The sequence below is a fragment of the Populus euphratica genome, unplaced genomic scaffold (assembly GCF_000495115.2).
Source record: "Populus euphratica unplaced genomic scaffold, PopEup_1.0 scaffold609.1, whole genome shotgun sequence".
Taxonomy (NCBI): Eukaryota; Viridiplantae; Streptophyta; class Magnoliopsida; order Malpighiales; family Salicaceae; genus Populus; species Populus euphratica.
In genome coordinates, this window is record NW_011500201.1 from 78,350 (window position 1) to 144,042 (window position 65,693).

The 65,693-nt window shown below is 33.4% G+C and overlaps 4 protein-coding genes and 1 non-coding gene across 8 annotated transcripts; 3 read left to right on the forward strand and 2 right to left on the reverse strand.

Moving 5' to 3' along the window:
- Nucleotides 1–8,775: 8,775 nt before the first annotated feature.
- LOC105111883 (extra-large guanine nucleotide-binding protein 1-like) lies at nucleotides 8,776–16,032 on the forward strand. The gene is made up of 8 exons (XM_011007353.1): nucleotides 8,776–10,486; nucleotides 10,589–10,726; nucleotides 10,814–10,918; nucleotides 11,045–11,218; nucleotides 12,451–12,625; nucleotides 13,849–14,081; nucleotides 14,471–14,634; nucleotides 15,166–16,032. Exons 1-8 carry the CDS (start codon nucleotides 9,293–9,295, stop codon nucleotides 15,740–15,742), a joined length of 2,760 nt encoding a protein of 919 aa, XP_011005655.1. The 5' UTR covers nucleotides 8,776–9,292; the 3' UTR covers nucleotides 15,743–16,032.
- Nucleotides 16,033–17,067: 1,035 nt separating this feature from the next.
- Nucleotides 17,068–17,147, forward strand: TRNAL-UAG (transfer RNA leucine (anticodon UAG)). The gene has a single exon. It is a non-coding gene; the product is annotated as a tRNA-Leu (tRNA).
- Nucleotides 17,148–19,690: 2,543 nt separating this feature from the next.
- LOC105111885 (uncharacterized) lies at nucleotides 19,691–22,872 on the reverse strand. Of its 2 annotated transcripts, none has more exons than XM_011007357.1 (2): nucleotides 22,477–22,872; nucleotides 19,691–20,232 (listed from the first exon to the last, which is right to left on the reverse strand). In XM_011007357.1, exons 1-2 carry the CDS (start codon nucleotides 22,860–22,862, stop codon nucleotides 19,989–19,991), a joined length of 630 nt encoding a protein of 209 aa, XP_011005659.1. In that variant the 5' UTR covers nucleotides 22,863–22,872; the 3' UTR covers nucleotides 19,691–19,988. The 2 variants fall into 2 exon arrangements, with proteins under 2 accessions (XP_011005659.1, XP_011005658.1); XM_011007356.1 differs by having other exon boundaries at nucleotides 19,691–20,261; nucleotides 22,507–22,753.
- Nucleotides 21,958–40,375, reverse strand: LOC105111884 (uncharacterized). Of its 2 annotated transcripts, XM_011007355.1 has the most exons (16): nucleotides 39,926–40,375; nucleotides 34,706–39,659; nucleotides 34,411–34,596; nucleotides 33,457–33,571; nucleotides 31,947–33,003; nucleotides 30,634–31,081; nucleotides 30,214–30,267; nucleotides 27,294–30,132; nucleotides 27,092–27,205; nucleotides 26,478–26,608; nucleotides 25,104–25,196; nucleotides 24,637–24,906; nucleotides 24,227–24,536; nucleotides 23,891–24,112; nucleotides 23,131–23,206; nucleotides 21,958–23,023 (listed from the first exon to the last, which is right to left on the reverse strand). In XM_011007355.1, exons 1-16 carry the CDS (start codon nucleotides 40,210–40,212, stop codon nucleotides 22,924–22,926), a joined length of 11,256 nt encoding a protein of 3,751 aa, XP_011005657.1. In that variant the 5' UTR covers nucleotides 40,213–40,375; the 3' UTR covers nucleotides 21,958–22,923. The 2 variants fall into 2 exon arrangements, with proteins under 2 accessions (XP_011005657.1, XP_011005656.1); XM_011007354.1 differs by having other exon boundaries at nucleotides 23,891–24,536.
- Nucleotides 40,376–53,861: 13,486 nt separating this feature from the next.
- LOC105111886 (Pentatricopeptide repeat (PPR) superfamily protein) lies at nucleotides 53,862–56,874 on the forward strand. Of its 2 annotated transcripts, none has more exons than XM_011007358.1 (2): nucleotides 53,862–56,127; nucleotides 56,260–56,874. In XM_011007358.1, the coding sequence occupies exon 1, from the start codon at nucleotides 54,112–54,114 to the stop codon at nucleotides 56,053–56,055; it is 1,944 nt and encodes a 647-aa protein (XP_011005660.1). In that variant the 5' UTR covers nucleotides 53,862–54,111; the 3' UTR covers nucleotides 56,056–56,127; nucleotides 56,260–56,874. The 2 variants fall into 2 exon arrangements, with proteins under 2 accessions (XP_011005660.1, XP_011005662.1); XM_011007360.1 differs by having other exon boundaries at nucleotides 56,349–56,874.
- Nucleotides 56,875–65,693: the final 8,819 nt, after the last annotated feature.

Below are 65,693 nucleotides of genomic sequence, written 5' to 3' on the forward strand. Positions count from 1 at the left end.
AACTTGATTTGTTGTTAACATAAGTTATAATCATGAATGCCCGATAAGATTTACAAGTATTAGCCTTATTCGAATAAGATAACTAATGTAATCTGATTAGAACCTTCTTTATGTGTGATTTTCAATTGAATAATAAGAGTTTATACTATATTTCTTTGACATACTATTAGTTGATCCTCTAACATTGACATTTGTTGTTATCATTGTTTAATTCTTACGTTAATCTTCCATCTCAAAGTTCTCATTAACTTCTTCTTCTTCTTCTTTATTATTATTATTATTATTACTACTACTATTACTACTATTATTGTTGTTGTTATTGTTGTTGTTGTTGTTGTTGAATTATTGTTATCTATAATTTATACAATTAACCTTCCTGTGGTTCGACCCCAGTTTTGCCAGGTTATTTATTACTTCGACACTCCTGCACTTGGGAGAAGATATCAATCTTTTGGTCTTGTCACTATCCCATAATAGTTCGTTAAAATCTTTCAATAGATTAAAAAACCTTAATGCATCTGTACTAGGTTATTCTTCTATGATTGGACATTTATTGACATTACCTTCATTCATTCGCATTTCATCCATAACCATATTCTTGTAAGGATTATTATTGTCATTTACAACTTCATTAATGTTTTTAGCAGTAAAAGTTGACCCAACCACTCTTTCTACCATACTTTCATTAGGAACAAATAGTTCTCTATATGCATACCAATACAGTTAATCCTTCATAAATCATTTGGTTAGAAGATGCATCGTTATAACATCTTGATGTAGAAAATTTTTATTTTTACACTTTCTATATGGATACCTAATACCACCATAAGTAAAACTTCTCGAAATAGATTATCCAACCTCCGTAATCCTCAGGGTGAGTCCTGATACATCCATGAATGATTATCCATAACTTCTATCAAATCTCTATAAAATTATGACGACAACATATGTTAATTAACTACGTTATGTAAATAAATTTATAAAAATATTGGTTTGCCCTGATATTATCCAACAAACTAAAAAAAATACTTGTATTAAATATTCATTATTAATTATCAATATCCATACAAATTTATACATATATAAATTTAGAGAAATCACAACTCCGTAATAGAATTGATAAAAATTAAAACGAACCTGTTAAACAAGCTATTATTTATTTCATCACAACATATCTGATTCGGTGTAATTCAAACAAAGTTTCAAAAATTTACGAACAAATATAATTTGACAAAATCTAAGGTAAACTATAACAACTGCAAAATTATACATTCATATTACAAGTTTCTTTGACAAATAACAATCAAACAAGTACATACGTTAATAAAATACATATACTAAAAAAATAATAAAAAATAATAAAATTAACATTTAAATGTTGAAACCAAAAAGGATAGATTTACCTATAAAAAAATGATAAAATCCACAATAAATTAATTAGAGAACGGATGTTATGACCATGTACAAAAGTATAAAAAACTTGAATGCTTGTGTTGAGAAGATGGGGAGAGTTGGGATGAGTGGTTGTTTGCAATTTGGGAGAAGAGAGTTGAGATAGGGAAGAAGAAGGAGAAATAGAGAAGAGAATCAGTAAAGTGGGTATATATTGGTTTTTACCAATGAAATCACCAATGAACACATCCTGTCGGTAAGTCTGACAATGAATATGCCATGTCACTGTATGGAGATCTCAGTTTAAATCCCTTGTTCATTCCATTGGTAAAATCATCTAAAAAAATTTCATGTCATCACATTGTTTAACCTTTTCAAAATTCTATATATTCCCTTAGCAATATGGTCGGTATATACTAATAGAATAATTTCATTAGTATATACAGACTGTATTGCCGATGGATTCTATGCCATCGGTAATTATTATTGACAGCAAAAGTTTGTCGGTATAGACCAATAAAATTATAGATAGAATTATGTCCGTCAATAAAAATTACCGAGAAAGATTTTCGTCAGTAATTTCGTTGGTTTTCCACCCATTTTCTTATAGTTTTCAGCATAGTAATTATCTCATATGCTCCAAGCTTGTCATTTTCTTGTGAATTTATACTCCAAGCTTGTCATTATATAGAAGGCTAGATAGGTATCATGTGTACAAGAGAGATATATGGATAAGATACTTAAAAGAGTGTTTGGGAATGCTGTGTAAATCATATTTTTAAATTTAAATTTTTTTTTTAAAATGAAAAAAAAATTATATTTTCAAATTGTTTTGATGTACTGATATCAAAAATAATTTTTAAAAAATAAATAAATAACTTCATTTTAATGTATTTCTAAACGAAAAGCATTTTAAATCATCACTATTACTACAATCTTAAATAAACCCTAAATCTTGTTAAAAAAATATTCAAGGTAAGCCTACACATCCCTTATCTAGCCATACTATTAGACAACCAACAATGGCTGAGCTAGAATTTTTTAAATAAGGGGGCAAATTACTAACAAATATTTAATATTATATGTTATATATACATGTGTTATATATAGAAATTAATTTGAAATATATATACCAACTCAAGTTAAGTAAAATTAATTTAAGAATACTTTTAAAATAAAAAACTTACATTATAATTTTTCTCTTCAAGATTTAATATTTTAAAATTGTTTCATAATAATTTTATTTTTAATGTCATTAAAAATATCTTTCTCAATATATACAACAATTATTTATTTATTTATTTATTTTTAAATTTTCCTAGGATTAGAAAAGTTTTTGGCAATAATTCTATACTGGCATATAGTACATAACATCCAAAATCATAACTTAAAAGGATTGCCACAAATTAATGTTGTTCTTGCTAGCTTGTTGTTTTGTATAAGTAGATTAAATATAAATATTAAATGTTTTTTTAATTTATATATTATGTCCTTAATTTGTTTAGTTTTCCTATACTTCATTTTTAATCATTAATAAATTTATTATCATTATTTTTCATATGAAATTCATAATAAAATACTTATCAATTCATTCAAACTTATTTCAATTTATAACTATTAGCATATAATATTATCCATACATATATTAATTCAACAAACCCATAAATTATTATAAACCCTAACAATTTCAATAATTATAAAGAAATAAAACTAAAATTACATAATGAAATAAATAAAGAAGTAACGTAGATTTATATTAGTTTTGATTAACTCTTTTTTCATTATATTATGATTGATTTAGCTGTTAAATCTCTATATTTTATTTAATTTAAATTCTGATTTATTTACTATTAATTTATATAAATTATTTTAAAAAATAACAAAACTTTATACCATGAAATAATTAAAGTGAAATCAAGAATAGCATTGATGAATTGGACTATAAAAAAGAAGACCAAAAACATTCATCCTTATACTTTTACCTCGCTATCAAATGTTTCTTTTGCTGTGGAGGGTTGCTAATTGGGAAGGGGAGGGGGCAATTGCCCTCTTGCCCAAAAATCCCTAAGCATCTCATTTGATTCAAAGGTCGATTAAGGGTTCATTTTTTTCATAACTAGTCCTTGAATATCACAATTCATATTAATTGATCCACGTGATTATCCGTATAGCTCCATCTAAAATAAAATATGAATTGAAAGGTTAGTATAATAAATAGAAAGAGAAAAGTCCATGTATAACAATGCGCAAAGTTTGTGTATCAACAGGTCCCAAAAAAGGTTTTCAACAGATAATTTTCATGGCTCCTCAAAGATAATAAGAAAATGTGTTACAAACAATAATCAAAATCAAAATGTGTTATAATAATTTCCACTACCGAAAAAAATAAAAAAGCGCATTCAACTAATTTTTATTAGAGAAAATTATATGTTAAAAAATCGTATTATTTCATAAATTAAAAGGTAAATTATTTTTTTTAAATTTTTGTCAATGACAACTTATTGTGGACCTAAAGAATAATTTTTTTATTATTATTTTAAGGATTTATTTGGTAGTATAGTGAGGTATGATTGAAACTGAAAATTTTCTATTGAAATTTTGGATAAGAAACACTACAATCTATAGTTGTTTTTTCTTAAACATACGTTTTCAAAATATAACCCTAAAAACTATCACGGAGCCACCACTGAGAATCGGAAGAATCCCGAATGAAAGAAGTGGTTGAAAACAAGTTACTATTTGCTTTTTTTAATTATTAATCCAAATCCATTGAATTATTTAGTCCAAATCCATTGAATTGGAGGGGCAAAATGTAAGCTCCTAAGCTCAACAATTACATGGGCTTTGTTGAAGCCTGAGTAATATAGGGTTGGATACATTAAGTGGATTGATTTGCTGCACTTTAACTGACCTGGAGGCCAGCTTTGTTCTTCCTGGATTACAAAGAGGAGATTGACCCGTTCAACTCTGTCACTGCCCAACGCGTCAGGAATCCTCACAGCTCTTCCATCTTCACATGTCTGGGGGTGTCAAGAGCGGACATCTCGTCCAAAGAGCATTAATAAAAAACCAAATTAAAGGAACCGAGGACTGTTATTGTCCAGAAAAGAAAAGAAAGGAAGGAAAGAAAGAAACTGAGGACACCCCACATTCCACAAATTGATCATGAATTTCAAGTTTGTTTGCTTGACTATTGTTGTAAATTATTAGTAGAAATCGTAGATCAATGGATATTTTCTTACGTGTTGTGCAGGTGGGAATCTTGCCATTTGCTCCGTCTTGTCTGTGCAAGGCTGTTTAATTAGCGATGATTGAAAATGTCAACTTTTCTTTCCGTACTTCTTTCTTCAATTTTAAAATGCATCTAATGTCTCATCAAAGTCAAATGACCTCTTTAAAATCCAGACAGATTTTAAAAAAAAAACAAGAAGAAGAAGAAGAATGCAATACTTCTGATGTTGGTTGATATATAGTTTATATTATTATATTGGATGAGTTAATTATTTTTTTAAGAGATTTTTATAAATAAAATGGATTTCACAAATATGTTAAATCCAAATTATTTAGGTTTTACAATCAACAAAACAAAATTCAAGATAACATAGATCTAATAAATATATCATAATCAACAAAATCCAAGATAACATAGATCTAATAAATATATCAGATAAAAAAATTTAAACATTAATAAGTTTTAAAATTATATATCTGATCTTTAACGATCTTCTACAATATAAGTATTAAAGATATAATAAACTAATATATTTATTTATCTAGAATAATCATTTATATTAAAATAATAATGATATATTTATTTATTTAGAATAATTATTTATATTAAAATAATAATGTTTCTATTCTTATAGGTATATGGTAGGTCTCATAAGAGACCTACCATATTTATTGAGATTTGTCATACTTATTATCTTATTAATGATATATAAAAAATATTTTTTTATATTAATATTGCTAAAAATAAAAAAAACTTTCAAGTCTTTTTCTTCCTTAAAAATAAGATTGAAATAGTATAAATACTCTCTAAACTATACAGCTAAAAAGTTTATAATTTTTTTATCTCTTAAGATAAAAATATATAGATTTCGGAGCATCAAATAATTTAAAATTCAAGAATAAATATATTTATTTTTTGAATTTAAATTTCTTCTAAATCATTTATTATCTTTAAGTTATTTTATACATTTCTCATAGAATATATTAATTTTATTATTGAAGGGTCTTCCTAATTAATATTGTTTATAAAGTTATTCAAACTTCAACTTTAGAGATTTTTAGATTACTGGATTAACTATTATCTCAGATATTAAATAATTTTTTATTCATGTATCTTGAATTCAGAGAAATCATCAAAATTGCAGTGTTAAATTTCTTTTTAAAGTGTCTTACTTTCCTTCGGTATATGAGACAAAATCAAGGGGGTATTTGACTGTGATATGATCGGGAAGAAATGGTCCTTGCAGAGGAGGGAGAGGGAGAGGGAATACCATTTCAAAATCCCAAGTTTGACATAATCGTGGTGGAAGCTCATGAATCTTATAGTCAGAAGACATTTCATAGTCATGAAGATACGTTAATTATCACTTACAGATGGATGATGATGATGCACTCTTCTATAATCATGGCAACTTCCCTTTCGTCAGAATCTCCATGAAACTCGATACCCAAATTTCTACCATGGACCCCAGAAAAACATGAGCCACACTTGGCTTCGCTTCGACATCGATTCCTAGCAAGTCCCTCCCAACGCGTTGATGCTGGAAAAATTAAACGAAGGCTACTGGCCTGTGGGAAATTGGGACATTTCTGAAGTAATTAATTTCTTGGTGGGATGTTTGAAGTGAGTTTCACATTCTTTAATCCCTCTCAAGGAAACTCCATTGCTCATTCAATTGAAAATGGATTCTTCCTTTGTTTATTTATGAATTAGAAACAACCTGTGCATGCATGCCTCTCGTCGTTAAAGATCTAGACGACATGTCGTTGCTTTTCTTGTGAGTAGACGACATGCAACTCAAAATCTACCCACCGCTAATTAAGTATGTATTTTGTAATAAGGGATTATTAAAATAATATATATATTGATGGATGTGGTGAAACTTCTAGCTATTCATTATCGTACAATTGGTTGGAGTGGAGAAGGAAAAAATTTTAATGCCAAGGGAAAAACCTTTTGCAGGCTATATAGTGAAAATGATGAAGGTCTTTTTTTTTTTTTTTTTTTATGTTAGAGATGGATTCGTAAACAAACCAGTTATTATGAAATTTTAAGACAGCTTATATAGCATAACTAGTTAATGACCTATATTTAGCACAAGCTGGATAATTTATATTTTTAATATTAAAAATGAATATATCAGCATTTTTTACATGTTTTTTTAACAAAAACAATTCAATTATAAATTAAAAAAATTATTTATGCATTTAATCATATAAATCGAGAATTATTTATATAACTAAAATAAATTATAAAATTAAATTATTAACCAACCAAAGTTAACTAGTCAAACTTGTGACTCAAATCATGAACTTAATTATCAATGATAGTTGATTCAAAGGGTCCGATATTTGTTCCCCTTCAACAAGGTCTCGAGTTCGAGTCTTATAGATTGAAAAGAAAATTTAATTATGATAATTTACATTTTTATTTTTAAAATAATTATTTTAATGTCACTTAATTAATAGAAATAAAGTGATATTATACAATACAAATATTTTTGTAAGTTTTATCAAGTTAATATAGAGAGTTAAGATAAAAAAAAAATTATATTCTTTTAATAATAAAAACTTATATTTTTATATAACTTATATCTTTTTTCTTTTTTTTTTACGTGGGGTGTCCGGTCCAGCTTACGCGCACCACGACTAATCCCCACGGCTCACTGAACATTCTGCAAGCCCAGTGAGCAGATAAGAGATCGCGGGGGTGACAGGCGTGCACGATAAGACTCGAACCCAGGTGCGGAGAAAAGGGACAAGCCCCTCCCACCACTAAGCTAAAACCTTACTTGCTAACTTATATTTTTATTTATACAAGTAGAGGAAACAATTAAATTTTTAATAACTTCTCTAAATATATAGGCCAAACTCATTTTCATGAACGGACCAAGACTATTTCAATAATTAACAAGTCTTGTGGATAGAGTGCATTATTATTGGAAAAACTTTATTTCTTAGTGTGCTATCCCGCTTTGACCGGATTAGTTAAGGTCCAATATACTTCTACATACCAGGTTTCAAAAAAAATTGAATTTAATCGAATTAAATAATTTTTTTTAATATAATTTTATATTTAATTATATAATAAAAAAATATTTATAAAATAAAAAATCAACTAAACATTAACATTAGAGCATTTATTTTTATTGTATTACTCAATTATAATGATAGCAAAACTTTACTTAAAAGTAATGCAAAGCTTCTCGATATCATTACCCTCGTAATTACCAAACAAACTAAACACGGCAAAGAGTAGAGCTGCAGAAACCAGAAGCGGCAGAGGCGGCGGCGTCGGGGGTGGTTTTTCTTACATGCTGACCAAAAGAATACTTATATATATATATAACCGGCGGCCTGAGCTTGACAAGAAAAAAGTACAAAACTCAAAGGAGAAGACACGACGAAGAAACATGAAAAAAGCCCAGGTTATCAAACTTCACAAAAACCCCATTTACAACCCAAATCTGGAGCTTACTATTAAAATTAAAAAATAATCTCAGCCAAAATCGGGAAATGAAAATGAAAGAACCAACTGATAGCCATCAAAATTACAAATCAACAGAATTGAATTAGAAATCAAAAGCCATTAAATTTAAAATTAACATCCATTGCAGAAGAAAACACAACACAAAACTCTCATAAAAGAATCCAAAACCAATAATACTACTAACAACAACGGAAAGAAAAACATAACAGAAAATTTGAAGTCTGAGTTGAACAGACTGCCCTGTGCATGTAAAGAAGCCAATAATTCACAGCCAGAGAGTCAAATCAAAGTGCCCATCTTCACCTCCAACACAAGAAACAAATCCCATGTAGCAGTTATCTCAGTAATTCTAAGGAAAAAAAATGGCAGGCATGTACAGAGAGAGAGCTTCGAACAGAACAAAAAAAACGTGGCAAGTACTTTTTTTAAAAAAATTTATTCTTTAATTTGTCAGGTAATCAAGAATTGGTCGAGGTCTGACAAAAGATTCATTTAAAAAAAAAAAAAAACCATGCCTGCTTGCATTTTAGATAGATTCACACAAGGTTCCATGACATGTCGTTGAAAGCAAAAAAAAAAAAAAAAAAAACAGAATGATCGATAAAAGAGAGCCGAAACAGTCAACGTCAACAACCTCAGCCCCGCAAAAGTGCCAAACAAACGAGGGAAAAATTTTCTTCCATTTTCTATCGCCCATCGTCAATTCCTAGAAACTGCTTGTTCAACGCGTCTGACTTGGAAAAACGTGGACGCATAAAATAACTACTTGAAAATGGCTCATCATCTGCTGTCTTCTTCTTTACTACTGGTAACAGAGAAAGACTCGAACTTTCTCTTATTTGTTTCTAAACAACTTTCAAAAAGTGGACTTTGGTTTCGAATCACCATTTCTCCCTTCTTTTTTTGGCCACTTTTCTATGGTTTTTCTTACTGGGTTTATGGAGGTATTACTTTTGCTTCATGGGTTCTTAGTATAATTGATTGTGGGTAATGAAAGTAGGTCTTTTTGCTCCATGGGGTTTTGAGTTAAGTGGTTTTGCTTCATGGGTTTTTGATAGAACTCGTTTTGCTTGGTGGGTTTTGATTCTAGTGGCTTTGCTTCATAGGTTATTGAAAAAGCTGGCGTCTTTTAGGGTTTCTTGTTGTTGAGTTTTAGAGGTAGAAGAAGAATATTGTAAGATGGCTGGGGGTTTGAGGAAAATTTTGCCTATTCAGTCTCCGATTCATGTAGAAAAGGAGGCTGACGACGACAAGATAAAAAACTTGGAATACTCATTTGCTTTGCCATATTCTGGCCCCCTGCTTACTTGTGATGTTCCTCGAGCAGTGCCTATTGATTTTAGGCAGATCCCAATTGCTTCTCCTGCGATCGGTTCTGGCTCTTTGTTGACTGATGTTTCATTGCCAGTTGTACAGCCTATTGTAAACTCTCACAGGAAACTGTCGAAGAAGCCAAACTTAGTCTCAGATAGGACTGTTTGCTTAGAAACGGATGGTGGCATGGATGGAAATGGCATGCCATGTGAAGCATCTAGAGTAGATGACTCGAGTGCTTCGCTTTGTGCAAACGATGACGAGTGTGGGCCAAAGTTATCTGATGGAATACGAAGTTCTGGTAGATTGGATTTTTTCAGTGGTTCTGTTTCTGGTGAATTACCACTAAACTTGGAAGTGTCGGAATTGCCTGATAACGGTAGCAAAAATGAAGGTCGAGACTTTTACGATTATATGAATCCCGCAAATTATGAATCGATAGGATCTGAAAGGTCACAAAGTAATTCATCTGAGATTTTTTCTTGCCAAGAGGAGGATCATAATGAAGAAGCTCCTGGCCATGTCAGAAGGCCATCAATTGTAACTTTCCGTGATCCTGAATCAAATGATGTAGTGGACAATGAATCTGATGTATCTAACACTGACAGTAGTGTCCATGAGAGGCATATAGCTGTCAGGCCTGGGAAGAAAGGAACATGCTATCGTTGCATGAAGGGAAGTAGGCTTACGGAGAAGGAGGTTTGCATTGTTTGTGGTGCAAAATACTGTGCAAATTGTGTGATAAGAGCGATGGGATCAATGCCAGAAGGAAGAAAATGTGTTACTTGCATTGGTACGAGGATTGATGAGTCAAGGCGAAAGACCTTGGGTAAATGCTCTCGGATGCTAAAGCAACTATTGCCTGTGGTCGAAGTTGAACAGATAATGCGTTCTGAGAGATCGTGTGTGGTGAATCAGCTGCCACCAGAACTCATTTATGTAAATCGACAGCGTCTTTCCAAACAGGAGTTATTCCTACTGCTGACCTGTCCAAACCCACCCAAAAAACTAAAACCAGGATACTATTGGTACGATAAAGTATCTGGTTTATGGGGAAAGGTGAATATCCCTTTCTTTTAATTTTGTCTTTCAGTTTAGATATACAATTACCTCAATTTTGTGGTACTGCATTGTGTTTATTCTTCTGGTATGCTTGAACAGGAAGGACACAAGCCTTGTCAAATAATCAGTCCCCAATTGACTGTCGGGGGTCACATCCTGGAAGGTGCTAGCAATGGAAATACGAACATAATGATAAATAATCGCAAGATAACTAAAGCAGAGCTCATTATGCTGCAGGTTGTTGTGCCGGACACTACCGGGTTATTTTATGTGATTATTTTCTTAAGCATGTAAGACTGATGCCATTCCATTTAATCTTTGCAGTGGGCAGGGGTGAAATGTGAAGGAGCAACTCACCTTTGGGTTAGTGCAGACGGGGCTTACCAGGAAGAGGGAATGAATAACATAAGAGGAATACTATGGATAAAGGTGCGTTTGCATTTGGGGAAATCTGTTGATTTAGTTCAATCCCAACTTGCTTTTGCATTCATGCTTATTTTACTTGCTGATCTTAATATCAAAACTTAAGCCATAATGGAAATACTTTCTTTGCAGACTGGAATAAAGCTAATTTGTGCTGTCCTGTCTCTGCCAACTCCTCCTAATTCTGTCAGTCCAAGCGGGGAAGGAGTGAATGATGTTATGGCAAACAACCTTGAGCAGAAAACACTCTATAAGTTTCTTCTGGTTGGTCTTGAAAAATCCGGCACATGTACCATATTTAAACAGGTAAGGAATCAGTGGGACTGAAACAGTATAATCTTATGCTTATGTTACTATTCATGACAAATCTAGCTCTGTCGGCTCCTAATGAAGTCATTTCTCACCAATTCGGCTCCATTTCATAATTACCTTAACTTTCTCCTTGGTGCCTGCCATTTGGGGAACTTTATGTCAACTAGAGAGTCCATCTAATTATCAAAAAACTATAATCCATGGAAAATTATAGAACTTCTGTTTATACTGACAGCTAAAACCCACCTCATTTTAGAGTTTTAGACAGCATTATGTTTAAAGCATACAAAAATTGCATGTAAGCGAAGTCATAAAAAAAATATATGAAATGTCCTGTTGTACGCTTGAGTGTTTTTACTTGCTTGAATGAGTGTGCCTGTGCCAAGTTGATTACATTCTTGAAATCTTTAATCTTGCTCCATCTAGATCATGTTGAGATGAAGCTCTTAAGTCTCCATAAGGTTCGATTGTTCTATGGATGTTATTGTGCTCAATTATGATCTGTTTGCAGAAGAGACAGTTGCCGGTACCATTGGCCTTCACTGCATCGGCTTTACTCATTTTTTTTCTGTCCTGTTCAAATCGTCTTCTTTAACTTAACTAAATAATCTGTTCCATAAGTTATCGCACACAATCAACATGCATACAATTAAAGAAATCATATTTCTGCGCAAGTTTATGCCATTCAAGCACAAGTCCTTGCCTCCCTAACACAAGATCATACCATGCCATACCATTTCCTTAAAGGCATAGCTTCGTTGCAGAAGGCCATGTCTTTACAGGAGATGGTTATGCCTTCCTAGATGATACATTATATGCCATCCCTTTGTTGCGAGGTCATAAAATCGTATCACAAGGCCAAGCCTTTGTGCAGAATGCTATACATTTCCTGATCAATGCAATGCTGTCCTAGCAGTTGGTCATGCCTTCTGACATGCATATGCTATGGCTTTCCTGCAAACTGTGGGACATGTTTTTCCTGCGCAGCAGCATGCCATCCATAAGTAAAAGACACTCCATATTGCTTTACATGCTAACATGAATAATTTTACTCTGCATTGCAGTGTAAGTGCTGTCATCATGTTAAACATAAACTGGAAATGCAACTTGTACAGTGCTTTTAACAGTTTTTGTCTGATAATTATTTTAGCCTTCTTAAACCCTGCCTCCATTTGTGGCAGCACAAGAAGAACCCAAACAATTAATTAATTATTCGCTTATTTCAGGCAAGAATTGTATACAGCGTTCCTTTTTCTGAAGATGAGCGTCAAAGTATCAAGTCTATTATTCAGTGCAATTTGTATGGTTATCTGGGTATACTGCTTGAGGGGTGTGAAAGATTTGAAGAAGAATGCTTGGTTGATAAAAGACGAAAGGTTGTGCACCGGCATAGTTCTTTAGGTAAAACACTCATTGATTTTTTATCTTCTTCTCTCTGAAGCTTATGATCCATGGTCTTTTCTCCACTGTTTTGCAAAAATCATGCAAAGATATGTGGATGGTGCATAAATTCCCAGTTCTTACACTATGGAATATAAAAAATCTCTTCAGCTTCTGGACCTACTGGAAGCTTCCTGTTGGAAGTCTGAAAGCTAAATCCATCAGCATCCATTATATTTAGGGACTGCTAACCTACTGTATTGATTGCGAAGTTCTTTAGTCATTATGTTGGCAGCTTCTTGGTGGGTAAATTGTTTAAAATGAATCTGAGCTTTCTTTCTTCCTCTTTCTCTTTTCTTGTCCTTTCTTGGTGTCGGGTAGAAGTTTGATGTAACTAGAATCAATTTTGCCTCCTGGTCCATGGAATAAAAGGCAATGGAAACAAATGAGGTAGACTGCACCATGGTTCAATTTTTTTATTTTCTAGTTTTTTATATATAGAGAGATTATCTGACTCTTGTGAACCAACAGATTTTCAAATCATTTTAAGTGGATATTTAAATGTTTGGCAGTGGTCATTGGTTTCTGACTGGTTTTGATTAGCCTATGCAGCATCCTAGGTTCAATAAACTGGGGTAAAATCTTTAGATTTTTTGGAGAGAATGTGAGGGTTTATTGACTTGTTATGCTTCGCTTTAGTGTGATGTCCCGTGCTTGTTTAATGATGGAAACTAAAAATGTAAGGTGCTAGGTTATTTGGGGATGAATGAAGTAAGAAAAGTAGGCATTGTGATCCTGGGTCTAGAAAAATGTTACCAAAGGCTGGTTTTGGGTATCATTTTGTAGAAAGAATGAATGAGTTATGCTATATGACCTAAAAAGTTCTCTGAAGTGACACTTTGTGAGCCTTGCTGACTCAAAGCAATCTTGGTTATTCATTTTGTGTCTTAACTCAGAGAGGTTACTCAAAATGTATCTTTTCCCTAAAAAAGTAATGGAAATCATGCTTGAACCTATTTTATTTTGGCATCAGTTATATTCATGAATTTGTTTGATAGTTGTTTCAAATCCACTTTTCCTTTTATTTTTCTTCCCATTTTACAACATTCCACATTTATATTTTAGCTAATTTGACCGTCATATTTTCGTATCTTCTATAAATCATAAGTTTGGAGTCAAAATTGACTTCAGCAATTTAGAATGATTTATTATCTGAAGTTATTTAGTTTCGACTTATATTACAGGTCAGATTGACTGCAAAACAATCTATTCTATTGGCCCAAGACTGAAAGCTTTCTCAGATTGGCTCCTCCAAGTAATAGCATCTGGCAATTTAGAATCCGTGATCCCTGCTGCTGCTGGTGAATACGCACCTTTTGTTGAGGAGTTGTGGAGAGATGGAGCCTTCCAAGCCACATACAACAGGAGGAATGAACTCGAATTTTTACCAAGGGTTGCTACTTATTTCTTAGAACGGGTAAAACATGCTTCATGTCCTTGCCTTTTACTTTTTCTTTTACAATTCTTAGAATATGTTGTATTTCCCCCCTTACCCTTTCTTTCTTTTCTTTTTCTTTTTCTTTTTTCAAAACATCAAGTTTGCTATTGGTTATGGGCCTTTTGTCTTGCTCTGCATAGCTGGCATACGTGTGTGAAAATCATGATGGGGAGATAAAAGAGAAGCCATTCTTTCTATTATTTGAATAATTCTTGAACATGAGAAGTCTCAGGACCTGGTTGTTTCACTTGAATTGTGACCCTAATACTTTAAGGAGTTAGAATCATTAGAATCTGAATGTGGCAAGTGCATGATAAATGATTGCTTTTTATCATGTCTTTAAAATCTTATGGTGTCTTCCTGCTTAGGCTGCTGAGGTAGCAAGGCCAGACTATCAGCCATCTGATATGGACATCTTGTATGCTGAGGGTTTTAGTTCATCCAAAGGGCTTTCTAGCATGGAATTTTCATTTCCTAAGGTGGCTCAAGATTTTTGCGAGAATATTGGCTATCAGCATGATCCCTTGCTGAGGTCAGTTCTATTTGCACATTGCCGATTACATTTTTTGCGTGATTGATGTCGTGCAAAATTTTAAAAGTGCCCTGCATTTCCTGACCAGGTCTCTTATGTGTCCACATCTCTTCACTACAATTTCTGACTAAATTGCTGCTTGAAATACGATTGTTTTACTTGCCATCTGCTAATTGATTAGAAGTCACCGCTACAATCAAAGTCACGCCATTCACAACTTCCACACTATTTTCTTCCTTCTCAGGGTCATTAAGAGCAATAAAGAAAGTCTCTTTTAAATGATTCAATAATTCGAAATTGTTGTCTGAATGCTTTCCTTTATTTTTCTCCTCCATATAATATAATGGCAAGGGGAGTTCTTACGGAAGTTTGCTATCGTATATTCCATATTTGATTACTATGTATTATAAATTTTTAACTTTGTCTTGATCAGAATAAAAAAAAACACGGTTTATTTTTCCTTAAAAGAAAAATAAAAGAAGATTCATCCACTCCTTCCCTGACATCATTGGGGACATGTACACCTTCCAGGTATCAACTTATCAGAGTTCATCCGACAACCCTCGGAGGAAATTGCAAAAGGCTGGAGATGTTTGAAGATGTTGATGTTGTCCTATTTTGTGTTTCATTGATTGATTATGATGAGTTTTCTGAAGACAACAACGGAGTTCCCATCAACAAGATGATTGCAAGCAGGCAGCTATTTGAACGCATTGTCACTCATCCAACCTTTGAAGAGAAGAAGTTCCTTCTTATACTGAATAAGTTTGACCTGCTCGAGGAAAAGATTGAACGGGTTCCGCTGACTCAATGCGAATGGTTTGACGACTTCAATCCTGTGATTGGCTACAATCCCAACAGCAGCAGAAGCACCAATCCTTCATTGGCACTTCGTGCCTGCCAATATATTGCAGTAAAGTTCAAGAGATTGTTCAGAGATCTAACTGACAGGAAGCTGTATGTTTCACTAGCTACTGGTTTGGAACCTGATAATGTTGATGAAGCTCTTAAATATGCAAGAGAGGTTCTGAAATGGAAGCAAGAGGAGCATAACTACCCCAACAATGAGTTATCTTCGACTAGCATAGAGGCAAGTTCATCCTCGTGATTTTAACATTGTTGTAATCACATACAGGGTCGACTGAAGGGAATAGAGGACCGCCTGCTATTCACATGGCTTCCCCGCAAAATCTGTGTATATAATGTCTATGTGCCAGTCATGTATAGGAAAGGGAAGTAGAGCTTAAATCAAAAATATTTCAAACATGAAAGAAATAGCATTTTTCTGAAAAGCTGAAACATTCACAAATTTTGCAGCCGCTGCTCTTGGATCAACAAAATACACAAGCGTTATTACAACTAAAGATATAGAAAAAAAAAAAAAAACTAATCAATTAGTAAAAGAGAAGCCCTACGAAGTACAAGCACAAGCCTATTTGCATTACAGACACAACTCTATACGAACCATAGACATCTCTTCACATCACTGTTTCATCATACAGGTGCAAACCTGTCCATAAGCAAGCAAACTGTGGCCTCAGACATTGTAGTTTCTCCCTGAACCACCTTGCTCTTTTTAACCTCCCTCTCTTCTTCAACTCCTCCCTCTTTGGGTTTTGACAAGAAGGGCTTTCTTGGTGTAACCTTCTCCTTAAGCTTTGCTAGCTCACTCACCCATATCTCCACAACTGCAGACATTTCCTCCTCAAAAGACTTGAACCCTGATTTCTTGAATGTTACTTTTTGCTGAATGAGAAGAGAAGAGAGCTGGAGCTGAATGGTTTATATAGAGGGGAAGAGGAGGGGTGAGTTTTCAAAAACTCGTGTACAGTTCAGAGCAAGTGGTTTTTGTTGACCAAAAGAAAAATCTACTTGTGGTCGCTCCTAGATGATGTTAAAAATGGGAAGAGGGGATTTAGTTTCCCTATATTTGAATATTCCACTGTAATGGTTGTGAATATCTTACGAGTGGGATCCTAGGGTATGGATGCTCATACCCTAAATGCTTGTTTTTTCGTGATTCCCAACCATATCCTGAGAATCACACGCTATATATAAAAACGAAATTTTTTTAGAGATAGACATGGCAGGAGGAGGATCCAACTAGACTGGTGTTTTGGTACGAGCAATAAGATGCAAGGGTTTCCCAATTGAAGGGGTCGCTATTATTTTTGTCGGTTAAGAAGGTGCCACGTGTAACACGCTTAGAACTTAGAACACAGAGAAGGAGATCGTTATCATCTCACACACCTCGAGAGCCCATAGAATTATTGAGACAAAATAATGGAAGTTTCCATTATTGAAGGAAATGCCCGAATACAAACAAAAGGGTCCACAGATAGGCTCCTCTTCCCGTGGGCGACCCGTCCATTTGCAATTGGATGCATGGGGAAGAAAATTAAATTTAATAAGCTGAAGCCGTCACCATCAAGAGACAGTTTGGCCGAGTGGTCTAAGGCGCCAGATTTAGGCTCTGGTCCGAAAGGGCGTGGGTTCAAATCCCACAGCTGTCAATTTTCAATCAACCCATTCACACGCTCAGAAGCCTTCTACTTCTCTTCTTGTCTTTCTCGATGCGTCAGAAAGATATTTTTATTAGAGCCTTCTACAGCGTAAACCTAATTTCATGAAATCAAGCTCCTCCCCTTATTTTAAATTCAGTTTCCCATTTTCATTTTTATTTTTATTTTATTATTTTTTAATTTTATTCTAGTATTTTTCTTAACAATTATTTAGGTTATTTTATTTTATTCTTGTATTTTTCTTAACAATTATTTAGGTTATTTTTAAATTAATAAAATTGATTAGATTATGTCATGATAATTTTTATACAATTTAATTTTAAATTTAGGTTAAATAAAAAATTAGATTGAGAGTTTTTTCTTTTAATTTTATCATTTTTTTAAAATTTGATCCTGAAATATTTTTTTTTATAGATTGTTCGTGTTGTCTTTAAACAAAACAAGTTGATTGAGTTATATTGAAACAAATTTTTATATAATCTTATTTTAAACTCGGCTAGATTATAATTTAAATTTGAATATTTTTTTCTTGTCAATTTCATCATTTCTTTCTCAGTTTTATTTTTAAGATTTGTTTTTTATCGGCTATCTAAATTACCTTTGAATTAACTAAAATTATTAAATCATGTTAAGATAACTCTAATACAATTAAATTTTAAACTTAAACTAAATAAAAAATTAACTTGAAAGGTTTCTAAATAGACTGGTAGGGCTAGGTTTAAAAACCATACCAAATAATTCTCATTAATTTTTTTGTTATATTAAAAGAAATAAACTAGTTTATATTTAAATTGATTTATTCTTAAAAAAATGTTTCTATCAATACGAGAAAGTAATTATAACAATACTGGATTCGATTCTTTTTATATATATTTGTTATTTTCATAGTATTTTATATATTTATTAGGCTTGCAAATATTTAATGAATTAAAAAATTAATTATGATGCATATAAATTGTTTTAGATACTCCGGGTTATTAAAACAAAAAAAAATAACAATAATACAGGGAATGAACTCCGCTTATCATTTAAGCCAACAGCTGAAACATTGCATATAAGTTTTGAAATAATCAGCTAAATATCTTCCTATTCAACAGAAACAGACAATGAAAAGGCCAAGGCAAAAAGATCCTAAAAAGTGCTTGAAAGATTATTTTTTTGCTGGTTTTGAGTGGTTGAAACGCCAGGGGCGTTCAGCTCAAGGTTTGTATTCTATAAGATAGATTTTTTGGTAGCCACTTCCATAGCTCTCGGTGGATGTGACCATGCTTTAGCGTCCACGGAGTGCATCCTCCATTGCCAATACCTTGGCAACAAAGCAACGTTAGTTAGTGTCTATTCTTCCTAGATGATCTGCCGTCTTGATTTTCCCATGAAGAATGTGATTGATTAAATTAATAATACCCTTGTATCAAATGCAAATACAAAGGAGGGAATCGAATAGAGCCATAAAATTCAAGTACCTTTTTTCTTTTGTTTGACTATAGCAAATATTAATGTATACAGCTTATTTTTTGCTAGTTTGGTTATTACAATGAGATTAGAAAGAAATAATTGGAGTATTAAAAGCCAAAAAAGGAAAATAACCTTGAGATTCAAGCTGTAATTATGCATATTTTATCAAGAGTTTATCACGAGCCATTTTTACAGAGTTTTGAAGACAAAAACACAAAACAAAGAGTGGAAGGTCAACATTGAAAGCTTATTATAGTAACATTCTTCTTCAAGCACTAAAGCAGTTGATAAGCATGGAAAGTGAAGCCTCAGAATATGTCAATGCAGGTGACTTGACTCGCATGCCTCTGATTAAAGCAGGCAATGGCTTTACCAAGTGTAGGCTTCCTTCCTCTTCAGGAACCACTTTACTTGACTCAACATTTGTAGGGCTCGAGCCGCTTGACCAAACAGTCTGACCCTTTTCACGTAGCTTGGCAACCTCGCTAGTCCAAATATCCACAAGTCCCGACATTGCTAAATATCTAGAAAAACTGCAGATGGAAAAGAGAAAAAAAAGCAAGAAGAAGATCTTAATAAAAAGTGCTCTTTAGATATTTGAAGCTTGTAGTGTGTGGTTGCTATTTGAGACGTTGAAGGGTTCTACATGGGTTCTTATAAAACAAGGTTAGAAAGCGGTTTTGTGGGTTAACTAAGGCCGCACACATTCTTGAGGGGAGTTTTGTGCTTGTCTCTTGTGCCATATAGCCGACGGTTTTGTTTCCAATGGTAAATCTCAATACCCTAACAAGCTACTGGTAAATCTTTCCTTATAGAGCTAGTGGTTTTACTCATGACAACGGCTCGAAGTCAATCCACATAAATTATTGGGCATTGGCTATATATATAGGAGATTACTAGATTTTGGAACCCTGCACCTCTTTCAAAGTTTCCCTTTATGTGACCTAGAAGTCACTGAACTTCTAAGAAAAAAAAATGTTTTGGATGACATGGGTTGACGTGTGGTAGCTGGGAACTGCAAGGAGTCGAAGATATTGCCCAATTGTAACCTGCCTACAATTTACAGAAGATCCTTTTTCATATATATTTCTTCGGAGTGAGGTAGAACAATGTCTAGAAATGGTTTTGGAAGTTTTAAAATTGAAAACAAAGACCAAAAAAAAAAAAATCTATTATGGATTATCAGATGGAACATTTGGTTCGTTGGGCGTCCTGTTGCTCCGATTTTAGCAGAGAGAAACAATTCTACACTTTTTGACGCAAGAAACAAGCTGCCATCCAGCCTCTGGATGCTAACAAGGTTGCAGAGACTGGACTGGAGCTCAAGAAACAGCCGCACAAGCTAGGGGCAATTACAACTTCGAAATAAATCTAACTCTACATTATGCAATTGTGATGTTGGTTACTTGATTTCCAGAGTACTTTTGAAGGAAATTGCAATTTGATATATGCGAGTAACCGATCTGACTGCGAAGAAACGTGCCAGAGGGTTGCTGAAAACCAAAATCTTTTGATGCAGATGAGACAGCATTTGCTTCTTTGGCCATGAACACAACTGGCTGTGAATTGATTAGTTGAAACCACCTCGGCAGCAATTGTGTGAAGGAACCGCATCTCCAAAATTGAGTCCCGGTGGAAACTATAGTGCTGGTGAAAAGTAGACCAGTTGGAATTTCACAGGCCACATTACAGTTACATGTAAAGTGTTTGTAGGTTGTGATGTCGTAGCTTTAAACCCTTGTTTTATTTTAGGTTTCTTTAATCTCTGCGTGAAACCCATCTTTATTTTAGAAAACACTGAAAATGTGTTTCCTATTCAACAGAAACAGACAATGAAAAGGCCAAGGCAAAAGGATGAAAAGGCCAAGGCAAAAGGATCCTTAAAAGTGCTTAAAGATGTTTTTGCTGGTTTTGAGTGGTTGAAATTTCGCCAAGGGTGCTTAGCTCAAGGTTTGTATTCTATAAGTTGAGATTTTTTGGCAGCCAACTCCTTAGCTCTCGTGGTTTTGTCCATATTTTAGTGCCCACGGAATGCCTCCATAGCCAATACCACGGCAACCAAGCAACATTAGTTAGTGTTTATTCTTCCTAGATGCTGTACTTAGTTTCCCATGAAGAATGTGATTAATTATACCCTTGTATCAAATACAAATTCAAGTACCCTTTTTTTCTTTTGTTTGATTATAGCAAATATTAATGTATACAGCTACTTTTTTGCTAGTTTGGTTATTACAATGATATTAGGAAAAAAATAACTGGAATATCCATAGCCAAAAAGGGAAAGGAAATTCATTGATTCAAGCAGTCGATAAGCATGGAAAGTGAAGCCTCAGAATATGTCAATGCAGGCGAATTGACTCGCATGCCTCTGATTAAAGCAGGCAATGGCTGAACCAAGCGTAAGCTTCCTTCCTCTCCTGGAACCACCTTACTTGACTCAACATTTGTAGGGCTCGAGCCGCTTGACCAAACAGCCTGACCCTTCTCACGTAGCTTGGCAAGCTCGCTAGTCCAAATATCCACAAGCCCCGACATTGCTAAATATCTAGAAAAACTGCAGATGGAAAAGAGAACAAACGCAAGAAGTAGATATTTGAAGCTTGTAGTGTGTGGTTGCTATTTGAGACGTTGAAGGGTTCTACATGGGTTCTTATAAAGTGGGTTCTACATGGGTTCTTAATATTGTGCTTTCTCCTGTGCCACATAGCCAACAATTTTGTCTCCAACGGCAAAAATACCCAACTCTTTATAGCGCTAGTGGTTTTCCAATCCATCCATATCATAAATAAATTATTAGGCATTATATATATATATATATATATAAGTTTAATTTAGCTATTTATTATTTCTGTGTCAAAAGCATTTTTAAAAAAAATTAATTTTTTTTACTTTAAATTAATATTTTTTTTAGTATTTTCAAATATTTTAATGTGTTAGTTTAAACTATAATTTTTAAATAATAAAAAAAATTATTGACATGTATTTTAAAATAAAAAATTATTAAAAAAATAAATACAATTACACTACTGAACGTTAATGTGGTCTCATGTTCCCTTTATGTGACATAGCTGTTTATGTGTGGTCTCATGTTCCCTTTATGTGACATATTTAAAATACGATTTCTGATAACTGCAAGAGTAAAGGATGCCCTCTTGTAGGCAGCCTACAAGATACAGATGATGTCTAGAAATGGTTCTGGACATTGAAAACAAATAAAAAATCTATAATGAATGATAAGATGAAACATCTGGTTCGACGAGCGTCCTGTTGCTCCGATTTTAGCAAAGTGGACTGGAGCTCATTGTTAGTCAGGATAGAAAAAGATGGACGTTGATGCCATAAACCAAGAAAAACATTCGAGTCAGTAAGGAGATTATGAATATTTGAATATTTGAGCAACGAAGATTATGAAGATAGGAGACCTATCCAACAACACTCCAAACATACACGACTAAGTAGAAAAATGTTAGGGTTCGGGCAGCATCACTGAAAGCAAATGCTTTCCTCATGGAACCCGCTGAATTAGGTGAAACATTCACAGCCAGGTCATGGAAAACACTTGCAAAGAAGAAACAGCCGCGCTAGCTAGGGGCAATTACAAACTTCGATATATATATACATAGAAACCTAGCTTTACACTATGAAATGGTGATGCTGGTTACTTGATTTCCAGAGTACTTTTGAAGGAAATTGCGATTTGATACTTGCAAGTAACTGATCTGACTGCGAAGCAACATGCCAGAGGGTTGCTCAAAACCATAATCTTGTGATGCAGATGAGACAGCATTTGCTTCTTTGGCCATGAACACAACAGGCTGTGAATTGATTAGTTGAAACCACCTCGGCAGCAGTTGTGCGTTCCAAAATTTGAGTCCCGCTGGAAACTCCAATGCTGGTGAAAAGTAGACCAGTTGGAATCTCACAAGCCACATCACAGTTAAGATGAGACATATCTTGTTTAGGCCTGGCTTGGAGCATGCCATGTACCTCAAAAGCGGCTGATTCTTCAAAGGGCAGGCATATGGCATCTAGATCACACATATGGATAGCAACTTTTAAAGTGCCCATGGCCAATTTATCAGAATCTCTAACCAAATTGGCAACGACAGCTCCTGCAAAGGGAATCATTGATCCTGAAGCCAAAAGATTGGGCCTTGTGAGACAATAATTCCAGCCGATTGATTCCCAGGCAGGGAAAAGTTTCAGGATATGAGCCTGCCCATTCAGTGTTATGAACAAATGAACCACCATATAAATTCCTGATCACATCACATTAGAATTTTGACTGCTTTTAGACAGAGACTTCAGAAGTTCAAATCCATGGTGTCCAACCCTCATACATGTTGCAAAGATTATCTACACTCATTGCTTGCTTCAGCAGATGATCCACTTGCTCTTCAATACTAACTTCTCTGAGACACGAGAAATGGTTCCTTTAGGAGAGGAAAAGGAGGGAAAGAATATGAACCTTCTAATATAAATCCACTGCAGAGTACAGATTTTAAAAGAAACCAAGTACCTGTTGTTCACAATATCTTGACCATCTATTTTCATCTCAATCCTCCTTAGCACTGACATAGCATAAGCATTTTTACCTGCAAAATTGTTGCAAGATGATTGATCAAGAGATAACTAGTTGTTTCTTCATTCAATTTGAGAAGGAACTAAAAGGCAAGGCCAATTTAGCAAGCCAAAAATTATGTTATATAATATATGACATCTGTAATGCGCAATTAGCCATGAAATGAGCAATCCATGTCACTTGTTTTTACCATACGATTCGCTAAGAAGTATATTTTGGACCACATCAGTGTTTCTACATCTCTGAAATATCTTTTTCCCCAAAGTTTTTTGTTACAATGATAGATATTGCTTAAATATATAATAAATACTCAAATCTAAACTACAGGCTATATTTTTACGGGGATTATTCATGTAATTCAACTTGCTAGTATTATGAGATCTAATTTCATATTCTTATGGCAAAATAGTGACCAAAAGTTAGTGTTCAAATATGCATAATTATTGTGATTAAATATGCATAATTATTGTGATTACTCAATGGGTGATGAAAATTAACAGTATCAACTCTCAACTTAAGATCTTTCGAAAGGGTTTGATTTTTAAAGATCCCATCCAAACAGGTTCCATACCTCAAAAGATCTCATCCAAAAAATACCCACGCACGTTCATGGGCACCCAACATAGATATATGCTAGCACTTAGAGCTTATATAGAATTTGAAAGGCAGTAACACATAGACTTGTATTAGACATTACCCTTGGCCACTCGACTGCCGGTCTGCAGATTAGGATGAGGAGATTCTTGATTTTCATCTTCAATTTTAACTTTGTTTAATGAGGATACCTCATCATTTTTTCCCTCAAATTTCTCCTTTGAGCTCTCATCATCCAAAGGTTGTGAAGGCTCGACAGGGACATTTACAGCTTCATCACTTGGTGGTGCCACAGATTGCAGATGTTCAGTTAGCTCACCAATTCCTGTGACAGAATCATTGTTACCATTAAATCCTGATTGACCAGGGTCTGAGATTTTCTGGCAAACAGTTAGAGAAGATGGTGCAGAATTTAGATGATAAGTCGCGACCCTGGTACCAGATCCACAAGGATATTGTCTTATTAGTTCTTCTGGATCATGTAAGCTGTCTGGAAAACTTGCTTCGGCTGAGGTAATGCCAGATTCTGAGCTGCTGCTGTATATGCTATCTGGTGGGGATATCCATCCTTTATCTTGCAAGGAAAGTCCGCTATCATTAATGAGATCTTTAGCACTCCCATTGTCTGATATAGAGAAGCTCTCTCTTCCCTTGTCATCGAATGCATTACCACCATTGTCAAGATCTGTCCCAGACAAACTAATTCCCTGTGACTTGACATCCTGGCTTTCTGCTAACCCTTCAAGAGCCTGTCAGAAAAGTAAATAACACGAGGATGCTATGCTCAGCAATCTTAGTGTTATCAAATTGCAACATTAAAAGGCATTAATCTCGGGCACAAGACTTTACTTTATGAAGATTGCCAGCATGGAGACTAGCAGTTTGTGCAAGCCTTGTCAGCATCGAGTGCAGTCCCCTCGCAGATGATGCAAGTGAAGGTACCAAGGGGTGAAATGTCTGGATAGCCTCTTTAATTCTCAAGCAGTAAGACTGGTAAATGGCTTGACCATGAATAGGAGATACTTCCATCTTGGTCTCTCTTCCCCTAGTCATAGCATCTGTCATAGCAGTCACATCATTTGACAATAAAGATTCAAGTGGAAGAAGAATTGCATTTGCCTGCCCAAAATCAGAACAAAATAAAAAATAAAAAAATCAGCAGATACATTTATGACTCCATAGCACACCTATATAAAAAACAAGACAACAGTTCAATTTAATTTAGTTATAAAAGTAAGACACCAATAATACAGAGATTGATTTTAGCTCAAAAGCATGCGCTCAAGAAATCATAGAATATGAATTGAGAAGAACACCTTAGATAGATCTTCCAAGAGAGAACAGTGGAACGCAACAGCCTCCTTTCCCAGAGTATGAACATCATGCAGATCTTCAGTTATGGCCAGAACCTAGAGAGAATCATATAACATTACTAACAGCATATAAATTTTAGCCATAAGCACCAGCAATTCCTAAGTCACAAATGTCCATGAGAATAGTAGCTGCAAAAGTAAAAGAATAAGACACAAATCTGATGAAAGGGCATACATAGAAACTGATAATCAGAGCTTTAGTGGGTAACAATCAACAAAAGATGCCATCCTAAGTTTGTGAGCAACAATTACACAAAACAATATATGATCATGGTCTTGTGGATGGAATTTCATTGTATTTGACATGCAATTGTAACTAGATTCATAGACAAATTACTATGAATCTCATAACTGATGCCAGAAAACAGGATTGAGTGAAGATCACCTCAACTAGTTTGGGGATTAAGATTTAGACGAACTAACTTGACCTTAGTTAGAAAGGCTACAAGGGGAAAATCTGTTGTGCTTCAATTTCCATCTTTATATCTTTGATTTAAGCATTCACTATTGCATGATCCTACTACAATGACCAAAGCTCAAATCTTTATAACCTTGTGTATGTGCATGTGTACGAGAACACACTTGAACACTCGATAATTAGCTTGGCAATCTACAATCTACAGCACCTGGGCAAATGGCATTGTAGTTAAGATAAAACGTAATTGATCCTAAGGGCAAGGATCCACTCATTAGCCCAAAGAGAATAGCTAGAGCATGCCAGTATTTGGACAGTCGTCTGAAACTATGTGATTTATTTTGATGTTCTCATAACTACTCAACACTACCATCCAGTTAAAAATATATCTAAAAAAACAGATAGCAGTCACAGTACCAAAACATTATTGGGTGTGTGACTTGCTATCTAACACTAAACCCCGCCTTATCCCCAGCATGTCATATTAAGTGAATGTGTTCCAGTAAAAAATAATGTTTCACTTAGCTGCAGGTTTTGTATCAGGTATACATCAGATACTGTTCTTGCAATTCAAAATCAAGTACCATAAATGTGGATAACTACAATCTATTTCCCCATACAGTACCAACTGCAAAAGTATTCCAGCCTTACCTTGACCCACTGACAAATGCATGCGCACACAGTCACAAAGCAGAAAACAAAAAATGATGCTAAATGTCAAAAACCTACTGTGTCCCACTAACAGGACGCTATGTTGAGTCCCATTGGTTACAATGTGAATGAAGTCCTGTTTAGAAGTGATCAAAAAGGGGCCTAGGTCATTTGTAATGGGCTGATCATGGTTGGCCAGTGTACACACACCGGATAGAGAGAAAAAAGATTGTTGTCAACTATTGCAATACCTCTTCAAGCATGCTTCCAGATTCAGAAGTCAAGGCTGTATGGCCCTTTGATATGCGACTAAAGGCAGATAGTGCCACACTGACTTCATATGCACAGTCCCTCATTGCAAGAACAATGTTTTGTAAATCATCTGCAGAAGACAAAGATCAGGATATCAAGTCACAAACATTGTGTAGAAAGTGCAAAGACATAAGAGAAATTAAAATTCCTTTGCAGATAATGGATTATAGGGGAGATTTAACAGGGAAACAGCAGGGTGGATTGGCACTCTATTCCATTGCGGGTCATATGGAAGTCATGTTGAGGGAGGAATGACCAGATTTAATAGGCTACTAAACCTCTGTTGCATAAGCTAAGTTACTGTTCTTGAACTTGTTATCTCAGTGCCTTTTAGTGTTCTCATTTCCTATTTCCATTCTAAAGTTATTGAAAGTAGTGGTGTTCACCATTAAGTTCACTGTTTCTTTTGGTATCTGTCTTGGGATTCTCTGCCATACCTTGCCTGTACTAGGGTTCCGTTCTTAACTTTACTTAAATATGCATTACTATGACGCTTACATGTGCAGAGATGGGAAAGGAAAGGAGTTTGTTCTGAAAAATAGAGGATTGTAACCTGAAGCTGACTTTGCTTTAAGAGATGCATTGCAGAGTTCATTAGCAACTGCATACAAGCCATTTGAAGCAGCTTCCATACTGCTTTGTGCAAGCTTCCACTCTTGTTCGGTGCCTACATTCATCAACAGATAATAAGTTCGCTCCATATCGAAGTGGAATTTCTATTCATAGGCTAGCCATTTTGTGAAACAGAAACTCACGAGTAAAAGAATGATAGGAAACCTCCAACTTTATTAGTGCATTCAAGTAAGCTTGCTGCCATGCCCTGCCATCAGCAACACTTCTTGCTGGATAAACCTCTCCTGGTATCTGAAAAATCCCATCTCTTGATGCTTCAAACTCCAATATAGACATGCAAATTTTAAGAATATTTGATGCCTTTTCTCTAGCTTCCCACAGCAATTGCTGTCGCCTCATTAGATGGTCATGGAATTCAGGAGGAATTCCTGAAGTTTTGGTTGAAGTATTTCCAGTTGTACTGGAATTTGGTCCACCACAAGCCCATCCCATTGCTCTTTCAAGCTGCCTTTCTGCCACAGCAGAATTTCGTTCACAAGCTTGCAGGCAGTCCATTGACCTAGCCATTTTTGTTATGGCTGATTGCAACCCTTCCAGCAGATTAGGTCTGCTGAGGTTTAGGATGATGGGATATAAGTTATCTTCATTGGAAAGGAACTTTTGAAATGTGACTCTGCTCTTATGTGAAGGGGTCAACCCATCATACATCCATTCCAACTGGACAATTTCTAGGCTAGTCTTGTGAAGAGCCTCTTTGAGTTCATTTACCTGTCTTTTCATGACAGAAGCTGCTGATCTTGCTGCTCTAGCAGTCTCATGAGCATTGCAGTATTCCTCAAGCATGAGCTGCACCTTCCTGATGGCGCCGATATCCTTTTTCACTTGTTCAAGAGAAAGATCCTTTGTTGCTTCTGACAATTGCTCATTCTCTTTATCTAACCAAGCTAAGAAAGCAGGAGCAACTCGTTCCTTCAGGTAGCAACCAACATGTTCACGAAGCTGGATTTCAAGCTTTCTCTTTACAATGTTGAAAAGCTGGTCGAATCCTAAATTTTGATCCACAAATGAAGCAACATCATGTATGCATGAATCAAGAAAAGAATCAACAATGCAAACTTTCCAAATGAAAAATAAGTGGCTCTTCAGTAAGCCACCGAACTTCCAGATGTATTCAGATATTGAGTGCCCAGAACTCATCAAATCTGACAAGTTAACAAATTCATTTGAGGGAGAAGCAGCAGAACCACCAGAGGACAACACCTTATCAATTGATTCCAATTCAGAGAAGGGTTTTATTAGTGTGGACAGAAGAGCTTTGCTTCCAAAAACTTGTGGTTCCCTTACCTCTTCAGCACCAAGTATAGATTGAAATTGGCATTCAGAAGAAACCAAGACATTTTTTATATCAGCTTCTCTCTTTACAAGGGAAGTAGCTCGCATCTCCCTCTGGTTCCATGCTTGATGGAGCTGGTCCAGCTGTGCCCTACAAGCTTCTTCCTGGGAGGCGAGCTCCTCTGCCTCTTCCCAAGACAGATGATCTCTACCTTTCATAGCAGCTTCCTCGAGAGCCAACCGCTGCTCAGTAATAAGGCCGACCTTAACAAAGTAGTTCTTTTCTAGTTCAACCAAGGATGCCCTTTCTAATTCAACTTCCAAGAATTGCTCCAATGCTGTATCAATGGATCCTCGGATTTGAGAGATAAACCCAAATGCATCCATAACTTCTGAATTCAATGAAACAGCAGATCTCATGACATCCAATAAAGCACCTTCAGTCATTTTCCCAACCAAGCTCTTGCAGGAAAGTAAAGTGGATTTGAATGTGGATGCCCAGTTTCTTTCAGAATAAAATTTTGTATGGTATACATTGGCATTCACACTAGGTATGTCCCTACCAATAAAGTGCTGTAATTCACTAACAAATCCAGCTACAAGTACACATTTCTCTACCTGTTCTTCAAACTCGCAGAAGATAGATCTAAATCTGTCATTTGCATGCCTTCCTCCTCCAAAATTACTGAATATGTCTAGTACCCTATGCCTTACTTCATTATACAAGGACCTTACAGCTATATTTAAAACAGATAATACCTTCTCCTTATTGTCTTCCAGGTCCACTGGTAACCTGGCATCCCTAGTTGCATCGTATTTCAATTGTCCTGGTTGACTAGAAGTATTAGTGTCTTCTTTCCTCACCAAACCAGCAGACTGCATGTATTTCATAAAAGCAGACAGAAGACGATCCTTAGCTTTTGATTCAGTCTCTGAGCCAATAGAGTTCACTAACTCAGCACACTCTTCTTCAACTTTATTAATCTCAGTAGCGTATTTATCTACCTTTAGACAAATATCATCATGAATGTGTTTAACAGAATCAAGATCATCTGCTTGTACTTTAGCAACGAGTTCAGCAGCCTGACTTTTGGCAAGAGAGAGTAAATCAGAGGAAAGGGCATTAGAAGACAGCTGCAACACTTGAACCCAGCCATGTACTGTACTAGTTGAAACATAATTCAGAGGTAGAATTCTTTGCAAAGCCAATGAATATGCTTGGATTCCAGCTAGAGCAGATGAGAGTCCATGATCCAGCTCAGCTATGAGCTGAGAAACTTCCCTGTCCATATCCTGGCATTGTGCTTGAGTGGGCTCAGGAACAATGGTCAGTGGAATTCCAGCCACCAGAACTGCAGATGTAAGCGACAAAGCATCAGCCATACTGCTCAGCTTTATGCAGGAATTTATTTCTGGAAGCAAATTGCTCCGCAAAGCTTCAAGGACCCTTCCATGTTGCTCCATCCATGTTACAGCTTCTTGAGCCTTCTCAGATATTACACCTGTTGCTTGAGTGAATTCTCGAGCCTGAATTTCAAATGATGCACGGGTTTTCTCCAAATTACTAGTTGCTTCAGCAACAATAGACTTTGCAGATGTCTCGTGCAAAATAAGACTAGACCTTTCTTGATCAGCTCGATAAAACAGAGTAGAGGCAAGCTCATACTGATTTAGAACATCAGCAAACCCCTGGAACATAAAAGAAGAAATCAATCATTCAAAATGATAAAAAATAGCAACAGCACAAACTGTTCTGGTAGTATCCATTACCTCAAGAGCAGAATCAACAGCTGGTAAGGTAGCCAATAAAATATCATGATGCTCCTGTCATAATCAGAAGGCATCGAGCATTCCCATATGTCAACAATCCAAGATAAAACCATGATAGAATGGTAACATAACAACAATTTATAAATTAAAGTTCCACAGCTAGTTGGATCAGGAATGGTGGTTGAGAGGATTTTGAAATTTATAGACGGGTTGAATTACAAACAATGCAGTAGATACAAAATATTCTACATTAAAATCCTAAGCAAATTGCAAACACTACCATTTACCAAGATCACAAAACGAGTGACATGATTAAGAGATAATTTGAATTTCAGATACACATGATTTCAAGGAAATACTCATTCAATCTTTCAACAAAGGGATGGTGTACACAACATGAAGTTTACTGAAACTAAATACCTGCAGCGGAACACGGATTTCTTGCACTCGAGATGCAAATAAACTCAAGCTAACCGCCAACTCCATGCCCTTTCTTTCTTCACCCCCAATAGCTGCTTCATCATGAAAATCACCTCGTGTCCATTCTACAAGGGGATCCCAAACAAAAACCTCTAACAACATCAAGAGCACATCCTTGTTTTTCCTCAGAACACCAACAACTGCTTCACAATTTGCTCTGAAGGTACCTTCCACTCCAGTCAATCCCAAAGCAGCTTCAAGCATCTGGGTAAGGCGGAATGGAACAATCTCTGGCACCTTTAATCTTTGCCCTTTATCAAAGCAAACATTATAATCAATGTGCACAATATCCCCACTACAAAAATCTACAAGAATATTATCCAGATGTCTATCTCCAAGACCCAGAATGTGGCCCACCATACTCATGGCTGCAACACTTCCAGAGTACCTACAAGTGAAGAACCGAATGAGTGGTTTAGTTTAGAGCAGCCACGAATGTAATGCCACTCAAAAACAGAAATGTGACAGAACTACTTCACAACTCTACTTTCTCTGTGTCAATTCTGCAGTACCACTCATCTACCACTTCATATATTCATTGGGATATATCTAGTGAAGGAGAACCAGATAGAAATCTGAAACTAATCTGGCCTAAAATTTGTAACCAAATCTTGGTTAAATAAATTTTCAACGATATCTTCTTTCTCATGCATGCAGTGCAGTAACAACAAATCATCACAGAGGGTGTTGCAATTAATGTCCGTCTAAAAATTCTCCATGGTTTATTATTGCATGCAGGACAATTGTGAACCACATATAGAGGAAAAAAGTATGCTAAAGAAAGAATTTAGTATTATGAGCTGGGGGTGTCAATTAAAAAAAACAAAAATTGGCAAAACAGGAGATAAATATAAGATACAAATGAATGCATCGGTGGCAAGTTAGAGGTGGAACTAATACAAGCAGTTAGGGAAGCTATCTAGGATGATTGAATCATAAGCAATGAGAACAAATTAGTGAAAGTGCCACAATCACAAGAGTAAGGCTCAAAATAATGTGGGCCAACACAGCGAGTATAGAACATACTTGATTTGGATGGCTCTATCTAAAGCGGAATGACAAAAGATTCCAATTACCTCAAACAGTTGAATTTCAGGTTCTATTTTCAATTAAAACAAGTAGCATGGTTGTTTAAGTAATCCAGCTAGAATGAATGAAAGTTTGCAACGGCCTTCTAATTATATATAATGTACAAAGCCTGCACTTGGAAGGAGGAAACTTGGAAGAGATTTTCCAGGTTTGTTAACAAATACCTCCTCAATTTTGAGCTGAAGGCTTTGAACCCTTCACTGGCACACCAAAGTTCTTGATGAAGCAGCTGTCTTGGAACCTCCTTTATTAAGTCAAGTAGAACCTTACGTTTAACATCATGGGGCCAGTCTCTTCGTGAAATGACTCTCCTAATGCCTTTCTCTTTAAGTGCAGGTATGATTTTACCATAGAACATATCACTTGGTCGGGGAACAGGTGGAGGAACAGGATTTTTTGAATTGGCTGGAGCCATTGATGAGAGTTGTGCCAGCTGCACACGGTTTTGCCAAGACTTAAAGACACTATATATGCTCACGACATTGTCCACCCACTGAATAAGACCAGCCCTGCCACTGATTGGAGTCACTGAATAGTAACGTATGTCAAGCAAATGCCTAGAAGTTGCAGAAGATGAACGCAGAAAACCATTTATAGCCTGCAGAAGCTGCATGATTCTCGCATCAAGACGTAAATCTTCTCGCCCTTTCAAAAGATAAGTGTACTTTCGACCATCTGAACCAAGTATAGCAAGTTTCTTAGGTTTTGTTTTGGTTGACAAGATAGTCAGTTGTTCAGAGAAAGAAGTGATCGTAACAATTCCCTGGAGACTTGTAGTGGAACTTCTGTCAGATTCAGATACTGTGACTTGTTTCTCAAGACCAGGCATTGGGACATCAGACGATGACAACAAAGCCAGTTGGGGGGCAACTTCACCTAGAGATATTGACGACTTTCTTTGATAAGATGCCAAGGAAGCAGCAATATCATCAAATGGCCGCCACACTTCTCCTAGTGCACCAGCAGAAGCCGGTGGAGTCTTAAATGACAGAATGGCTGATTTCAGTTGTTCTCTATACTCCTCATGGAACCATAATTCATGAGGTGTCTCTGGTTTCCGAGAAGTAGAAGCAAGGCGGCGTTCCAAGGCCACAACAATGGGGGCCATCATGGCTGAGTATTTAGCAGCATTAATTTTGTTCTTCTCACTTTGACTTAGAGTTGCATTCTCTGCTATTCGCGCAACTTCCTCTTTCAGCACATTTATGCGTCTCATCACATCTGAAAGAAAATGCAGTTGGATAGCCCCATTAAAAAAACAAAAAAAAAAAGAGCTTCGGAAAACAAATTGCAAAGTAGCTAATAGAAATGAAAACCCACAATCAGTTATGCCAAAAGCATGCAAAGAACTTGGAGATTATGACACAACCTTGCAAGAATTCATGGTTGCAATTGAGGAATATGCCATATAAAAACAATAAACCTATTTGTTTCATGTTAAAAATGTGAACTTTGGACAACGGTTTCTGGAGTGCAACTTCAGGTTCCAACAAACACAATGATCCATTATAGAATTAGTTTTGCATGTTACATACTTTTGTCAATCATCCATATAGAAGTGCCTGAAATCACGACATAAAACTCAGCTCTGATGCATCATGGAGTCATGAAAACCTTAGTTTAAAATGGGTGCTCCCAGCGACAAAAGCCTAATTATGGTAAAACTACATTTACCTGCATGCAGATCTTGAAGTGTGCTGAGCCATAGTTCCTCCCAAAGAACAGTTACATTTTCAAGCTCATTTATCATGAGTTGAACATCTTGAATTAATTTTGGGTAAAGCTCTCTCTGCATGAGGTGAAAAATATGTTCATATCCTGAATGTGAAAAACCAGGACAATGGACACAAAAGCCTCAAGGAGTTAAGAGTAAAAAACCAGAAAATTAAGACGATACTCAGATACAATTTTTTATGAGCAGAGATGCACCGATGTATCTCAAAGAAGCTGCATGTTTCAAAAACATTTGCCTTAGAATTGATGCTTTCATGATAATTTATTTAAACCCTCATAAAATTGGTGTCATATCCCCAACCCCAAACTTTGACATCTTAGCTTCCAAACTATCAAGGTTTTTAAATAAAGGACATGATAGAAAGAGATCATCATGAAACTAAAACCAATGCGTCATTTGCAATCTTGAGGCATGCAAAATGATTTGCTACCAAGCTTCAACTATACAAGCTACCCCACTCTACCTTCTCCATGTTTCTTTTTCATTTCATCTATCATTGCCTCTTTAACATCTTGCATCTCCATGGGCAAGTATTCTTTCCTTCAACAAAACTTCCAGCAAGATCTTCATAGCAATGAGCTTTATTCTTGACAGCAGAGCCACCCCACTCTTTGAGCTCAAAATCATCAGGCACTAATGTCTGATTAAGACCCTATGCAGACAACAATTTCAATCTGTTTAAAACACAACCAGCTCCCAATCATGTATATCCATCGGTTTTTTTCCATGTAGACTACTTATAACTGCAGCCTAGATAAACCACATTGATGGGCACAGACTACAACACATTTATTCAGGTTACTAGACTAAATGGTAACAGGAATCCATATCAGATACATGGTAAAAAAAAATGCAACAGACTCTAGCAAATTAAATGAAAGAATTTCCATTACCAAACAACCCAGAATGTGTTGAAGCTCCTCTGAAGGCTCCTCATTAGTATTCACATCAACCAGAGTCGGATACACTATGGACCAAGGAGATAGCTTAGCCAACATCATCAATAAACCCTCCAACTGCTTCCGGACCACTTGCTCAGGATGAGAACTTAAACGAGCAAACAATTGGGGAGTTACTTCCTACCAAAAAACAGAAGACTTTGTAAGATGTTTTTAGCCAAAAGAGCAAGAAATAAACAGATTACAGGCATCTACTTGCCTTCCAGAATTTTTAAAGAGAGCTACCCACCTGCCATGGCATTAAAGGAATTGATGAAAGAGCCGGTTCAATTGCATCTCTCAACTCAACTCCAAAATTGAGTAAGATATGTAGGAAATACAAGGTAGCCCTCAGAGTATAACTCCCAGTTTTTTGTTTTAAAGACTCGCCCTCAAAGCCAGCTAACTGAGAATCAGAAACCTTTATAGATGAGTATGTCAGGTATTGCATGAAACCACGGGCTGCATGACCAAAGAGAGAAACTCGCCTCCTTCTCAAAGACCACCATACACTAACTAAATCATTAACTGCAGATGATATGTTGGCTTCTCCTAAGCCGGCATTTACATAAAGGAAAAAATTTCGCAGTTGAGATGCAAGAGTAAGAGAAAGGGAATCGCCACTAGAGTTTTCTGCACCCTGTGCACCAGCTGCAGCTTCAATTAAATCGATTACTTGCTCCACCACTGGTTTATCATTTATTGAATTTTGCACAGAATCAGACCCAAAAACCCCCTCTCCGCAGTCACTAGAATCATCACCCTTGTGCTGAAAAAGCCGGAAGACCACAGATTGCACTCTTGTCCTCTCAACTTCAGTTAAATTGAATCTGTCAGGCTGGACTTCTGGAATAAGTACAGGGGAGAAAGAGCATGAGCGAAGAACAATTTCAGATGGAGTAAAGAGAGAATCTCTAGCCTGAGTGAAACACCAAGTGGCATAAGAAATCCATGCCTTGCCCATTGTGGAGCAAAGTTGCGTGGATAACTTTGTAGCTGTGCCCACAATTTCCTCAATGTTCACAACCAGACTAGGTTTGGAGTTGAAATTCTGGACATTGACAAAGTGTCCAACTCTGTCAGGTGAAGCTGCATCATCCCTATTAAAATCTGTCAGTATATTGAGAACGATACTTTCCAAACTCAAATCTGGATAATCCTGCCTCAACCACTCTGAAAGTTTCAAGCAAGCCTTGGCCTTCAAAATATTATTATATGAATTAGAAACCATAGATGCAGAAGACAGCATGCAAGGGCGCACGAAAGACCAAAGATTTGCAAAAGCATCTTCAAACTTGTTTTGAGCATGCAGGAGCATGAAGTCCTCATATTGCAACTTTGACAATAGGAAAGAAGAGTTTCTCTCCTCGGAGCAATTCAATGCATGCTCCCTGAGATAATTATTTAGACGGGTTGCTAACATAAGGTTTCCCTGCTTACGGGCTAAACTTGTCAAACTCATAGACAGCTTTAGAGTGACTGGAGAAGTAGGACAGTTGGTTCGATAAATCCGGAGGAGTTTTAACCATGGATTACAATCCTGATGAACTCTGTTTATAAAAGGCTGAATTGACTCGACATACGAGCTTAATATTGAGTGATGTTCCTTGGATTTGGCATGGTTGTCCTTAAGCTTGTGACCTCCTTCAACCACAAAGATGCAGTGCAACTGAGTAGCAAATGGTGCTGCCTCTGCCAGACCATCAAGTGGCAAAACAGACAACATTTCCTCCAGCATTAACTTGGCCTTCCATGTTTCCTGTAGTACCTTTTCTACCTTCCCCTCATGGAGAAACAGCATTGCCTGTAAAAGCATTTGCTCACTCCTTTGCAAGGCCAGTTTAGGATCAAGTGTAAGTTCGCCGCTACTTTTAGGTGTCAAATCCAGATATGACCAAGCTGCCTGACAATCTCCCTCATCAAAACGTGCCAAGGCATGAATTGCATTGATTTCATTTCCTGCAGTAGTTAGAGCACCAGAATAACTCTTTCCAGCATGTCTAGAACGCAATTGCTGCAAATCTGATAACCAGGATTCTAGAGACTTCCAATCAGATACAGCAGTGTAGCTTTCAATAATCCGTGAAAGAGCAAACTGCACACCATCAGAACCCATAGAGCTCAATGATTCCTCATTCTGAAGCAAGTGAGTGAAGTGCGCAGCAGCCTTCTCATATTGACCTTCAGCCTGGTATGCCAGGCCAGTGATCCATGCAAAAGGCCCTGATATTCCATTATGACTTGGAGGCTGGTTCTCATCCATAAACAAGGAAGAAAATGTCATTGAAGCCCATTGATGTAGACCAATCAAAGCCTTAGGTTCATGACTCCTACATAGAGCCAATGCCATGTGCTGTAGAACCCTCAAAATGTCTCCAAACAACCTATCCCTGATGCTATGGAGGTTCTCAGATGCCTGTGCCCTCGATTTGTCTTTCAAAGATGAAGATAGGACACTTTTGAGTTCCTGCAAACGTACAGTACAATATTGAATGGTAGCATCATGACATTGCAGTGCCAAACCCGCATTCATCATTGGCTCACATATACGAGAAAACCACTCCTCGCAAACCTTCTTGTTTGCCCGGAAGAACAAGGAGCTTGGGCGAGAAGCAGATGGTAAAATGGCTGACCCTTCATATGCATTGTATACATTTTTTTTTAAAGCCTCAACAAAATCCAATAACAACCTCATAGGTAACAAGTGAGCACCAGAAGAGCCTATTATACTTAGGTTTCCATCATTCTGCTCAATATCAAGCTGTAGCACATGTGCAATGTCCAGCAGCATTCTTTCCAGTGCTGCAAAAGTTTGAGTAGGCCCACCAAGATTGGTCCGAAGACGAGTGGCAATACAATATCTAGCGGCTTCATGAATAGCCCACCAAGCACCAGCCAAGTTATCAACTGAGCATATCCTTTCAAAAATATCATCATCCATTTTTCTGTTCAACCAAAGAACATCAGCAACAAATGTCTGTGTTTCCTCAAGTTGACCCAAAAGAAGGTCATTTGAACTCCGACAGCTATGAATGAGCCGCTGGATCCAAGAAGAAAGAGGCACCTTCCATCTTTGAGAGATGTAACTCAAAATGGATACAAGCTGCTGTGAGTGCAGTTGCTGTCTTAGTTGCTTCAGGGAAAACACTTGCTTCCAGTTCAAATTTGAACTGTTTAATGAAATAATTGCATTGGACCTATAGGTGCTGGATGTTCCTTGGTCATGTAAACTAAATGCAAACATTGTCATTGGCAAAACATGGGAAAGCAGTCTCACAAATGAATTCCTAATGTCAACATCTGGATCACCAAGCTTTTCCAAAACCACTTCAGCCATGGGATAAAAGTAAATGGGATGTACAAGCCTTGCTTGCAAAAGCGCCTCCAGAACTGATGCAACCTGCAACCTCACCTTCGGTTCACTGTCAAATGCTGCATCAAATACCGAAAATATAATGCTGCCAATACCACCAATGTATCCAAATGCTTCATCAAAATAAGTATTCACATTTGAATTTTCATAGATGGCAATAAGATTATTTGAGAATTTTTGGATCCACTCTAAGGCTACCACTTTAACTGTGAGAGGGGCGGAAACATTTATAGCTTTGATAAGGAACGCACTGTACTTCCTTAAATGCTCAATTATCACAGCAGAAATGTCATCCCTGAAACCGTTTACATTATTCACTTTATAAATAGTGTCATCCAAAGAAGCAGTCTGGCTAGTCTGATTTCTTATGGACCACCTGCTCAAGAATTCAACTGCGGTTAGCCTCTCCATTGCCCGGATAACATTGACTTGTAACTCCACATATGCCTGAATAGGTAAATTAAAGGGATCCAATTTCTCAACAATAAAAGAAGCCAACATATCCGACCTCTTCAGATATATGGCAGCAAGTTCTGGTTGGCAAATCAAGCTGCTACCCCCACCCAAGGAAACACAAGTCAACAAAACTTTCAAATCAAATTTCATCAATGCTAAAAACTCCATTTTGGAATAGGATTTAGAATCTTTAACACTATAATTTTCATCTCCAAGATTCAAAGTTTCATTTAGCATGGCCTTCAGCAACTCCATCTCTTTGATTAGCACACCAATTGCCTGTTGAACAACTTCATTGTTCCCATGCTGAAGCAAGAAAATATAAGTAGCAGCAGAACTTCCAGTCACCAAATGATTCGGATGCAAACGCAGCTGTGATATGAGCGCATCAAATTGTAATACTTTCTGGGCTGATGATGGGAAAAGACCAAGTTTTTGTAGAGACAACAGCTGAAGATTAGTCTTTAAAACACCATGAACTTGAAAGGAGGTGATCTTCTCAGCCCCAGATTGTGAATCCAAGCTTTGGAATAAGATATCAAGTGCAAGCGGGTAAAAGGTCGAAAACTTTTCACATAGTATCTCAGCCAAGAGGGTCAAGCATTTCCACAAATCACCAGTCCATTTTGCCCACCCAAATTTCCTTCCAACCATGGATAAGCACCCCAACAACTGAGGAACCAATGCTCTAAGAGATTCACTTATTTGTTCAAGTAGATTCATTTCCAACAAACCTGAAGCAGTGGACTGCAACACTGTTGTAAAACATGAAAGGAGTGCCAGCAACCTACGAAATTGTGCTGGTGTTCCATGACTCCCATCCTGAACCAATACATCCATGTCACCCAAAAACTTAGACAACAGTCCCAAAGAGAACTGCAAATTCCCCACCCAATGTTTCTGAAACTGCAAGAAACTATCCATGATAACACGCCTATCTGATTCTGCAAGATCCGGCACCAAAACCCAACCTAGAAGTAAATCCACAATGTTCAGAAAATGAGGCTGAAAAAACCTAGAAAACTTGATCGAAACCAAAGTCAATACACCCAAAAGCCTATGCAACAAATTCAAGGAGGTTCTCTCATCCTCCAAAAGTTCTTGACATGCTTTGAGGATAGACAAAGCATATCTCTCAATTCCCACAACATCTCCAACACTAAGAAACTCACGCAACCCTTCCAGTGCCAGTTCTGTTGTCCCATCACCCCCACCACCACTGCTAAGCAACGGCAAAGCCCAACCAATGAACCTGTCAACAATACTTCCAAGCATAACATGGTTTTGCCTTCCATTTGATCCAATTAGAATCGCACATATCACAGCACATAAGGCCCCATAAGCAGTCGCTGCAGATTGCCTAATGGCATATGACCTGAATCACAGTTACACAACTAGTTGCACTAAGCATTAAATAATTGAATTCAGATTTAGGTAAATTTAGCAACATTTTTTAATTACACTACACAATTAATAATTTAAATTACATGATAAATCTCAACTGGCACCGAATAATTTAAATTACTCTAGCGATGGATGATTTATAGGAGACTAATGAAAAATAATTATTTCTTAGAAAAAATGGTTAATGAAAGAATATATATATATATATATATATAGAGAGAGAGAGAGAGGCGTTACTTGTCATTTAGGAGTTGAGAGAATCCTTGAGAGAGAAAAGACGCGGAGTGAGACACAAGGAGCGAATTAGGAGGGTAGACAATAGCGCGATGGAGTGAGTTAATGGCGCCAAGTCGAGCTGAGTCGTCGTCGTCGGTGTTTTCCGAGTTGGTTGATTTGGCTGTTGTTGAGGCAGGGGTGATTGTTGTGGTGGTGGTGATGGCGGTGGAGGGGGAGGTGGAGTCTTTAGGGAGAGCAGCGGAAAGGAGAGCAGCGAGTTGTTGTTGTTGGTGAAGTCCTTGCATCATTTATTTATTTATTTATTTATTTATTTTGTGGATTTGCTGCTGCATCTCTACGGCATGGCGTGAGAGTGGATTTTGATTCGTTTCGCTGCTTCACCTTCTCTGCTTCTGAGCTCTGCTATGGTGCAAAAAGAAAGATGGGTTTTATTGAATAAACTTGACCTTTCTCGGCATGAAAAACTACTTACATGACCCGCCGGGGGCAAATTTTTTGTTACATACAAAATATTTTAAAAAATTAAAATTTAAAACTGTTGATTTTTTTATAAAATTATATTTAAAAATCTTGTATTTGATTGTGATATCTCATTCAAAAATAATATTATTAATATTAATATTAATAATAATATTAAATTTACATAGTCCAAGTTTAAATGAGTCTTGCTGTAATATTAAATCCAATAGTTTTAAATGTGGGTCTGGTTGTAAGGTCGTGTCATAATAGTATGAAAATTAAATAGATTAATTAAAATTAAAAAAAATCTAAATTAATTAAGTTAACCATCAAATCAAGTTAACTCGTGAAATCTTATATTCATGTCATGAAAGTTTAATAACTAAATAAAAAAAATTGACGGGTTAACTTACTAAGCTAACCTGTCAAACCAAATTAACGTATCAAAATTGGGATCCATGTCATGAAAAATTGATAACTAAATAGAAAAAAATAAATATTAACAAACTAAATTAAATAAAAAAAATTAATTAAAAATAAAAAGACAAAAGACAAAAGACACTAGTCTTTTCACTATGGGTTGCATTGTGTAATCCACAGTCAAACGTATAAAAAGATCAAAAAACAAAAATAAAAATAAAAAAAATAAAAACTAAAAGCATCAACCGATAATTAAATAGAAAAATATTAATATTAATGAACTAAATAAAAAATATTAATAAAAGAAAAAAGAAAAAAGAAAAAAATCTAAATTAACTGGGTTAACCTGTCAAACATGAGATACGTGTCATGAAAGTTTAAAAACTAAATAGAAAAAAATTTAATATCAGCAAACTAAATAAAAAATTAATTAAAAAAATATTAGTCTTTTCACTATATACTACTGTGAAGTCCACAGTTAAATGCATAAAAAGAAAAGAAAAGGCAAAAAAAAACCAAACGCGTCATCTTTTTCATTGTTGATTGCATACAATATTAAAAGATAAAATTAGAAGCAAAAAACTAATGAGGCAAAAGAAAAAAAAATCTGAATCAAGTAAGTTAACCTGTCAAACTTGTGATTTGTGTTATGAAAGTGTGATAACTAAATATAAAAAAGATTTAATATTAATGAACTAAATTAAAAATGAAGATTAATTAAAAAGAAAAAAGCAAAGAGAAAAAAACCTACAGAAAAAAAAACTAATAAAAAAAGAGAAAAATCTGAATCAAATGGATTAAACTATCAAACTAAGTTAACCTGTCAAATTTAGGATCCGTTTTATGAAAGTCTAATAACTAAATAGAAAGAAATTTAATAGTGACAAGCTAAATTAAAAAAACAATTAAAAAACAAAAAAAAACAATTAAAAAAATAAAAAAACTAAAATTGTCAGCTTTTTCATTATGAGCTATACTAAGCAATCCATAATAAATGGCTTGGAAAGGAAAAGAAGAGAAAAGAAAAGGCATATGCCACAATTAATTTTTTTCTTTTATAAAAAAATCAAAAAAGACTAAGATTTAAGAATGTTAGGTCTTTATATAAAGATATATTCAAGAGCCTTGAGTCTAACTGCAACGTTTTATCCAAGAGTAATATTTATAATATTAATAATAATATTAAACTTACATGACTCAGGTTTAAGTGAGTATGACTACAATATCGAACCCAAAATTCTTGGATATAGGTTTGGCTGTAAGGTCGTGTCATAAAATGTGATAATTAAATAAATTAATTAAAAAGAAAAAATAAAGAAAAAAAAACAACATGAAGAAAAAAAAAACTAATCAAGAAGAAGAAGAAGAAAATTTGAAGTGATTGGGTTAACCCATCATACTAGGCTAATCCATTAAACTTGAAATTCACATCATGAAAGTTTGATAATTAAATAGAAAAAAATTGATAGGTTAACCCAAAATTAACTTAGTTAACCCCTCAAGCTGAAATATGTGTTGTGAAAGTATGATAATTAAATAGAAAGAAATTTAATATTAAAAAACTAAATGAAACGAAAAAAATTAATTAAAAAAATTCAGACTTAACTCGTTAAATCAAGTCAACCCGTCCAACCCAGGATCCATGTTATAAAAGTCTGATAGCTAAATAAAAAATTTAACACTAACAAACTAAATTAAAAAAAATTCATTAAAAGAAAAAAACACAAAGAGAAAAGAAAAAGAAACCCTTAAAGGCATAAAAACAAACAAATAAATAAAAATGGGAAAAATGAAAAAAAAAAGGAAAAAAATTAAAAAAGCAGCTAAATATTTCACCATGACTCCACTGTGCAGTGCAAAACACTTAAGTTTAGTATATGTTATAATTGATTTAGACTTGCTTATAAAGTCCATACGTAGTAAGAAATCCAAAAGTGAGAAAAACCATTAATTAATATTACGAAATAAACAAATATATTCTGTTTAAAAGACTTATTTATAAATCTTATTCAATATCATATAATTAATTATAATACCTAATAACGAATCAAAACTTCACCGTTTTATCTCTTAGTTAATATTCATTTGTCTTTAATTTAATTTAGCTTCTTTTTTTATTACGACTGGACATTTCTAATCTGGGCACCCCCTTGGCAGATCAGACGTGGACCTTCATGTTTCATCGCCGAGGGCAATTTAGGCACCGGGCAAACCACGACGTAATACCAGTTCCCCTAAAACACAGTCTTCTCCTTCGCAGTCTAACGTCATTCTACTATTCCGGCCGTAATTCGCCGTTGTTCGCGACAGGCCTCTTGAAATGGAATCCCATGCATTTTCATTGCACGGACAGGGACAGGAGGTGAAAAAAGCTTAAAAACTATTGAAGAATAAGATGATAATCAAACAGTGAATCATCAGACAATACAAATGATCCCTTGAACAGTTGCGTTGTGACCACGATGCTAACTCTAGGTATAGAAGCAATACTGGAGGGAGAGGGTCGCACTATAATGGATGCTTGATGCTCAAATAAATCAGCCGTGAACACATCTCGACAACAATAAGCATCCACCGAAAACCACAAATTGTACAATCATGTAGGCGACAACCTCTGTAACCCAAAAATTAAATCAATCAACACACGAAAACTCGGCAACAAACATGGCCGAAACACGATTTTTTTAATTGAGAAAGAAGCTCCAATTTCATTTTTTACACTTGTTGAAAACCCTAAGAGTATAATCTAAAAATATCAACAACCTTGAATATGCGTGTTTTTTAAGCAACAGAGATAGGCTGTTGTGTCGCCCGCTCTAAGTTCTTCTTTGATTTATCATCATTGCCGAGAAAATCTTCGATGTCATAAATAACGGTGATGTAAAGTGAACAACTAGGGCAGCGAGCGATTTCTTCGCCGAGCTGGAGATCGTCTTTCGTGATTTCAAACAAATCGCCGCATGGACATGGATACGTCTTCTATCCCCATGTCGTCGTACGACATCGTTTGGAGATTAGCCTCTCTCAATTTCTAGATGTTTAATCCGGGGTTTGATTGAGAGAGAGCAAGTGATTGATTTGTATAGAAGGTTTTGTTAAATTTGGATTTTCGGAATTGTTTTAGAGGTTGTTAAGAAGTATGATTATAGTTGTTTTTTAAAATATTTTTTATTTAAATTAATATTTTTAATATTATGAAAGTTATTAATTAATTGAGTTATTATTTAATATATAAATTAATAATTCATTAATTAAATATTAATTAATAGAAAAAATAATTTAACAATGTATTATTTATTTATTTTTAAACATTAAACTTTCGTGCATATATCATGTGTTGTGATTGTATAAATATTATCTAATTATCAATTATAAATTATCATTATCATGTATATTTTTTTCAAAAATAAAAATATTATGATATAATAGATGTTGAATGTTTTTTTAAACCACTTAGAAAAAAACAAGAACACTTTGTAGTTATTTAGTAACAAGCAAATTGATGAAAAAATAATGTGAAATGACAAAAAATATAAAGTTAGAGATGATAATTTTGTATTGAAATCTATTTCACTCAAAAAACACCCAAAGAAACAATTACATCACATGATTTTCTTTTGCAATAAGAGAATAATATACCAAATTTTTTTGATGTACTAAAATAAGTTAAAAAGAAGGTTAAGGAGATATTAATTTAAAAAGGATACAAATAATGTTGGAGTTATATTTTAGAAAGATCTTCTAATTAATGGAGTTATATGTATAATCTTGATGTATAAAGAAATTATTTATTTATTAATTAAGTGGGATCAGTGTATTTTTCACATTAGCTCTAAGTTAAATCGGGTAAAAATATTATTTAATCAAAGTAATTAATTTCTTAAAAAACAACAATAAATCACTTGAAAAGGCAAATATCTTGTTTGATGAAACAAATGATGTTTTAATTAACACGAGTAGAAAGAAAGAAAGAAGAACAAAAATATTACATGGTCTTTTTACGAATTAAATGAATAGAATATTACATAATTTAATCCACGTCCATTATTGAATTTTATGATTTATTTAATATTTTATGAAAAAATAAATCATTCTATATCTTTAAATAAAATTATCTTTTTATTTTTATTATTAACATAGATATCTGAACCATCTACATATATTTTGACTAATCTTGCATACCTTAAAGTTAACGATCATATAAGTCTCTAGTAGCTTTGAGGTTTGTAGAACTTGAATTAGTGACCTCTAAAAAACAAATTTAAAATCTAACTAGTTAAGCAATAATCCTTAAAATTATTATCTTTTATTTTTCAACAGTCGAGCAATAAGGTTTAGAGACCATCATCAAATGATTATTTTGTGTTTTTAATTGTTTTTCTCTGAAATAAAAGGTGCAAAAAACTAGTTAAAGGAGGGGAGCCTCTAAGATATTAAGACCTTAAAAATAGGAGGTCGTATTTGATTAACGAGACAACACAACAAAGAGTGTCAAAAACTTGCACTTGAGGTCGTGGCTTAGCAGTTATAGGAGGGACTTATTTCCTTCCTCCAGCACCCAAGTTCGACCCTCTATATGCATATTTGTCATTCCCGCGGTGCCTTACCAACCTACTAAGCTTGCAGGGTATTCAGTAGGTCCGAGGATTAGTCACGGTGCGTGTAAGCTGGCTAGGACACCTCGAGTTACAAAAAAAAATCTTATCACCCCATTTTTCTTTCTTGTATTCTTTTCACCTTCGCATGCTCATCTCTACTGATCAAAAAGATGCGCCAATCTAAAGTTCACATCAGGTTGAAGCAAGGTTTTCAATTATGTTTCGATTAAGATTTAGTTTTTTTTTTTTAATTTTACCTATATATTTTGGTTTTAAAGTATTTTAGCGTGTTATATCAAAATTGTATTGTTTATATATATAATTTAAAATATTAATTCAATAAATATAATTTTAATTCAAAAATAAAAATAAACTAACTTGAAACTATACCATTCAAATTTTAAATATAAGTAAGAACATAGAAGTTGAATATATATGACTTAATTGACTTGACAAATCCAAAGATAACATGAATGACTAGTAAAAATATAGTTTAACTAAAAAAATTTAATATAATATTTTAAAAAAATTAAAATGACAACATGTTCGATTGATCCAAGTCAACTTGAATTAACATTTTAAATTTATGACTCTGTCATAAGACCATAATAACCCCAAATAAAACAAATCAAAATAAATTATGAAGTTTAATGACTAATAAACTCATTGTTGAATGATAAAATTGAAAAAAAAAACAATTTAAAAAATGAAAACAATAAAATGACATTTTTGAATAAAATTATAAGAATGTCATTGACAATCTTGCATGATCATTTTAAGCTCCGATTGCTCTAAAATATTAACCTAAGATATAATAATATATAAGAAGACTCTTCGAAAAATTTCAACACTATCTAATGGTATGATTGAGAGATATAATTTATACCATAAAATTGGATAATAATGTTAAAAAAAAACATTAAAAATAAATTTAAAAGATGTGGGAGTTTTCTAGCTCTACACACATATTATTATGGATTGTTATAGTAAAATTACCCTTTTACCCTTGAGTGGTTTAAATTTAAGCCTTCGGTTTAGAGGTATTTGAGTTTTTTTTCCTCTGAGTCAATGGTCATTAAAAATTGTTGGGGGTGTATGTGTTTTTTCAAATTTTTTAACACAGCCAAAAAACTCTTTTATCTCTAAAGTCAATAAAATTTAGAACTGTTGACCAAGAGTTCACAATATTTGTAATTGTAAAAATACTTTTTTGGCCCCAAGATTAAAAAAATGAAAGATGGGTTACTAGACAAGGGTATTTAAGGTTTTTTCAATTTTTATGTATAGTAAAATAATTCTTTTAGCCTCAGAAAAGACAAAAAGAAAAGCTTTGTCTCTTAGGGGTATTTTGTTATTTTCATGTAGGTATTTTGTGTAATTAAGAGAACTATCAAAGGTGTTTTGATATTTCACATTTTTTTAATCAAAAAATTGCTAGCATGTCTTCCATATCCACCAGTAAGTAGGCAACATCTGTGCCATTCAGGTGGTGTATAATGTTTCCTAGTGATTAAATTTAGCCATTTGTCATCTCCTTAAAATAGCAATCGTGCCCTCTTCTATATGGTGTAGTGTATGTAAACAGATAATGAGTGAATTGCCCCCGATGATTGATTGTTTATATTTTTTTATTTCTTTTCTCTCTCTTGATAACTAAAAGGTACAATTATCTTATTTGTTTTTGTCAATTTCAATCCTCATTCTTTTAATTTTTTATTTCGTTCTTATTCCTTTTATAGAAGTTTTTTTTTCAATTTTACCATTCAATTACAATTTCATATATGTTTTATTTTTCATTTTAGTCCTCATTCTTTTAATCTCTAATTTTGTGTTTATTGTTTTTATAGTTTTAGTCATCCTAAATTCGTCCTTATTTTTCGTTGGAGTTTCAAAATCCATCCTTTTTGTTTTGATTTTTTATTTTGATTTTTTGCTCTTTTGTTTGAGTTTTATTTATGTACAATTTAGCTATTCAATTCTAATTTGTGTATATTATGTTTTTCAATTTGGTCCTTCTATTTTTGATTTCTTATTTTTTTTCCTTGATTCTTTTTTCTAATTTCTCATAGTTTTTTTATTACCCTTCAAATCAAATTTATGATTTTTTTTAATAGTAATAATATTTTTTCTCAAATTTATTAATAATTATATTAATGATAAGAATAAGAATATTATTATTAATAATAATAGTTGTTGTTGTTGTTAATAATAATTGTGATTGTGATAGCAATAATAATAATAATAATAATAATAATAATAATAATAATAATAATAATAATTTTGAATCTTATCCTTTAATCAAATTATGATTTTTTCAATTAAAATAATATATTTTTTCAATTTTTTAATAATTATATTAATAACAATGAAAATAATTGTAGTATAGTAATAGTTAATAGTAATTGTGATAGCAATAAGGGTAGTAGTAATGGTAGTAATAGTAATAATAATTTTGAATTTTATCCTTTAATCAAATTATGATTTTTTTCAATTATAATAATATATTTTTTAAATTTTTTAATAATTATATTAATAATAATGAAAATAATAATAATATAGTAATAGTTAATAGTAATTGCAATAGCAATAGTAGTAGTGATAGTAATAATAATAATAATAATAATAATAATAATTATAGTTATAAAAGTAATAATAATGATAATGATAGTAATAAGAATAAAAATAATAATAATATTAGTTATAGTGACGGTGAGAATAATTATAACAAGAGCATAAATAATAATAATAACAATAATGACAATAACAATGATAATAACGATAATGATAATAATCACAATAATAATACTAATAATAATTATAATATTACTTATTGATAAAATACTAATGATAATAGTTGTAATGATAGTGGCAATATTAGTAATGATAATAACAAGATGAGAATAATAATTATTATAATAATAATAGGGATAACTCATCACTCAATATTATATTCATCCTTAGATACTAAATTAATTGAGAATTCATTTCATAATTGATTTTATTTTGTCTTTTGTGAGATAATCATGATCTCAAAAAAATCTCGGTATTGAGTTGATGTTTAATTTTACAATCATCTATTTTTGTTATCATATAGTTAAATAAAAATAAATTATAATCTTAATGGAGTCCATAACTCAGTTCACAGATTTGACTTACTTACCTAACTTATTTGATTCATAGGTTTGACAAGTTTACCAACAATATAATATGTTTTTCTGGTCTTTTAATTGTTTTTAATTTATTCATTTTCGATTCCATTATTTAATATTGGATTGACTAAGAAATTGATTGCACTTTGATTTTTTTTTGCTTTCTAGGAATAATTATCTCAAATAAGTATCTATTTTTAGGTTGATCCTTAACTTTGTGAGCATTTATTTTTATCATGTAATTAAAAAAAAATTATAAATTTAGTTATTAAACCCAATAAAATTCATGGTTCGGGTCACAAGGGGGTCAATTCAATTTATTATTGTCTCAATATTTTTTTTTAAATATCATCTTAAAGTTTTTTTAAAAGCTAAGTTATATTTTTATTGATCACTAATGTTGTATTTAGATCTATAAAATTAATCAATTTAAATAGAGTTATTTCTCATATGATTTAATTAAATACTTGATTTAAATAAAGAATTAAATATTTTCACATTTTATTTTTTAATAAAAAAGTTGATAGTGCGTGTTCCATATCCACTAGCAAGTAGGCGGCGTCTGCGCCATTCAGGTGGTGTATGATGTCCTGGTAATTAAATTTAGCCATTCACCATCTCTCTGTAAAAGCAGTCATGCTTTTTTCCACATGGTTGATTAGTACTTAAAAGTGTATTTTTATCATGGTTTTATATCATCATTTTGCACTTGAAGTATCAATAACTCCTTAACTAAAGCATGTTTTATAATAATATATCTAATAATATAAGATACCTTTAATTTGTGGTAAATGTTCATTTTAAAAGCAGGCCTATCTCAAAAATAAAAGGATTGATTGATAACTTTAAGAACTTAAATTGCAAGGGCAAAAAGATGACCAAAATTAGAAAAGAGATGTCGGTGCAATCCATACCAGAATACTGTTCGGTAATTGGATCATATTCGGAGCTATAGATCTCAGATTTAGGTCTACTTTATATGGATGAAAAGGTAAGATATAGGCCTACAACTTTCATATGGAGCCCAAGATTTAAAAAGGTCATTTTCAAGTCCAAATTGTAGCAACAACAAAGAAGCCCGAATCTGTCCTCCAGCCCAAGCACTGTTCAGTATATTGGCCATATCTGGAGTTCTAGAAGTCCAAATGAGCTGAAGTTTTTACACAAGAAAGATGAGACAATTGTCTACAACTTTTATGTTTTCGAGTGGCTCCAATTTTGACGTTATCAATGACGTTTTAGGCAGACAAGAGAAGATAAGGATTGTCACCAAGTCAAGAGTTGGTCACCCACTCATCAATTAGTCATCAAATCAATAGTTCCCAATTTTGGCCTATAAAAGGAGGCATTTGCCATGCATTTAGGCATCTTGGTTTCCAGATCAAGATCATGCTCTTTCTTTCTTTCTTTGTATTGTTTGTAATGTTTATGCTTTGCTTTCATTAATATTAAGTTTATGCCTTTCATTTCCTTTCCTTTACTTAGTTAACTTTTATCTTATTTATGTTCTTATTTTGTTTATTTATTTTTCTTTCTTTCATTATGTCTAGCTAAGTTTATTATGTCAAGGTGAAAAGGTTACACTAATGGTGTAAGAATAAGTATCGTGTAAACTTAATATGGACTTTAATGTTTGATACTAACATGTTTTGTATTTGTTATCTTGTTCACTCTTTAATACTTTGCTTGTTAAATGACTAATCTTGATTTATGTTGTATAACACTTAGTACAACAAATGCTTGGCACTTTCATAGCCCATACTGTATGGTATAACCGATACCTGAGCTATGAAAGGAACTTGATTTGTTGTTAACATAAGTTATAATCATGAATGCTTGACGAGATTTACAAGTATTAACATTAATTGAATAAGATGACTAATGTAATCATGTTAACAATCTATAATCTGATTGGAACCTCCTTTGTGTGTGGTTTTCAATTGAATAATAAAAGTTTATACTATACTTGTTTGACATACCATTAGTGGATCCTCTAACCTTGACATTGTTTGTTATCATTGTTTAATCCTTATGTTAATTTTCCATCTTAAAGTTCTCATCAACTTTTCTTCTTTTTCTTTATTATTGTTATTATTATTGTTATTATTATTATTACTACTACTAGTAGTATTATTAGTATTATTATTGCTACTGTTATTATTGTTGTTATTGTTACTATTGTTGTTGTTTATAATTTGTACAATTAACCTCTCTGTGGTTCGACCCCGGTCTTGTCAGGTTATTTATTACTTCGACACTCCTGCACTTGGGAGAAGACATCAATCTTTTCATCGTGTCAATGGTACAACGTGTGTAGACAGATAATAAGTGAATTGCCATCGATGATCGGCTGTTTGTATTTTTTAGTTCTTTTCTCTCTCTAACTAAAGTGCACAATTGTCTTATTTGTCTGTTGTTTGTCAATTTCAATCCTCATTATTTGAATTTTTTATTTCGTCCTTATTCCTTTTATAGAAGTTTTTTTTTTTCAATTTTATCCTTCAATTACAATTTCATATATATATATATATATATATATTCATTTTAGTCCATATTCTTTTAATTTTTAATTTTGTGTTTATTCCTTTTATAGTTTCAGTCATCCTAAATTCATCCCTATTTTTCTTTGGAATTTCAAAATCCATCCTCTTTGTTTTAATTTTTGATTTTGATCTTTTTCTTTTATGTCTGAGTTTTTATTTGTGTACAATTTAACTATTCAATTCTAATTTGTGTATATTATGTTTTTCAATTTGGTGCTTCTACTTTTGATTTTTCATTTTTTTTCCTTGACTCTTTTTTCAAATTTCTCATAGTTTTTTTTTATTTTACCTTCAAATCAAATTTATGATTTTTTTTCAATAGTAATAATATTTTTTCTTAAATTTATTAATAATTATATTAAGAATAAAAAGAAAAAGAAGAAGAAGAAGAAGAAGAACAAGAATATATTATTAATAGTAGTAGTTGTTAATAGCAATTGTGATTGTGATAACAACAACAAAAACAACAATAAAATTTTTTAATTTTTAATTTTATCCTTTAATCAAATTATGATTTTTTTCAATTATAATAATATATTTTTTCAATTTAATAATAGTAATAATAATAATAATAATAATAACAGTAATAATAATAATAATAATAATAATAATAATAATAATGATAGTAATAAGAATAAAAATAATGGTAATATTGGTTATAGTGACGGTGAGAATAATTATAAGAATAGTATAAATAATAATATTAACAACAATGATAATAACAATAATAATAACGATAATGATAATAATCACAATAATAATACTAATAATAATTATGATATTACTTATTGATAAAATAGTAATGGTAATAGTTAAAATGATAGTAACAATATTAGTAATGACAATAATAATGATGAGAATAATAATTATTATAATATTAATGGTGATAACTCATCACTTAATATTATATTCATTCTATTCATTCTTAGATACTATATTAATTGAGAATTCAATTTCATAATTGACTTCTATTTTCTTTTTATGAGATTATGATGTGCATTATGGGAATGATAATCCATCTCGTAAAGGTAAATCAAATATGCAAGAGGATTCAGATGGTCCAATGACAAGAGCGAGAGCGAAACAACTACAAAGGACCTTGACGAGTCAAATTGGAATGATTGAAGCTGCATCGGAGTTAAAATTTGGCAATCAGTTTCAAATTGGTTCAAGGGTGCTTATTTGCCTACAATTGGAGCTTAAAGATGGGAAGAGCCCTTAATGGTTCTTTTGATGCTGGACTACTTGAATTTGGGTTGATAATGCAAATAAGTTAAGAAATTGATGCTGTTTACGTCAGAACAGTAGATGAATTTGAACCCGAATTTGAAGTCATCCACTGCATGTGAAAACAAGACTAATCTAGGTGGATTTCAAGTTCAGAACATGATCTTTCCAGATTGTCCAACCATGATTGCATTGGACTTTTGTGCAAGAAGTTATAGCCATTTTAAATTTGGTCTGTTTATGTTTCAATTAAAGTCAAAAAATGTGTGTTAGTTTAATTTGTCTGGTTACTTTGTCAAAGTCCAATTTTTGGGCTTGATTGTTGTTATGTTGAATTTTCCTAAGTGTGGAGGGATGTTCCATTATAAATATGGCATCAGAATATGTAATAAACAACTTTTGGCCAATATTTGAACTTAATTCCGAGAATTAAGAGTTATTCTTCCAAATTGATTTGTGAAGAACCCTACCCGACTTATCACTCTTCAATCACAAAGAGTGTGGCGTCAAAATCCTAGATTGATCTTTGTGGTGTCCAGATCGACTTATCAAAGTATCACTCTAGTCTATCCTCCATTTTATTTACCTTAAAAATACTATAATCCAGCCTAAACACCAAAAAAAAGACAACACAACCAGACCCATCCTTCATCCATTTTCGTCAGATTCATTGTTGCCGATTTTGAATCATTTACGACACAACAGATTATCATGATATAAAAAACATTTCAATATTGAGTTGGTGTTTAATTTTACAATCATTTATTTTTATTATCATGTAGTTAAATAAAAAATAAATTTAAAAAACAAATTATAATTTTAATGGAGTCCATAATCCAGTTCACAGATTTGACGTACTAGCCCGACTTACCTAATTCACACGTTTGACAAGTTTACCAACTGATATAATATATTTTTTTGGTCTTTTACTTGTTTTTAATTTATTCATTTTCGATTCCATTATTTAATATTGGACTAACTGAAAAATTGATTGCATTTTGATTTTTTTTGCTTTCTAAGAATAATTATCCCAAATAAGTATCTACTTTTAGGTTGATTTTCAATTTTATGAGCATTTATTTTTATGATATAATTAATTTTTTTTATAAATTTAGTTATTAAACCTAATAGAGTTCATGACCCGGGTCACGAGGGAGTTAATTCAATTTATTATTGTCTCAATATATTTTTTTAAAAATATCATCTTATTTTTTTTTAAAAACTAAGTTATATTTTTATTGATTATTAATGTTGTATTTGGACTTATGAAATTGATCTATTTAAATAAAATTATTTTTTTATATGATTTAATTAAATAACTGAATTAAATAAAGAATAGAGTGGTGAGATTTTAAAATTAATACTAACAATATTATTAAAAACTTCCTCGTACTTTTAATATTTTTTTATATTTTAAAAAATTGATATTGATGGGCGACAAAATTTATGATAATGTACTTAAGTTATTTTGCTAAAATGGAACGCCTGTAACAGAATCAAAATATTTTAGCTCAAATTTGAGCAAAAACAGGCCGAGATTTCTTAACGAGATAAAATTTCGTATGGTTTATTCTATCTTTTTTGTTTTGAACTGAAATGAGATACACCAGTATTTTTCACCAAGAACCGAACAGAATTGAAAATCATGGGTTGAAGTGGAGCTGCGTGGGCTTGACTGCTGGATAGACTATACGTGCGATTGGTATGTTTCTTTATTCTGATCCTCTCTATTCTTTATAGTTTTGACAACAAAATTGGCCGCAACAATCTCAATTCTCACACCACACAACATGAAATCTCACAAGCTGCTCAACTATCAACTCCTCAAACACGACCACCTCAAAACCGGCAACACCATTTCCCACAACACCAAAAAACATCACTACCATGTGGTATTTTTCTCAACAACGCCAAATCCAAACACTAAGAAACCACAAAATCAAACTCTGTCTCCAAGCATCCCCACAGAGCTAACCCAGCAAATGATATTTGATTCGATACATTCTTCTCAGTGGCATTTGATCAAACACCTTGCACACAAAATAACTCCGCTAATTTCAACTGTTCTCACTAGTCTTCATAAAACCCCTGATTTAGCCTTCCAGTTTGTTACCCATATTGGATTCGGTGATCTTGATATCAAAGGCAAGTGTCTTGCTATGGCGGTAATCTCGAACGCACCAAACTCAAAACCCACGTTGCAACTCTTGAAAGAAACTATTAACAGTGGGGTTTATAGTATCAGGGAGGTTTTCAATGAGTTGGGAGTTGCAAGGGGCGTGTTGGGAATTAGAACTTACGTGCTTTATGATTTGTTGATAAGGGCTTGTTGTGAATTGAAGAGGGGTGATGATGCATTTGAGTGTTTCGATATGATGAAGGGAAAGGGTGTAATTCCTCACATTCACGCTTGTAATGATATGTTGAGTTTGTTTTTAAAGTCAAATAGGACGGAGAAGGCGTGGGTTCTGTATGCTGAGATGTTTAGGATGAGGATTAAATCGAGTGTTGTTACGTTTAATATAATGATTAATGTGTTATGCAAGGATGGGAAGTTGAAGAAGGCAAAGGAGTTTATTGGGTTTATGGAGGCCTTGGGGATTAAACCTAATGTTGTTACATATAATACGATAATTCATGGATATTGTTCAAGAGGAAGAGTTGAAGGTGCTCGTATGATTTTTGATTTAATGAAATGTAGAGGGGTTAAACCAGATTCGTACACGTATGGTTCATTTATTAGTGGAATGTGCAAGGAAGGAAAACTTGAGGAAGCATCTGGGATGCTTGAAAACATGAAAGAAATTGGGTTGCGTCCAACTGCTGTGATTTATAATACTTTGATTGATGGGTATTGCAATAAAGGGAATTTGGAGATGGCTTTTGGCTGTAGGGATAAGATGGTGAGGGAGGGTTTAATGCCAACCGTTTCAACTTATAACATGTTGATTCATGCATTGTTTTTGGATTGTAAGATGGATGAAGCTGATGGTATTATAAAAGAGATGAGCGAGAAGGGGTTGGTTCCTGATTCTGTAACTTATAACATACTGATAAATGGATATTGCAGATGTGGGAATGCAAAGAAAGCATTTACCCTCCATGATGAAATGATAAGCAAAGGGATTCAGCCTACCCGTGTAACATATACTTCGCTGATTTATGTTTTGAGTAAACGGGGTAGAATGAAACAGGCTGATGAATTGTTTGAAAAGATAGTCAGGAAAGGCATTTTCCCAGATGTCATAATGTTCAATGCTTTGATTGATGGTCACTGTGCAAATGGGAATATGGACCGTGCATTTGCATTGCTGAAGGAGATGGATCAAATGAAAGTTGTTCCTGACGAAGTAACTTTCAATACCCTAATGCAAGGACGTTGCAGGGAGGGAAAAGTTGAAGCAGCTCGTGAGCTTATTGAAGAGATGAAGAGCAGGGGGATTAAACCTGACCATATCAGTTATAATACTTTAATAAGTGGGTATAGTAAGAGAGGTGATATGAAGGATGCCTTCAGAGTTCGAGATGAAATGTTGAGTATAGGATTCAACCCTACACTTCTCACTTACAATGCCCTGATACAAGGTTTATGCAAAAATGAGGAAGGAGATCATGCTGAACAGCTCCTTAAAGAAATGATTAGTAAAGGCATTACTCCTAATGATAGCACTTACTTATCTTTGATCGAGGGGATAGGGAATGTTCAGGAATTTTTGGGAATCGGCAATCCATAGTTAGTTACTTAATTCCTTTGACAGCAGCATTTAAATCTTTGCCAGTTATAACAGAACCGTGTTGCAGAAAAGGTATTCTTCTTTGTTTTCCACTGAGGCAAGTGCTTTTTCTGTCACATTTTGATGATGCTGGATGTAGAGTTTTGAAGGCTTGGTTCAGAAAACCTCCATTTTTCCTTTTGGTTTGTTATATTATACTTGAAGCTGAACTGGGGTCTCATAAAGAATGAACTACTTCAGCTTGGAGGTTGCCCAGTTATAAATGTATGAGTAGAATTTCAGTGCATATGTAGGAACCTATGCTGTTGTCTGACTTTGAATTTAAAAGCAGTTGGAATTGCAAGTGATGTTGAGCCTGCATTGAACAGAGAACAGTTATTTGGCATGAAATATGTGAAACAAGCATATTTTCTGGTTCTAAATACACCCAAGGGATGCAATTTGGCTTTCCTTCATCGGTCTCCTTTTCCAGTTACAATATCATAGCATTATATAAGAGAGGCATACTGATTGCCTAAAAGCTGTGCAGTCATTGCCAATCCAAAGCTCCATGCTGACTGCCCTTAAGTAAGCTGTGCAATCATAGTCAATACAAAGTTCCTTTTCAACTATTTTTTTACAAAATATTTCAAATTATGATGTCATGTGTCAATTGAAAGGTGTTTCCATTTGTATTATCTTTCTCATTTCCACTTCTGGTATGGATCGGGTTCTGATATGTCAAAGCATTCATGCAATAGTATTACATACTGAATCTATCTCAGTTCAACTTTCCGTAATTTAGCTTCTGAATTTTTCTTTTCATGAAATGTGTTGGTTTGCTGGCTGTCTCTTCTTTTCTTATTTCTAGCTTTGTTCTTGGTGAGTGGGTGTGTGTTGGGGGTGGGGGGCGGTAGTGTGGTTCTTGTCGCCATGATCTGCTGGGCAATTTATTTGAATTGCGATAAAAAAGTATCCTTGAACACAAAACTCCCTTGGTTTGATATTACAGAGAGTTTGAAGGGAACAACTGAGCTGTATGAAATATTATATTGGTTGGTTTATTACGACTCACTTCTGTTATACATTAATCCCTGAGATAATGCTGAAAATTATAAAATGAAGAAAGGGGCAAGTATCTAAATACATGAGAAAAAAGTTCCAGTCAGAGGCTTTTTGATTTCCCTTGAATTGTTCATTCACGATGCCTTCACGTTACAAACTTCCATGGTACCTTCAAGTTACATTCTTCCATGGTACCTTCAAGTTTATACGCGAATTCTTTTGACCTTGTCATTATTGCATGACGGTCTACTGAATGAGGCCAGCAAGAGGCTCATTTTGTTGAACAAGTGGAAACTCCTGATTTGTCAAAATTGTATATTGGCGACAGGTCACTGTCCACTACATTCAAACAGGTTAATCGTGTGGCCTTCGCAACCTTGAAGAGGTTTACACAAAGATTGTTTTTTTGGTTCATAGAAACCAGCCCGTGGCAGTAAACTAAAGACATCATTTCATGTTCGTTGATCATTCTGACTTGGACATCAATAAAATTTGGCATAAGCTGTGGTTGTCAAGTCAGCACCTTAATTTTCTTGCTCAATTACTCATGGTTTTGAAGTAACACGATCAATCTCCCTTCTTTTCACTGTACCATGTGGTATTTCTCATATCCCATGGTGATACATGATTATATGATTATGTGGTCATATAATTAATAATAAATCTTGAAAATTCAACACATATTTAATAAAAATATAATATAATAAAAATTTATTTTATGACACCAAAACAAATGAAATAAAAATCTCCATGAATACCCATTTATAAATGAAAAGTAAAAAAAAGACCGCTTAATATGAACCAAGCCTATTAGGAACAATGGGAAGGCTATTGACTTATTAGATAGCCCAAATAAATGTTTTTAAAAATATAAAACTTATGAAAATAAATTATCTTTGTTGTCGTAAAAGAAAAAAAATAAAAAAATAAAATAAATAAAAAACAAGGCTTTATATAAAGTTTTTTTGCCGCCACTATTATCCTTGGAAACAAGAAAAACTTGTTGCCTTCTACTTTTTTTTTATTTTGGATGAGAAGTTGTTGCAACTATCGGATGGACATTCCTGACATTCCTTATTCTGATATTTTTATACATATTCTTAGCAGATTTGATTTCAAACATGTCGTTCCCTCTTGTTTGGATGAGTTAGCAAGCGTGTCATATATTAATAAAAATATATGTATGCCCACTTTCCAACTTAATTAGTATATTAACATAATTTATTCTGTAGCTCTAAATATAGTCCAAAAAATAGACGAATGTCTAGACAAATAAATTTGACAAGATTCATTTAGTAACTTTGACCCTTTGAAATAATACCTTACCCAACTCTAATTGTCCTGATATTGTAACAAAATGTATAACATATCTAGAAACTCCTGTAAAAATATCAACTCAATCCAAAAATCAAATTTATATTCAATAGCATAAAACTAAACAATCAAGTTTAAAGGAACTAAACTAAGACTTTGGACAAAATCAAGAATCTAATTGTATCTAGGATTGCAAGACAATACAGATTTAAGGTTAAATTAAATAATTATCAAATGAATTTGCACAAAAATTAAGTTTGAGAACTTAATTAGACTTTTAATAGGTCAATTTCATTTAATTATAGGCCTAATTAAGGGTTTAATTAAGTTTAATAATTAATTTGGGTAAAATTAAAAGAATTGATGAAGTGTATAGATTTAATTAGGCTTTTAATGGGTCAAATTAACTTTATTAAGGACTTAATTACTAAAAAATAGATTTGAAAGCTTAATTTGGGTTTAATTAAGAATATTTGAATTTTAGAGAAGCAAATTTAATTTTTTTAAACTCAATTGGATGAAATTAGGGGCAAAACTGTAAAAAAATCAAAATTTAGGGTTCAATTAAGAGTCAAATTGAAGAAATCCAAGACTAATGATCTTTTTGCAAAAGGTGCGTGAATTCAGGGATCTAATTTGGTTAAAAATAAAGGTGAAATTGAAGAAATTAAAAGTTTGAAGGTCAATTGAGAATTAAATTAAAAATATCCAAGACCAAGGACCAAATTAAAAATACATCAAACTCTAAGGGTCATTTTAAGAATTTAAAGGTGTAAAATTGCATTAATTCTTAAAATCAAAATTCAATTAGGGACTTAATTAAACAATCTAAAAGATTGAGGGCTAAAATGAAAAAAACTTTATGACCTAATTTAGAACAAAACACCAAAATAATATTGTTTTATTTAAATAAAATGATACGTTTTGACTAAAATAATATATCTTGATTTAAAATGACATGATTTTGGTCAATACCTAATAAAAAGGTTTGACCTTGTTCACTGTCTTGATCTTATAAAAGCTAGTCATATTCCTCTTTTACAGAGTAATTTAATGCCTCATTTTCCCCCTAAACAAGATAATAAACATATAACCCTCATGCCCTAACATTGTACTACAACCCCAACCTTATCTTTGCTTATTTGCAGCTTCATAACCGTTGCAATAAGTAGCAAGAACCATTAGCCCAAGCAACCTTAACAACCTCAACCTGGTTTTGTAGTATAGTTGTTGGCTTATGAGCAATGGTTGAGAACCTTTATAGGCTAATTAAAGGCTAGGATTCAATTCTGAGAAGGACCATGACCACTTCTTCACCCCTTATATTTAGGGGTGAAGCTTAGGTGAAGAGAGGGAGGAGAAAACTAAGAGGGGAAATAAGAAGAAAACTAAGTGGGGATATAATAAGAAAAAGAAAAAAAAGGGAAAAAAGGAAAAAGAAAAAAGGAAAAAGAAAAGACTAGAAAAGATTAGCTACTAAACCATCCCAAAACACATCCTTTCACCTCATATTCCAACCGTATACCATTCTTTCAAGCAAAAAAATAACCCAAAAAACATGCATAATAGTGATTCTAGTGACACTTCTTCATTTTCAGACTAGGAATGATAGTGATTCCAGTAACCTAAGCAACACCACCGTGGACCACCAATGCCTTAAGCACCAACCTCGAGCAGTTAAGCAACTTCTCAGCCCGGGTAATCCTTCTTATTCTTTCTTCCTCTTGTCAAAATGCATAAAACATGCATAATTCATGTTCTGCTGCTGTCATTTGCCAACAAATGAAAAGAAAGGGTTGGACCCTCATTCTTGGGTCTTGAGCCCAATAACCCTAACCCACACCTAAGAACATGTTTGACATACCCTATTTTTGTTTTAGAAAAAATATCATGTTTGGTTCTTAAAGGCATGTTTAACAAATAAAATGTTAAAATATTTTTAATTTAAACTAAGGGCATGTTTGGTAAACATGCCCTATTGCCCTTCTCTTTAGTTTTTAGCTTGTTTTTATTTTAGAGTTTAGTTAAACAAGCCTAATAACTTCAAAAATTCTAAAAAAATTCATGGAGTGTTTTTAAATTATTTATGGGTCCTTTATGTATCTTTCCAATAATTTTATCAAATATTAGGTTGTAAAATTACACTGTAAGATACTAGTTCGGTATTAAAAATACTTGGTTTTTTCTTTGAAATTTTGAAAAAAAATGCAAAAGAATTCCTCCTTTAAGAAAAATATATTTTTTTTTTACATACATATGGCCAAATCTAAAAGTTTTCATGTATATTTTCTAAATAAATATTACATCTTTATCATGTTTTAAAAATGCAATATGAAAATTATAACTAGTTTATAATTATCCATTAGAATTTGATAAAAAAAATTCACAAATACCACAAAAATTATTATTTTTAATTAATATTTGAGGTATGAATTTTAAAACATAATGCATACTCTCGGTATTAAATTAAATGAATTAATAACAATAAATATTAGAAATTAGTTATAGACTTTATTATTTGAGGGTATAAAATTACACTATAAAGTATATCCTTAAATATTAAAGATATAAAGTAGAAAATAAATGTAATTCTAAAATTTGAGCATTAGAACAATTAGTTTTTAGCTTGGTAAGTTAGAGACTTTTTTACAAAAAGAGATCTATTTTAAATCTTAGATGAGACTAATGAATATAAATATAGCCTAGAAAAATAATAAATTGACAATGCAGCTTACCATTAATAGGGCACACTTGGGGTAATTTGTCTTTTCTTTGCATAACTAGTTCTGTTACTCAGATTCTCATAGACTATTAGGTTTTTTAGTGACCATGATACTAAGTGAAGATTCTTTTAAAATCATAATTTTATGATTAATCTCAAAACCCTTCGATCCAAGAGGCACACCTACCATTCGATGTCATGCACACCACGACACTAGCCAAAAGCTTTTCCTTTTGCATTTTCACTCCATTAAGCTTGCCTATGACCCCAAGCTCTCTCCAAACAAATTGAATTTATTTAGGCTTACGCATAAATTAAATTTATTAGGTATAGGCCCAAATTAAATTAAAACTCAATCCAAATTATCGTACCTGTATGGCATCTGGCATCGCGGCGATCATCTACCCTCTAGGAAAAATATATATGGCCTATCTCTGGAAAAATATGGAGAGACAAGGAATTCGTGTCTTTTATTAGTAGAAAATTGGAATGTGAGTCGTCACATAATATTTTGGTCACTAGAAACCCTAACTGGTCTTAGAAATCGGGTATAGAGACTGGTTGCATAAAGGGAAGGTATTAGCACCCTAATTATGCCCTACCTAAGGTAGGCTGCTTTGTTTTGTTGTCTAATAAAATCTAAAATTGTATTGTATTTTCTAATTGTTAGTTTGTCCAAGGTTCAAGAAAAGCCCTCCTTAATAAGGATGTCTTTATCTTAATAGGGTAGAACCTAACTGTTTTAGAGTAAAATAAAATAAAATTTGAAATACATATTACATATAAATTCGTAATCCCTGATATTAAAACAAAAGAAAATAAAATTTTAATTGTTTTTGAAATTTTGGCTAATGTTTTCTTGACTTTAATAAACTGGTTATTAAAGCTAGAATATATGCTAAAACATTGTTTCTTGGTATATGAAAAAAACACAATATAATTTTTTAGCTTTGAGACACGTGGTCATATGCACAAAAATATTTTTGTTTTTTTTTGAATTGTTTTTGTATTTTTGGAAGTTTTGACGAAAACTGTTATTTTTAATATCGAATTTGTATTTTTATGACATAAAAACCAGACCGATATTAAGAAAAAAAAAGTAGAAAATACATGAAAAAATTAAAATTGTTTTAGCATTTTTAAATTTTTTTGGAATTGGGCTGGACCTAGCCCAAAATGTTTTGAATTGGGCCGATCTTAGCCCAAACAGTAGGTCTCTCTATTGTTCATATGCAACATGAACAATGGCGAGACCCAAAGAAGAAGATGAAGAAGAAGAAAGGGAAAGGGAAAAAGGCGTACTCGTGGTCGCTCACGGTGCATCTGGTAATTGTGGCGGTGGCAATGGTGCTGCTAGTGGTGGCTGGAGGCATGATGGCTGGCGGTTTGCTCTATTTTTTTCTCTTCTCTCTCTCTATTTTGCACTTTTTTCTGCTTCTTTTTCTCTCTCCTTTATTTTTTCTTTTGGTTTTTTCTCTTTATTCTGCTCTATTCTCTTCTCCTCTCTTGTTTTGTTCTGCCCCCTGTCTTTAAAGGAAAAAAAAAAAGGGAGGGACGTGGCTAGGGCGGCTATTGTGTTGTCGTGCCTCCAACATATGGAAATTGGATGGCGTCTTTTTAGAAGGAGTCAGTGTCTTTTTGGAAGGATTGATGGCAATAGAGGAAGGAAGAAAAATCTTCTTCTTCCTTTGCTTCACGCGTTCAAGGAAATAAAAAGACGTACAGTGCCTTCAAAACAACACTATTTCGGGCTTTTTTTTTTAAATAGTGCATGAAATGACACTATTTTGGACAAAACGTGTCGTTTCATTTAAAAGTAAAAGGCGGCAAAATATTTTAAAGTTTCCATTGGTCCTAAATTTGAATTTTTATTCAATCAAGTCCTAAATTGAAATTTTAATTTAAAAATCAATGCAATTGCATCCCTACAAACAATCAAATTGTAGCCCTAAAGTTGACTGCCTTTTCCACTTTGGTCCCTAGTCTTGAAATTATGTAATTTGACCCTTAATTGAGCAATAAACTTCTAATTTTTTTAATTGAGCCCCTGATTTGATTTTAATTATAATCCCTCTATTTACGCGCCTTTTCCAGTTTGGTCATTGGTTTCAGATTTCTTAAATTAAGTCTCTAATTGGCCATCAAACTTCAATATTTATGCAATTAAGCCCTTGATTTGACCAATTTAACTCTCAAAAACTATAATTTGACCCTAGAACTTTAATTTCTTTAAATTAAAGCCCAAATGGACTCCAAATTTAATTTTTCTTATGATAAAAAACCTTTAATAAAATTTAATTGAGTCCAAAAACATTTTATTTTGGCCTTTTCTTCCTTATATTGAATTTGTTTATTAACAAGGCTCTCATCAATTAATAAAATACTGCTAAATTTTAATCTTTATATTTTTAGACTTCCTCAACCAATTTTTAACCATTTTTTGGGTGCTCTGGCATCCTTTTTTCACTGTTTATATTTTTTAATTTTTTTTATATTTTTTATTTTTTAAAGAGAGAAAAAATATAAATTGGGGAATAACAAAAAAAGAGGTTATGACAATTGCCCCTTCTTTAGAATGCTTACAGAGCAAAGATTTTAAGTAGTAAGTATTGTAAAGATAAACAAGTATAATATAAACTCTTATTATTCAATTGGAAACCACACACAAAGGAGGTTCCAATCAGATTATAGATTGTTAACATGATTCAGATTATATATTGTTAACATGATTATATTAGTCATCTTATTAAATTAATGCTAATACTTGTAAATCTCGTCAAGTATTCATGATTATGACTTATGTTAACAACAAATCAAGTTCCTTTCATAACTCAGGTGTCGGTTATACCATACAGTATGGGCTATGAAAGTGCCAAACATTTGTTGTACCAAGTGTTATACAACATAAATCAAGATTAGTCATTTAACAAGCAAAGTATTAAAGAGTGAAAAAGATAACAAATACATTTTCAAATGAGAATTGGAAGAGAGATTCAAATAATTGCACAAATATATACACAGATATCAGTTATTATGAGAAACTGAAAGAACCGACTTAAGTCACGGAGTACCGTTGTCCGCCATTTGACCGGGGTGAGAGAAACTAGCAAAAATCACTAAAAAAGAAACACAAAAATAATGTGAGAAAAACAAAATAATCAACCTTTATCTACAAGATCATTCAAACCAGTTGATTCATTTTTACTAGGAAAACCTTTAAACGATGTCCATTTTCCTTAAAAACATTGTCATTCATTGAATTCTCAATATCACAGGTCCCATAAAGATTGTTCCATCTTGATCTTAGCTCTCTAGGGAATGAATAGAGTTGAGAATTATAAAACAAAACTTTTTGACCAGTATCAACTTTTTGACAATTTTCACAAGTTTTGCAAAATGCATGCGTGTCCTTGAACATGGTGGGCCAATAAAATCCATTTTGAAAGATTTTTGTAGCTGTCTTTTTTGATGAAAAATAACTCCCACATGCTTTAGAATGACAAAGTTTAATGACACTACTTACCTCATTGTTGGGAATGAATCTTTGAAATATTTAATCAGGACAATATTTGAATAAGTTAGGGTCATCCCAATAAAAGTTCTTCACTTCATTCAAAAACTTTTCTTTATCTTGGGCACTCTAATCAGCTGGCAAATCTCCTAAAGCAAGAAAATTGTTATTTTTATCATACCAAGGTATTGGACTAAGAGAAAGGATTCGTTACGAAAGTAATCATCGATTGGTGTGATGTCAGATGTCAAATTTATTGTCATTTTTGACAAAAGATCCGTATCAACATTTTCTATGTGTTTTTCATCTGTGATTTTTTCCTCAGAATAAATCATTTGCAAATCTTCAGATTCCTCCAACTCATTTTTACTTCAAGTAGATTCAAGTTGATCATAAACTAATTCGTCAATATGATCTACTTCTTGTAAATCATTATCATCTCCAGGTTGCTTACAAATGTTGAAAATATTCATCTCCAATGTCATGTTTCCAAATGATAGCTTCATCAGTCCATTCCTATAATTAATGAATGCGTTAGAAGTTGCAAGAAACGAACGTCCTAAAATAACAGGAAATGAATTACATGCTTCAACAGGTTGTGTGTCCAAGACAATAAAATCCACAGGATAAATGAATTTATTGACTTGTACTAACACATCTTCAACTATTCCTCTAGGCACTTTTATAGATCTATCGGCAAGTAAAGGAGTTATAGAAGTTGGTTTTAACTCACCTAGATTGAGACTTTGAAAAACTAAATATGGAAGTAAATTCACACCGGTTCCAAGATCAAGTAAGGCTCTTTCAATTTTATGTTCTCCAATAAAGCAAGAAATTGTAGGACAATTAGGGTCTTTATATTTCAAAGCATTATTATTCTGAAGAATAATACTTACTTGTTCGGCTACAAAGCCTTTCTTTTTCACATTCAGTTTTCTCTTCACAGTGCATAGATCTTTCAAAAATTTAGCATAGGAAGGAATCTGTTTAATAGCATCCAACAAAGGTATATTGATTCTTACCTATTTGAAAGTTTCAAAAATTTTA

Bases quoted from the DNA above. Each gene is read 5' to 3' on its own strand.
- LOC105111883 (XM_011007353.1), top strand. From the start codon at position 9,293: ATGGCTGGGGGTTTGAGGAAAATTTTGCCTATTCAGTCTCCGATTCAT. The intron at 11,219-12,450 runs GTAAGGAATCAG...CGCTTATTTCAG, and splicing joins CATGTACCATATTTAAACAG to GCAAGAATTGTATACAGCGT. The intron at 14,635-15,165 runs GTCAGTTCTATT...TACACCTTCCAG, and splicing joins CAGCATGATCCCTTGCTGAG to GTATCAACTTATCAGAGTTC.
- LOC105111885 (XM_011007357.1), bottom strand. From the start codon at position 22,862: ATGGTGGTTCATTTGTTCATAACACTGAATGGGCAGGCTCATATCCTG. The intron at 20,233-22,476 runs TTTGGAACGCAC...CCGGGACTCAAT, and splicing joins GTTTCCAGCGGGACTCAAAT to TTTGGAGATGCGGTTCCTTC.
- LOC105111884 (XM_011007354.1), bottom strand. From the start codon at position 40,212: ATGATGCAAGGACTTCACCAACAACAACAACTCGCTGCTCTCCTTTCC. The intron at 39,660-39,925 runs GTAACGCCTCTC...ACTGTGATTCAG, and splicing joins TCTCAACTCCTAAATGACAA to GTCATATGCCATTAGGCAAT. The intron at 33,572-34,410 runs GTAATGGAAATT...CACCTCATGCAG, and splicing joins AACACATTCTGGGTTGTTTG to AGAGAGCTTTACCCAAAATT.
- LOC105111886 (XM_011007358.1), top strand. From the start codon at position 54,112: ATGAAATCTCACAAGCTGCTCAACTATCAACTCCTCAAACACGACCAC.